Raw genomic sequence first — 72,089 nt, forward strand, 5'->3', positions numbered from 1 at the left:
CTGAGTTAGTTCATTTTTGCGCACGCATTCTTTCGGAATTTTTTTAACCTTTTCAACAAATTTACAATGAATCCTAAACCATTTCTCTGCGGTGTAAACATTTTCTCCGCGGTGTAAACGTTTTCTCCGCGGTGTAAACGTTTTCTCCGTGGTGTAAACGTTTTCTGTTCGATAAAAAATTTTACTCCCGGGAGAAAAGGTTTACACCGCAGTGAAAAGGGTTACACCGAAAAGAAAACGTTTTTTGCTGTTTTTTTTTATCAAATTTATCAATTTTGCACAAAATGTTGTTGCTTCTTCGTTAATCTGCTTATGCATGTATTCTAAATTCTGTGTTTCTTGTTGTTAGTGAAGACATACAATATTTAAAAAACAAGTGGCCCTTGTACATGCATTCAGCTCTTCTGGACGACGTGAGAAACTTTTTTTCTTTTTTGCGGTGTACAAGACAGGGGGAAAAAGATTGTGCAGAAAAGTGTAAAACTGTTCAGTTAACGATGGATCGGCTGCGCATTATGAGAGATGTGTCCTTAAGTTTGGTGATAAGATCGTGCATCTACTTACAACGAAGAAATAACCTAAAAGCCCAGAAAGCCGACGTTGTAGTTTATGAGTCATTTGTAAAGTCCCGACAAATTAATCATATCTGGCCAAAAGGAAACCACCGAACAACTGACCATGGGTCAAGCTAAAACTTATATCTAGGGTGCAGCAAAAGTCTGGACCCATTGGCAATTTACTATATATGAATTTACAGTTTACAATAAGTGTTCGAACTGACTTCCGCCTTCCTCCAAACATTTCCTTACTCGGGAGACTCATAATCTTTGCACATTTCGAAGCATAGAGTTATTCCCCCTTATGTTTGCAATTTCTTGTGTGATGTTATATTTTAGTGCATGTAATGTTCTTGGTTTGTTAACATAAACCACTGATTTAAGATGTCCCCATAAGAAAATATGCAAATGACTCAAATCCGGAGATCTTGATAGCCATTCCACCAACCCTGGATTTCCCTGGAAATGTGGTGTCATGTAAAAATATACATGATACTTAAATGATCAAAGTTATGTTAAAAATAAATGAAAACAAATTCTATAGTAAATTGCCTATGGGTCCAGACTTTTGCTTCACTCTGTATATATATATATATATATTTAATTATGATGCATAAGTGGTGGTATTTTTTTGTCGGGAACATTGATTTCATTAACATAAACAAATTGATTGATGTACACATAATGCTAATAGAGACGCATCTGCATATTAAAAATAGCACTAGCTTTAATCTTTTCTCCATGCACACATTGTTCGCTTGTTTTATTCCGCCACACACCTCCATAGGTAATAAGCTCATTTGTGTTTAACGCCTGGCTCCACAATTTTTCACTTATATGACAGCGGTCGCTAAAGGAAACCTAAATGCCGGGAGTAAACCACCGACTTTCAGCATGTACGTGACAAAACTCTTGAAGAGGCAGCTGAAGCAGTGAGAGCTGGCTTCGAACGCGCGATCTCCCACCATAATGCTGGCTGCTGTAGGATATAAATGTAATATTTTTGAGCACGACGTGGAAAACGTGAAGTATATATCACGAGACGCATGTTGGTTAGCCTTCACCACGGTCTGAGTTTATTCAGCACAACGATATTAACATTAATTTTAGGCGCAACTGGTTTTTATGATGATGTTTTAATATAATTAAAGACGTACAGCATAGAGAGTAAAACCAGAGCAGCGACATCAATTTGATAGCTGACAAATGGTCACACGTAACCGTCAAATACGGTCTCTTATCATTTACCTCAGTCAGGGTTTTATTCTAACTTTTCATGTAAATGCATACATAGTAGCAATCTAAACGCTCCTTAGCACCATGGCTTAAGCACAATTAGGTAAAAAAATGCAGTGATGTTAATACCAATTGTAGAAAATGCGGATTAATACTGAACGCCACTGTGGTGTATTGCGGAAGGTTGTGACGGTAAATAGGTGAAAAGTTTTCCTATAGTGTCACTTTCGTGAGTGGAGCGTTCTACTTGAGCGCACCTCAGACGGATACATAACGAAACGGAAGTTACTTTATATGCGTTTTTCAGCGAACAATATTTGAGCTATAATGCCCCTAAATGGAAAATTCACCTAGCCACCGTTGAAACCATGCATTTATTTTTGTGGAGAATCAATTTCTAAAAACGATCTGCCGAATCGGTCAGCAATACAGAGAGGCCTTTATACAAATGTAAAAACGTATGTGTGGCTGTCTGCATTCGGCTACTCTTTGATGTACTTATAAATGAACAAAACACAGCAAAACATGGGTTACAGGTTTACAGGCATGCCTGCTAACGATCTGATAACAGACGAATAGTGTTTGTGCCCATTTTTTGGAAGGTTTCAGAAGGAATATGCTGACGTCGTGACAGTTACGTATCGAGAGGGCTTATGTACGTAATAATATGCATACGGACTGGTGTCACAGATAGCTCGTCATATCGACTTTGAACCCCTGAATGGGATCATCTTACGCTTTTGATGTCACCTAACAAGGCTAACCAAATCTGATTTAACACACCATCGACCCTGGACAGCGAGACTCGTCTCGTTTTGTTACCAGACACGTAACTACGAGAGTTCCCAAGAACAGTGCTGAAACCTGCGGGCCCAGGAACTAATCTTGCGTAATTACAGACCGCCGACATTGAAGCACAGTTAGTTTGAACAGGTGAGTGCACTGTCGTGTTGTTTATTGTTTATTTTAAGTCATGCACAACACACCTGACACCCAATTGCAGTTTTGATAACAAGTATGATATTTTTATTCGCAATGAGCAAGTGTTGGTGAGAAGCAAAATCTTGGTATATAGGGAAAAAACACCTCGTAAACTTTACGATTTACCCCATCATTGACAGCAGATATCATTAGAATATTATCGATTTACACTTCTGTTTAAAACAACTGAGCAACAAGAAAACAGTAAGTTGGCCTTTTCATCATTAAAAACTGTTTGGCGTAGCAGCAAATCAGGCTTTTTTTCGGATAATACTTTTTGATCTATAAATGGATTAAAAAGCGTTATTCTTCGATATACATAAAAACACACATTTTAGGCAAGACAGGAATACATGAAAGAATTATTTACACATGTAAGGGTTGCAAAACCAGTAAAATAAAATGTTTTTATCTGAGCTATATAGAGGAGGGAAATTAAAAAAACGGCCATATAGAACAAACAGTGCATCTCGAGTACAATGATTTCAGTGCAGTGACATTCAGTAAAGTGACAAACGCATTCAGTCTATGTTTCTTAAGTTTTACTATGAGTATAATTCTCTTGTAAGTAAATATGGACAAATCGCCCAGAATCTCTGGCGTTCTGCTTTATGATTGTGTTCAATCCCGCTTAACCCGGGGCTAGGGACTCTCTATTCATCCTGTTGATTAAATCGCTACGTTGGATGTATGAATAGTTGTAATCAAAGCGCAACTGAGATACATATTTAGTTATCGACAGTTGATAGTCTACCATTGTACACGGTTTCACTTAGTTGCCTAGAACATGCGTAGCGTTTTTCCAACATCATTGAAAACTGTTGGTTGCTGCTCTTTCCATGATTCCTTCCTATTTTATTACCTTAAATACTTTCTTAATTCTCTGGTGGTTGGTGTTATACGTCGTTTTGGGGAATTGGCCTTTCGATTATTGATCTGTGACGTTCTTACTGGTTGACGGCTGATATACGAATGTCGGTTTCGACGCATAGTTTGGAGAATGTGCCATTTCGCCGAAGGAAACATATCACTGAGTGAAAACTTCATAAAGCAAAGTATCGTTAGAATGAGCTGATTGTGAAAACCACCAGAATTATAATTAGCGACTTGTAGCATAAGTGACGAGTGGTTAGCGTGGTGGCGCAGCACATTGACTCAAGAGCATCTCACCAGGGTAGTTGCCGAGAGTCCTCCGGGGGCTCTGCCCGGTATCTTGCCGCCATAATGATTAGCGAGTTTGATTTCTGCAAGGATTAATATTTTACCAGTACTTTGGAAATTAAATAAGTCACCTTTAGATGATATATACCATGGCACGTTATGTTCCTTAAAGTTTCTTTTTCTCTTATTTTAAGCGTTGTTTTCTTTCCGGTACCAGGAGGAAATAAAACTCATCTACGCAGATGCTGCTAAATATGTCGCGAAAACGTTTAAATCTAGTTTCTCCGCGTATGATTCTCCCGGCTGCGCCACTCGAATCAGAGTTACACATTTGCATCTAACTTTGCAATGTATTAAATATAGTTATTTTGCATGGTAATATCGCTAAGCACATCGCAGATATTCTGGTAACGTTACATCCTTGACTTCTTTACTTTCAAAAACTGCTCGTAGAAATAAATTCGTTTTCTATGATCCATTGAAGAAAATGACACCGTGTGTTAGCCAATAATATATGCCCCACCCCATCCCCTTTGTGATATTGAAGTATGTTCTCCAGGAAACAGGATATATTTTAGCGTCACAATCTTGGTTATTACCGATGATTATTAACAAGAAATTCAATAAAATGTTCAAAAGACAGAGTTAAGCGTTGATACAGTCATATATCTTTAAATTAAGTTTGCTTGAAGAATGACGCACGCATTTGATGAATTTATTCTATTTTCATGCCTGACTGACTGAGACATTTCAATTTTCACCTCTATCATTTGTGAGGCAAACGATTAAATTGTACACGGTTGACCAGCCAGGAGCCACATATGCATACGTCACACGTGGAGAAGTTTGTCAGTAACTTGCCAAAGGTGGGTTATTTTACATCTGACACTCCGGTATCCTTCCCCCACCCCACCCCCACCCTAAAATCTGACCACCATTTTATATGAATGAAAAGTCTATTGCGTAAATATTGATGGCGTTCAACAACAATCAAATTAATAAAATACAATGATCCATACTAATTTCATATGGAATTTGGATACAGCACGATTATGAAATTATCTAGTGCCGTAATAAAAAGTGACCAACCCTGGTGTGTAAGAATGATATATTGTTGTGCTTAAATCGATTTTAAAATTATGATATCTTCTTAGAGAGATTTTTATACATTTTTTTTACAACCATTGATTGCCATAATTCAATAAATAACTGCCAAACCCAGTTCATTATTTTCAACCAACGATTATTTATTATAAACGGTATCGTCGACGCTGAAACAGGTGACTGTATGAAGTTCGTGTAGTAATTCATCAGTGACTCCAAATAAGCCATACTCATACCAAAGATGGCGTCTGGCGGGTATTTGTTCTCACCGATTGTTATCTGTATTAGTTTACAACAAGTTACAACCTGTCTTGCTCAAAACATCGGTCACTATAAAAGTCATAAATGATATTTATGAGGTTTTCCGACAGTGCCCAAGCAGAGCTCTATAAGCATGTTGTTGAATTTAGCTTTATATCCTTTGATACGCAAATCTTTCTATATGATGAACTTTTACAAGTATTCACGAAATGCCACTGGTGTTAATATTTTAAAAAAAAACTGAAAGAATTACAAATAAAAAAAAATCGAACGGAGGCATACTGTACAAATTGACGCTTTGATTAATGTCGTAATTAAATACAATATTTGCACTTCTTGCCTGCGCCCCGAGAAAACTGGAATGCGTTGCTTATTTATGAATTTTTCACTTTATATCAGGAATACACACCTTGACAACGGCAACGGTTCTATGAAGATCCCCCACAGGCGATCGCTTGACTGTATCCAATGATATTTCGATCTAATTATATATTAGTTTTAACTGCACCTTCCAGTGGACTTTTTCACCACATATCTCCTCGTCACAATGTTGAGTGATCATGTGATTTCAAATCTGCCTTGCACACTTAAGACGAACATCCTGAATGGTGACAACATGTCCTGGCACGTGGCACTTCACTGGTCTAAACCTGATAGACGTATTACAACTGAATTATTATTGAATTACTGTAACCAACCAAAGGTGCCAGACTAAACCTTGAAGGGATGACCTCTGCTGTAGTCAGATTCGATTTTTATCGCTGTGTAATCAGTACAACATTCAAGGCTGACATAATAAATGCTCACAACATTTCACAATCTGCGATACCATCTGAATACATACACATCATTATGTACTGCCGTATGTTTTTAGAGTAATGGTCATTCTATTTTACCAGATAAATTCCTTTTTTTCATCTTAATGGACCATGGAGTGGAATAAATTATCAACCGACTTTCGATGTGTTGTAGCCTTGTCTTTGTTTAAAAGTAACTTAAAATGGAATCAAGACTTAATTCTTAAATTCTTGAAACTTAAATTCAATATACTGTTGTTTTGCTTGGTGAATGAATCAAGTTATGTAAAATGTGATGTTATAAATTCCAGCCATCAATTAAAGTCTAGTCTTAAATTCTATGTACTGTTATTTTACATGATGATTAAATCAAATCAAATTTCATTTTATCATCAATACCACGGGAATGTTAAATACTTTGGCTTGGGCTGATTGATTAATTGTTTTTTGAGGTCAGTTTCATGGATGCGTGAAGAAAACAAAAGTACACGTAACTTCAGTTTACCACCTTCACACCTTAGCTCGGATGCGAATCTAAAGTGCGAACCTGAATATAAATCTATCATATATATTATAATAAGAGAAGACCTCCATGGCCAAAGCCGTTACCGTACCAGCTCGTCACAATGACGCAGGTGCCTCTCACCACTGCGGTCTCAAATCCAGGTCATGTAAGTTCAAGTCCAGCTCATGCTGGCTTCCACTCCGGCCATGCATGATAAGGTCTCGCACCAACCTGCGGGTGGTCGTGGGTTTCGTCCGGGCTCTGCCCAGTTCTCTGCAACCATAATGCCGGCCCCCGTCGTATAAGTGAATATTCTTGAGTACGGTGTAAAACGCCAATCAAATAAATAAAAAATATAATAAATATGACATGTACACAAAATATCCGAAGTTCAGGCCGTCAAGACGGTAAAACAATATCCCAAGAGGCAAATTCACAAACACCATGAAGTCTCAATAGTAAAATTACCATCACAATCCTTTAAACTTATATGCAGGCCTATAAACTATAACAGTGTTAAATTATAGCACAATTATAACAATTGTCCGATATATCATGGTTCAGTGTATAATCGTCCAAAGAAATACAGAAGGCTTTCTGATACTTTCAGTCTCAGTATAAGGCTGTCCGATAAATTCTGAAAATACGAGACATAACATTAAAGGTGAAAAAAAAGCATTTTGTTATGCTTTATACATGGACACCATCCGGTGATCAGGTGATTTTACAATAATAAAACTGCTCAGCTAATAATACGCTTACGCCATGAATCGTGTACAAGTATCTCTTAATTAGTGTTCAGTAAGGGTGCTTTACCCAACACCGCGTGGAACACACTGATCGTTAAATACAAATCCATCTCTTGAATTTTATTCTTCATTTATGAACACTTAAGTAGGTTTAATATAATAGAATAATAAGTAATCGTCCAAGTCCAGAATCGGGATATAGTTGAAGATTTGCCCCACTTCATGGCTTACGTGTACATAATTATATAGTGAAAAGATTCACATCATCAAAAAGCGGTCACTCTAACACTCACTTAAAACTGAATTAAAGTGGCTAAGAAATCAGTGAAATATTCTGTTTGCGAAAATATTAGCCTATTTATAAGAGAATTTCTATCCTTCCAAAAATGAGAAGCTCATTCTCTTTTCTTTTCTTGTAGTTTTGGACTCAAAAGTTCTTGCACTTGCAAAACATCACTCTAGTTCTACGAATCACAGTTTGTAAATAAACATTTTAAAGTGAAATATGCAGCATTCCCAGTTCTAATGCGAGGGCATGGTTTTATACTGACGGGCAATATTGTTAAAAAGTCTAGATGTTGTGGGTTCAAATCCCTCTTTCAATTTCAAATTCTTCTATTACTAAATATATCATTGTATCAACTTGCATGATCAATGATTTCTTCTCATGTGAGCCTAATAGAAAGGGTGGCAGGCCAATGTACATGGTCAGTTTTAAGGACGTCTGCTTATGCATTTTGGGTACATATATGGACCTTTTTCTGAAAGTCTTGTGCCATTAACCTAAGTAATAACGTGCAATACAGGCGCTATTCACCAAACACAAACCAAAGCCAAACCGGATAACTGAGAATTAACAAGTACACACTAACGTACCATATGGCTAATTATGATGGACGAATTGGGCTTATGAACATTTGCTGTGTTTGGTTGCCCTTCAAATAGCCCATGGCGATTCTGTGTGAAATGGTTTACTGATTGCTCTCGGTGATTTGTGATTTAAGACTGGTTATGTTAACCGGTATAGGAAGTCTGTGTCATGACGTTCACGACTGCATGGTTTGACTTCCTTAATTTGCTCTTTCTGTTTTCCGTTTTGGAAAATGTTTAGGTTAAATTAAATAGGGTTTGCTTTGAATCAAGTTTCTATCAAATATAAAAAAAATAAGATATTCGTGTACTGAGGTGTATACTTCTAGCCAAAATGTGCTTATATTAAGAAAGAAACGCCATTTCATAGATTAATGAGGAATGGAGGTTGAGTTGGCCTAACAATGATAAAAGGCCAGAATGGACTACAACAACAGCAATGGTGTAATTGATGACATGGATGGAGACTGTGTGACACATAAAAGAAACATTTGTCCTAAAAACATTCTGAAATTAGAACCGACATTATCTGGGCGAGGGGTTTGGGGACAACATCAGGTTATCAAATACGGATATTATTGTCTAGACTAGCTAATTATGAGGCACTTGTTTAGAAATTCCTATGGCCTCATAATCCCCAGAACAATTCTTAAAGTGGCGTCAAGGGTCAGATTAAAGAACAAGCCAAGTAACATACCACCCACTATCCTCACTTGCGCGAACAAGGACTCGTCGGGGTTGTTCACTGGGCAACACAGGTAATTCCTCCAGCTATTTTTTTCTAGCTCCTTTATAAAAGTATAAAATGAGTACCTAGTGGTTACCACAGTTGACACAATCAGCTTTCACCCACGGTGTCGTGCATGAGCGTCCGCTTGCCTCGTGGCTTTCCCTTGTACCTTGACAGCGAAAACCTGGAAACGCCTACCGTAAGTTTGGCATCTTTAAGACTTTATGTTCATTAAATCTTCGCCTGTGCTTTCTGTATGTTTGTACAAACATATAATGAATTGAAATCGGAAAGAAGACTGATCAAAATTTAATGCGTATGGAAGTTATATATTGATAAAGGATGCATGTAGCGCTATATATGTATACTTAAAAAGACGTGCGCTGAGGCACGCATTTTACATTACCTTTTTGTTTTTTAGATCCCCTTTTCAAGTAAAAAGCATGATTATTTTATGCACACTTGTTTGCTTTTTGAGATGGAGATTAGCAATTGATTTAGACATTAAGATTGCAATCGCCACGTGGCTCTCAGATAGAAATGGACTTTTTTCAAATACTGATCTCCTCGGCTCTGTCCGTTTTCCTCCTATCACAGTTCTGAACGGACGCCTTGAAATATTCTTGAGTACCCCTTAAAACACTAATGAAATAATAAAAAATAAAAAGAAAGTAACTAAAAAACAATTGTGACTTTATGTGACTTTTTTGTGTTTCTCGCCACGTGGCTCTCGAATAGAAATCGGCTTTTTTCTTCTAATAACGGTCCCCTCCTTGAAATATTCTTGAGTACAGCATAAAACACTCATTCAGATAATTAAATTAATAGAAAAGTAAAAATAATTATTGAAAAAATAATCATGACTTCATTACCGAACGTGTGATAAAAATACTTTCATTTCTGTGTTTATACTTTTTTATTTTTTCAAAGTGAGATTTTAAATGTTTTCAGATGTTTGAATATTATGGTAGACTTTATGAGTTACTCTTACGTCACAAGAACTCCTCGAGTAATAGATTACTTAAATTATGTTCAGAAAACTTTTGCCTGTAGGTGAATATAAAGGAAAAAGGGTGATATGACATCGTAGCTTCTGGCACTGTATGGGCAATATGGTCCATAAAGCCTGCCTCAGAATTCAAACACTGGAGTGCATTTAAGTCCATTTAAAAAGGTAACTTTTAGAGTAGCGTCTTTTCCTTTAGGCAAAATCGTTTAAAGGGGTTTAAATTTATGGTGGATATTCGATATTCCTACTTCCATACAACACCCTCATTATGGCTTTTACCAGTCTTAAGTTGATGTTGAAAAAGTTGATGGATGGAAGATATGGGTTACTTACCTCTTTTTTTTATCAATTGTCATCCATTCCATGTGTTGTCTTTTTTTATAAGCACAATATCATTTCGTGTTGTCCGCAAATACCAGATACATGATGGTACTGAAACACGATATGGTAGGTTATTCGAGTGAATGAAAGTAACCGTTCTAAAGCTGATGTGTTTGCGCTATGTTAAAACTATGTTTAACTATGACTAAACACGCAAAATATGTTATAGGATGTGGGACGATTTGTCTAAATGAGTAATTATGTCCGCAAAAATCGCTCACACTTTAAAAAGCCATACTTTAAAAACACCTTAAAATATATTTAAAGTAGGCCGTGAGTTTGTGGTGAAGTGATATTGTATTTTCGCGATAGAGGGCATGGTTCAGTGTGTAATGTCACGGACATTGGGTCCATGGAATTAGGCCTACAAATATAATTAAATGCTCAATGCACACCATTTGGATGGAAGACAAATGGTCTACAACGAAGTTTTACCTGTGCGTCGTCGACATTTTTTCCTTTCCAAGGCCCTACAAGAAGTGAAAGCTTCGAAATCTATAGAAATTACCACTGCTAGGTCGGGTTCGAAGGCGCACCTGGTGTGTCATAGCCATTAAAGCTAATTACTAAATCACGGGGTATATAAGATGAGGCTGTTAGTACCGTGAACTGCCTTATGCATTTTTAATGCATTTCTTGTTTGTACGTGTAAAGGTAGTACAGTGAATACTCCAAGCAAAAAATCTTCAAACTTACTTGAGAAATAACTGTATGTAAAATCAAGAGCTCTAGCTTGCAGACTTTTCATTTTGTTCATGGACGTCCCTTTACAAAAAGGATACATGCGGTATAGGATGAAAGAAGAAATTTGACATAATGAAGGAGATGAAAATAGCAGGGATACGCTTGAATACACTGGGTTGGACCGCGTCATTTATAACAGGTTAATCGGATGTGCTGCTCAAAATTTAGGTGGTTTTCAATGGTAATGCCTAGAAGTTTATCGCTAACTGTCGGAGGCTTGAATGTGCGTAAAATTGTTTAGTAAGTTCTTGCCTATTATCATCGGTTTTAAAACTTTTCTGGATTAACTGATACTTCACTCTTTGAAACCAAGCATTTGTTTGAAATGGCGGTGCTGTTGTTAATGGGATGGTGTACTTCTTGTTCTGGGTGGTTATAGCTGCTTTTTTGAAATGAGCATGGCGTCATTTATTATCCCTGACAATGTTCTTATCCTGAATATATGACAAGGTATTATCTGTATAATTATATGCATTTGATTGACAGAACACAAAAAAATATCATTCCAAAAGCTACTGAATAGAACTGGACTATAAGACTGAACTCTGTGACACTTCTTTATTCAGCTTCTTCTACTCGTTTTGTTTTTAAATAAGAGATAACTTTTCATGAGTGCAGGAGATGGTAATGTATTAAAGCCTTACAGATACATACATGTAGATTACTGAGTATGTAGGCAATAATACACGTAAACCGTTCAGTTCATATTAATAAAATAATAATAATAATAATAATAAATAAATAAATAAATAAATAAATAAATAAATAAATAAATAAATAAATAAATAAATAAATAAATAAATAAATAATAATAATAATAATAATAATAATAATAATAATAATAATAATAATAATAATAATAAAAAAAAAACCAAAACACAAAAAGCAAATGAATTGAAAACGATTTCAACGCCATTCATATCTTAATTGAATCATCTCAATATCACCCATGGACACACCTCATTTGTCTCTTTTTTTATACAGAATATTATTATACATAACAATATCCTGTAGGCCGATTACGTATACGTATAATTATGAGTAGACGTCCTGTAGAGACTGAAACTCATAACATAGCACCAGATACTTCCTTCACAGAAGAATTAAGTTAAATGTTACAGTTAATTAAAAAAATATATGATAAGAATTGTCAAGTGCGATCATTTCCTTCTGGTCTCCGCCATACGAAATCCTCACTGCTGCAGAAACTGATACTTCTCACATGGAACTAAATACTTCCATCATAAAGCGAGGAATCCTAAACTTTATAGTGTATTAAAACGGGCGATCGTTTTCTTCCGGTTTCTTCTACCCGGAAGTGAAACTGAGAGCCGTCGTAAAAGTGGACTATTAATTCCTAAAAAAAAACTCGAATGAATGAATAAATTCGTATTTTTTTTTTAATTCAGGCCTTGCTTCCAGAATGGCAGACACCACCAGTCTGACGGACATTTCCGAAGCTTCGCATCACGCACTAGAATGGTTTCGCACGGAGTTCGCCAAGACGTTCGCTGGCGGTCAGGTCACAACGAAGATGCTAAGCCGAATCGCTGTGGAAGATGATGTATGTTGTTATTTTAAAACAAAAATGAGAATAGATAAAAATAGATTAAGCACCAACAAAGACAAAAATGTTTCTGAAAATATTTTTTTATTTTTAGTTTTTTTTTTCGCACTGAAATAAAAGCAGAAATTATGCCCATTGTTAGGTGGACTTTATGGACATATTGCTGATAATTATGCCCATTGTTAGGTGGACTTTATGGACCACATTGCTAATTATGCCCATTGTTAGGTGGACTTTATGGACCATATTGCTGATAATTATGCCCATTGTTAGGTGGACCTTATAGACCATATTGCTGATAATTATGCCCATTGTTAGGTGGACTTTATAGACCACATTGCTGATAATTATGCCCATTGTTAGGTGGACTTTATGGACCATATTGCTGATAATATATATCTTATTAATGACGTCACACAGCTTTTTCGATACTTTTATGACCAAGTCTGAATAAAATTCTTGTGAACTTTACTGACCGAAAGGCGAAACTGACATAAAGTACCAGTACCAGAGGACGTCGGCCTGACGTCATTGACAGCATGCATTATGAACATGGTTTATAAAGCCCAAATCACAATGGAAACATTTTTATTTCAAAATCTAAATAATAGAATGTATTTTCTTTCTACTGATTATTTTTCCATTTTTTTGGCGGTGGTTTCCTTCGAGGTCTTACGGAAGTAAATCGGGTACATAACCCTGACTCCTGTCTATGTTAAAAATTGGTTTGGTGTGAAACCAAAATCAAATGAGAACATAAATGGTAAATGGTGCAGTATTTCTGTCGCAATTACAAATATGTTAACAACTGATGCATGGCTTGATATGGCATCCACGTAATTATATTTCGTGGTAGCGCCGCACAACCACCCAGGAGCCTCTCACCAATACGGTCACTGTGAGCTAAAGCCCAGCTCATGCTGGTTTCATCTCTCGCCGAACGTTGGAAGGTCTACCAGCAACCTACGGATGATTTCCACCCGGACTCTGTTTTTGGGGTTTTCCCTGGACTCTGCCCGGTTTTCCTCCCACCATAATGCTGGCCGCCGTCGTATAAGTGAAATATTCTTGAGCATGGCGTAAAACACCAGTGAAATAAATCAAGTAATTTCGGTACATCGATATTTTATTGTCTTCACAGGCTTTCTTTGCGAATTTGTTCACACTGCTTGACTGCGACGAGAGTGGATGTCTTTGCTTGCAAGAGTTTGCTGGAGGTCTTCAAAAACTCGGACGGTAAGTTGTCCGATTTCACGACAGTTTGAGGGGTGCAGAGCATTCTATACCAAAACAAGTTACGACATTTAAGTTTGTACGGACATGTACTTATACATACTCTTGTAGATAAAGATACAGTGGTGTATCCGTTATTTACTTATTTATTTATTTCATTGGTGTTTTAAGCCGTAATCAAAAATATTTCACTTAAACCACCATTATGGTGGGAGGAAACCGGGCAGAAGCCGGAAGAAACCCACGACCATACGCGGGAGGTGCCAGACCTTCCCACGTACGACCAGAGCATGACTTGAAGGCCGATGTGAAAAGCGAAAAACTAGGTCAAAAACATGACTGACTGACCGACTGACTGACCCACCGACCAACAGATAGAGCGAATTACAGAGGCCCATGTCGTCATGACCGACTGACCCACCGACCAACAGATAGAGCGAATTACAGAGGCCCATGTCGTCATGACCGACTGACCCACCGACCAACAGACAGAGCGAATTACAGAGGTCCGTGTCGTCATGACCGACTGACCCACCGACCAGCAGACAGAGCGACTTACAGAAGTCCGTGTCGTCATGACCGACTGACCCACCGATCAACAGACAGAGCGACTTACAGAAGTCCGTGTCGTCATGACCGACTGACCCACCGACCAACAGACAGAGCGACTTACAGAGGTCCATGTCGTGGCTAAAAGAAATATATTCCGTCTTTAATTATATTATTTAACCCGTGGTATGGTCTGTATCGCCACCTTGGATATATGAACAGTTGCATTCAAAGCGCATCTGAGATAGTTTGTTCTCAACACCTGGTATTCTAGCATGGTACACGATTTGGATTCTGATTTCACTCAGTCGCCAAGAACATATCTTGCGTCTGTTCATTGAACACTGATGACTGCTTCTCTTTGTTTGATTCCGTCCTATTTTTGTACTTTATATACTTAGTTCTTTGGTGGTTTGTCGTAAACGTCGTTTTGGGAATTGTCCTTGCAAATATTGACCTGGAACGTCCTTACTGGTTGACGGCTGTCATACAAATATCTTTTCCGACGCATAGATTTAACTGCCCTTTCCATATCGTGTTAAGAAAACGGCTTGAATTTTGTCGAATTTTTCTTTTAAATTCTTATTTGTATTCCATTCTATTTAGCTTCGTGTGTATATTGGTTGCAAATGTCGTCAGATACATTTCATTCTATATTTGAAGGGGTCGGGAGGTCCCCAATAAACAGATCACTGAGCTCACCCAGTTCTTCCTTGAAAATGCCGGGGCAGACGGGGACCTGGACGTGGAGCAGTTTACCGACATGTGCAGAGAGTTCAAGGTATAGGTGCCCGGATGTATTTGTTCAGGCTGCGTCGGTTCAGTAATGCTTGGTCCAGACGCTGGACCCGACTGATGTAGAAGGTCAAGTACACGTCACAGCCATTGCTTTCTTATTGGCTGTCGGCAAATTTCTCTTTAAATCATCTCATGTTCGTAAACAGGTATAATGAATAAATGAATCAAGGCTGATGAGAATAACTCACTGACTGCAGTTATCATTATTAATCGTTATCAGATTCACCCATCTGTGAGATAACATTTGTCCTTAAAACGAAAATAAGTCTTTCGTGAACAATTTTGTTACACTAAATTAAATGGCGTCAAATTTCTGACAATGGCATCTGGTGCTTCTTTTGGCAGCTCACACCCAGGCTATTCCAGCTCTTTGACCTAGACGGCAGCGGAAAAGTGGATGTTACAGAATTTATGATGGGACTACACAAACTTGCAAGGTATTTACATATTTAATTATTTGTTTCGTGTTGATCAACGTACTCAGAAATGTTTAACTTATACAATGCCGGTTAGGATTAACGGTAAAGGAATCTCAGTTACTCACAGTAAGGTACCGCCCTTTGTAGAGCATCTGACAACACTTCTGTGTTAAAGACGAAACCGGCCCAGTGCTAAGAACATCAGAATATAATTATGGGTAAAGATATAAACTGACGTGCTTCTCCAGCTATATCAACGAAACTACAAGGCATTGTTCTGCTGCAGTTTAACTTAATATGTCTTTGTTGCTTACTTTTTTTTTCACTTTTTCTTGTGCAGCCATGGTGAATCTACGCTTCACTGTAACTTGAGTCTTGCAAGCCAGGACATTTTTCTATTTCTTGCTTTTATCATCAAATTTTAGGTGCAACACTGACTTGAAATGGTTCGCCTGGGCCGAGACATGGTTTGTGGAAAATGCGTCACCAGAGGGGACCATCACAAAAGAACAATTTTTTCAATATTTGAATGTCAAGAAGGTGAGAGTTTTTTGCATTTTGTAATATATGTATTTATTACTAGGACGGTCCCTTATGACAGAGAAGCACAGTCTACCTCAAAGGTGTGTAACTTAGTTTGACCTTCCAAACCGTCTTGACGTTTTAAAGGAGTGTTTTTATGAAACAAACATAAAGATATGTAGGACGCCAAACGCTGGCACGAACTATAGTTGTTCAAGGAAGCCTTGGCTATTGAGCTGAGTGCCCTAACTAGAATGATGGGATCAAAGCTGTGGTTGTTCAGGTACATTTCTTATTTATTTATTTGATTGGTGTTTTACGCCGTACTCAAGAGTATTTCACTTATACGACGGCGGCCAGCATTATGGTGAGTGGAAACCGGGCAGAGCCTGGGGAAAACCCACGACCATCCGCAGGTTGCTGCCAGACCTTCCCACGTACCTCAGGTAAATTATAATTGATTCTTACGTTCCTTGAAATGAATAGGACCCAATTATAATATTTTGCTTCTTTGTGTATCTTGGAAATTACATGCATTTATTGTTGAAATATTGATTACCAAATGAAAAATTTGTCAATTTCCGGAGCTACTCTACAACCTTCTTAATCCACAAAGAACCCAGAGTCCTCATTCCCATCAACTAATGTATCAAGTCCACTAGGCCCCATTCAGCAATCTCTCAAACCCACTAGGTCCCACCCACTGATGTCTCGAGGCTCTCCATTAAGGTCTTGAACCCACTAAACCCCTCCATTCATATCTAGAGCCCACTAAACCCCTCCATTCATATCTAGAGCCCACTAAACCCCTCCATTAATGTCTCGAGCGCACTGTCCCTCCAGTAATGTCTCGATCCCACTAGGGCCACCCACTAATGTCTCCAGCCCATTAAATCCCTCCACTAATGTCTTGAATGGTGTGAGTACATGTCCAGCAACCTGCGAATGGTCGTGAAATCAGTTTCTTACCACCATAATGCTGGCCGCAGTTGTATACGTGAAATATTTTTAAGTCCGGCGTAAAAACCGGCGGTGTGATAGTGTGATGATCGGTATATGGTCACACGTAACCAATGAAATACAGCCTCTTGTTTGCTAACCGCAGTCAGGGTTTTATTCTAACTGTTCATGTAAATGCTTAAATACTTGCAAATTATATGCCATCTACCACCATGGCTTAAGGAGAATCAGGTAAAAAAGTGCAGTAATGAGGTTTCCAGCCCTTGCGGTCATTTGTTGAAGACATCTTGATTTATTGATTGATTGAATGCTGTTTAACTGGTCCTCAATAATTTTTCACGGAGCGCTTTAAGTAAACCACGCACTTTTGCCAGATACCTGACAAGATTTCTAACTTCAAAACTCAACAGAAGCAGCGACAGCTGGAATCGAACACATGACCTCTTAGCTCATGACAGTTGCAGCGAACCTGAATAGTCCTGCACGAGACATTTTGCAGGTTTCAGTTTAATTCATGTCGGTGTACAATGTTTCCTTTTTTCAGTCGCTCTTTGCTGAACGTTTGTTTGAAATCATCGACACGGATGGATCAGGAACGGTTGACGTCACAGAACTGATGCGGGTCATACACGTGCTTACACAAGGTACTCCCAAAGAGAGGCTGATGATGCTGTTCTCTGTGTATGATATAGACGGTAAGTGGGTGTCTTCATTTGTGTTATTTGTTTATTAGCTGCCACAAATAGATCTCTATGTCGTTCTGTCTCGGTCTGTCTGTCACTCTGTCTGTGGGTCGGTCGGGTAAAGGGCTATTGTCTGCAACAAAACCTGCGCTTTAGTTCACGTGTGTTCAATGTTTTCACGTGATTAAAGTTTTATTTACTCATCCCATGTGTGTTTAACGCCGTACTCAAGCATTTTCCACACGTGTGACAATACACAGGTTTGTGGTGGAAGGAAATCTGTGAGCTTGAAATATACCACGGTCGTTCTCAAGGAACCAAACAAACATCCTTAAATCCGCAGTCAAAGCATGTGGCAGGAATTGCACACGTGGCTTCACCGACCTGCGTCGGAGGATCCCGGAGAAGCAGCGCTTTAGTACTCTCAGTCAGCGCTTTAGCACTCTCGGTCAGCCCTTTACCCTCTCAGTCAGAACTTTAGTACTCTCAGTCAGCGCTTTAGCACTCTCAATCAGCGCTTTGACTCCCTCAGTCAGCGCATTAACACTCTCAGTCAGCCCTTTACCCTCTCAGTCAGAACTTTAGTACTCTCAGTCAGCGCTTTAACTCCCTCAGTTAGTGCTTTCAAGAGAAAGACAGCACCTGACTAATGTTTATGTCAAATGTTTACAAAATTATGATTGTAGTACAATTAAATTCAGGCTCAATTCTAAAACAAATGGAAATAAATCTAAGCACGACTGAGGCTGATGTAGACATTCACCTGTCGCTGAGTTTTATGCGTTTGAACTTTATTTTGTATCAGTGGCTTCTAAGATGAAAGCAGTGCTGACCTACGTTATCGCGGACGTCAGAGAAAGCACCTCGGATTGAACACAACGTTTCAGCCTACTGTATTTTATAAAAGAAAACAGAAAAAACATCCCTTGGATGAGAGAAAGACGAAGGTGCAAAACTTAAATTCTTCAGTTGTAATAAATTCAGAGAAAAATTGTATCCTGATTTTTAGTTCATTTTAAGGGTTGTGCGGTGAGATGCTTTGTGAAATGGTCCTTAGGCTGCTTGTAACTGGATCGTTACAAACGATCTCTAAATGTTGTCTCATAAACAATAATTTTGTGTTTTTATATGCCACTCCATGGGGTGAATGGGTAAATGCTTAAGCCGCGCAGGTTGACTGCAACGCGTTTGACTGGATAAAATTCTCAAGATGGCTGCCTCGGCTCACACCAGCCATTTGTAGAGTATTGTCATTTTGTTTTACATGTTTTTCAGTGAAATCTCAGTAAAATAATAAAGTGTGATACTTTTTAGAAATTTTGCGTATCCTGCTTTCGATTGAAATAAGTTTCATCCAGGTGCTGTCTTGTCCTTTGACACTCTCGGTGAGCGCTTTTATCCTCTCAGTCAACGCTTTTCCCCACTCAAGTCAACGCTTCAATCCTCCCAGTCAGCGCTTTAACACTCTCATTTAGAGCTTTAACACTCTCACTCCTCGCTTTTACTGTCCCAGTCAGCGCTTTAACACTCTCATTTAGAGCTTTAGCACTCTCACTTCTCGCTTTTACTCTCTCAGTCAGCGCTTTGATCCTCTGTCAGCGTTTTAATCCTCTCAGTCAGGGCTTTTATCCAGCCTAGTCAGCTTTACGACGGCGGCCAACATTATCCGAGAAAACCGGGCAGAGCGTAGGGAAACCTTCGACCATTAACAGGCCGATAAATATGTACTTAAAGTTGTATTCTTATATGTAGCCTCTTGATGTTTTTATGATAATAGTATTGACAGATTCGAGGTGTATTTATTTTTCTGTTGATTGTTGCATATTTCCATCCTCCGGATTGTTTTTACTTATATGATGGCTGCCTAGAGTATATAGAACATGCGTGTATTTGTGACATGTCTTTTTAACTCAGCTGTTAAACATATCAGTGATTGAGAACATAGTCACATAAGTTACTTAGCAAAACGATTTTCATGTATATTTGACAAAAGACGATTTCATTTTTTGACTAAGTGTTTATTCTCTTGTAACTCGAAATAACGCTATAAAGATAAAAACGTTATCATCAGGGACTGATTCCACAAGTTAAGCAAGTTTTGACTCAAATAAAAATTTAAAACCGCAGTATGATGCGCAGTTTGTTGCGCAGTTTGTTGCGCAGTATGATGCGCAGTTTGTTGCGCAGTTTACAGCTTAATAATGTTATATTGTGAAACAGTTTTAACTCCTAGGCCGGGTTATTCAAAACTGTTTTAAGACTTAATAGCAGATTTAACTTTAAAACCATGTCTTCAATTTTGTACTTAACCAAAAAATAAGTGCCTAACAGTATGTTAAATCTGAACTAAATCTGAACTAAATCTGAACTAAATCTACTAGTGCCAACTGCATTGGCTGCTGAATTTGGCTAAAATCTTATATATGAGGCGTGACTTAATACAAAACAGTATTAGTTGACACACTTTCGAACAGCTGAGCCCTGGGTACCTTTAACGTTGTCATCATCATCATACTGAGCGCGTATTTTGGAAATAATTCTATCGCCTTAAACGTTTCAAGGAAACGGAAACCTGAACAAAGAGGAGGTTGGGACGGTGTTACAGTGGTGTTTGGCGGACAGCTCGTTGGACGAAAAGGGAGAAATTCTGGAGAAACTCACAAGCACTTTGTTTGAGCAAATGGACAATGACAAAAGTGGAGATGTGTCGTTAGCCGAGTTTGAACTCTTCCTGAATCAGTATCCTCAGATTGCCGAGAATCTTACCATCAGGTTGGTGCTGTAGCATGGTCGTGGACCAGTGTTTTTACACCAGGTTGGTGTTGTAACATGGTCATGGACCAGTGTTTTTACACCAGGTTGGTGTTGTAACATGGTCATGGACCAGTGTTTTTACACCAGGTTGGTGTTGTAACATGGTCATGGACCAGTGTTTTTACACCAGGTTGGTGTTGTAACATGGTCATGGACCAGTGTTTTTACACCAGGTTGGTGTTGTAACATGGTCATGGACCAGTGTTTTTACACCAGGTTGGTGTTGTAACATGGTCATGGACCAGTGTTTTTACACCAGGTTGGTGTTGTAACATGGTCATGGACCAGTGTTTTTACACCAGGTTGGTGTTGTAGCATGGTCATGGACCAGTGTTTTTGCACCAGGTTGGTGCTGTCTCATGGTCTTGGGCCAGTTTTTGATATCAAGTTGGTGTTGTAACATAGTCATGAACCAGCTTTTGATATCAGATTGGTGTTGTAACATGGTCATGGACCAGTTTTTGATATCAGGTTGGTGTTGTAACATGGTCATGGACCAGTTTTTGATATCAGGTTGGTGTTGTAACATGGTCATGGACCAGTTTTTTATTGTAGCTTTTAATTTATCTGGTTTGTTTGGAAAGGGAAGAGCTGTCTGGTAGTGTTTATAAAGAAAACACAGAAGTTGTGTGGCCTCAGTGAAGTTTATAATGACAAAATTCTATTTATTCCTATCATATAAATACATATAGGGATATATACATATAGAAAAAAATTCTGCTTATCCATACAATTTCATGTAAGCAGTTGCTGATTATCTTTGGTTTTAGCTTTTCAAAATGCTTACGACCGGATAAAAAGAAGAAACCAATGACGTTTGCAAAACTGCGGCGAAATTACAGAAGGACGATGTCGACGCTGAAAAATAACAAACCTTTTATTGGTTTCTGGTTTATCTACATTTCCGTGAACGTAGCCCTCTTTATGACAGCCGCAGCAAAGTACTGGACAGCTAACAACATCTTTGTTGTTTTGGCTAGAGGACCGGGTAAGTTTTCGTCAATGGACCTCTTGACTGATACTAGTATTTAGCAGGGACGTAGGAAGTAAATGAAAAGTGGTGGTGTGAGGATGTAGGGCACTACCCCCAACCAATGAGACGAGGGTTCAGGGACCGGAAGCTTTCGGCTCGTTTGTGGCTGTAGGCGCGTTTGAGCGTGTTTTAAACTGACAAGAGGCCGTATTTTATCGGTTACATGTGAACATTTGCCAGCTATCACACTGTCGTCACTCTGGTTTTAGTCTTTATGGTACTTTGTACGTATTTATTTATATTAAAAAGAGAAACGACTTACTTTCCTTACAGGACAAATACAGTCAAAATACGCAAAATATTTACCCGAACAGCACACGAAAGCTCTGAGATTTGAGACGCCAGGAGACGGGTTCTACATGCTTTATGGACCAATAAACAATATATAAACAGGCTTGAAAAAAAAATGAACTAAGATGGAACTCCAGCCGCCTTCGTGTGAACGAGGGATGGCAAAAGGCAATTCCTATATTCTGAGGCTTTCGTTGCTAGAAAACATCAAACAGTTTTTTGGTCATCCATACTTCCCACCCCACTCCCTTCCTTCCTTCAACAAGGCTAATATTGGACATTATTTGAACTTCAGGCGTAGGTGCATAAATTTAGGGTATTATTCATTTATTATATATTGTCCCTAAATCCAGAAAGACAGTTCTGACCACATTTTAAATTTTATCCAAACTCTAACTACTGAACCAAGGAGTTAACATTGGAACCACCAAACAATTGTTATGTTAAATTTGATCTTGTGGGCTTTAAACTGCTCGACATATTGGAGTTTAAATTTTAACTCAAGTGGCTTTTTGGATTCGACCTTAGATCTTGAACGCTTGAAGTTTTGGTGAGCGTTTTCTTTTTCCCTTCACGAATGGAATACAGTCATTGTAACCAGTTCAGTCACACTGTCGCGCTCTTTCATTTTAAACAGGTCTCGCAAGAATGCGTCTCGTCTACGTGGTTTGATGTAGTGCATGGTTTTTTACGTGCATGGTTGTGTTTCGTCTGTATCACTTTGGGTGTCATTATCCACTTTATAAATATAATTATTAATGTCTCTTGTACCTTAATTACAATAACTTGCAAAGAAGATCAACAGGAAATTAGCTTAGCTCAATTACTAAGTAAACGCAGAGAAGTCATCACAACATTTTCACATTCTCCAGGACAGTGCCTGAATTTCAATTCGGCTTTCATCGTGGTACTGATGTACAGGAGGATCCTTACGTACCTGCGCACTACGAGGGTGAGAAAGTACCTGCCTCTGGATCACAGTATCATGGCTCACAAGGTCATCGGGATTATCATCCTAATTTTCAGTTTGGTTCACACCGCCATGCATGTCGTTAATTTCCGTAAGTAAAAACTATACCCAACCCTCTTTTACAAAGTTAATGGAAACAATTTTTTCGGTTACTATATCTGTTTTTAAATTCAGAAACCAGAACTCTTAGCAACTTCGTGGTTTTCAGAAATCCTGTCGACTCAAACGAACGTGACCTGGTCGGAGTTCCTGTTTACCTGTCAGCCAGGTCTGGGATGGGTGGAAGGTTCCGCATCTATCACAGGCTGGGTTCTTGTTCTCATTCTAATTCTTATCGTTCTCACTTCTGCACCATGGTGTCGACGTCGTGGGTATTTTGAGGTACGTGTGAAAACGGTTATACTTGTAGATTAAATGCTTGTCGTCGTCGTAGAAGTGAAATATCCTTGAGTACGGCTTTAACACCAATCGTTGGTTAGCGCGCTAGCGCAGCATAATGACCCAGGAGCCTCTCACCAATGCGGTCGCTGTGAGTTCAAGTCCAGCTCATGCTGGCTTCCTCTCCGGCCGTACGTGAGAAGATCTGTCAGCAACCTGCGGATGGTCGATTTCCCCCCGGGCTCTGCCCAGTTTCCACCCATCATAACGCTGGCCGCCGTCGTATAAGTGAAATTTTCTTGAGTACGACGTAAAACACCAATCAAATGAATAATTAAACACCAATCAAATAATTAAATAAATAATTTATTTCTCTGTAGGTTAAATTTCATGATTGGAACAATTTACGGTAGAACTGTTGGATGTGTTGGATATATTGAATCAGCCTGACAATTATCTTTTTTCCCGCGGCTTATTAAGCTAATGTCCTTAAAACTGAATTCGATTTCTCATTTACCACGTGTTTATTTTGTAGCTGTTCTACTGGTGCCACTGGCTGTTCATTGCCTGGTGGGTTGCCTTGGTAATCCATGCCCCTAATTTCTGGAAATGGCTCGTTGGTCCAGCGATACTCTACCTTCTCCAAAAGTTATGGCCGCTCCTAAAGGGTCGTGGAGAAAGTATCAGTATTATCAAGAGCATTCGATCAGTCGATTCCAAGGTAGGTTTACATATATTGTCTACAAAACTTGTGAGGTTTGAAAGCTTATTTCTGACCTGGAGACAGGAAACAAATTTTCGATAAGCTTTGCCTACCATTTTACGTTTCTGTATACAAAAATACCATATACATAAAGTAGGTCAATACGCACTCTACGTCTAGATACATTAACCTGTTCTTTTTAAACACAAACTGTTGAATCGTTGACAATTTTTGTTGATCTAATTTATACCTGTTTGTATTCGTCATCAAACATTTTCAGATATCAGAAGTGATCATTAAACGTCCCAGGCGTTTCAAGTTTAATGCTGGAGATTATATCTTCATCAAAATACAAGCTATCGCTAAGTTTGAATTCCATCCCTTCACAATCAGCAGCGCTCCTGAAGAGTCAGGTAAATAAGTGAAACTATTTATTCATGTGGTTAAAATATTTTCACTCATAGCACGATGATCATAATTATGTGTGACGTAAAATTTGAGTTTGTGTGGTAAAAATTAGCACTGCCCAGGTCGCCGACAAAAGGGTTTTGGGAGGGGAGTGGGGGCTCTGTGGCCGAGGGTTTTAACACGCCAGCACGGCGCAATGATCCAGGAGCCTCCAACCAATGCGGTCGCTGTGAGTTCAAGTCCAGCTCATGCTGGCTAACTCTCCGGCCATACGTGTGATGGCATGTCAGCAACCTGCGAATGCTTTTGGGGTTTTCCCTGGACTCTGCCCGGTTTCCTACCGTCATAATGCTGGCTGCCGTCGTATGAGTGTAATAGTTTTAATAGGGTATAAAACGGGAATCAAATAAATAAATAAATCATACGACCTGGCTTAGAATCACAAAGTTAGGGCTGGATTCGAACTCGCGACATAATCGGTCAATGTACCGATCGATTGCTGCTAGAACAACGCTTTTCCCGTTGTCTCAAGCAGTAACATGAATAATTGCTTGAATACTTAGGGTTCTGAATGGATGAATGATCAACTTCTCTTGTGCCCCTGTATTCTCCTCTGTGCGTTTTAAAGTAGAGCGGGGATTAGTACATTGGGTAAAGTGGGCGAGTCTCAAAAGTGGTGGGGGTTCACTTCCTGCTTTGGGCAGTAATTATTTTTAGATTCCCCGCTCTCACTGTCCTTGGTAACTCGTACTTACATCGGACCTATACGGTGTCCAGTTCTGTACGTCACACATTAGAAAGGTCGTCGTTATCTTGCTTCGGTCACTCGGTTTGCCTCGGTCATGCGTCTGGCCACCCATGGAACAGACCAACATCATTAAAATTATTGAATATGGTATTAATAATCAATTAACCCCTTTTATAATCATTTCAGCATGTTTTTCTGCAAAGTTAAATGTATAGCATATTAAAATATCAGTATGTCTTATCATAACACATAATTTTTACTCACTGATGGCAAAACCGATTGGGGTTTGTGGGTAGGTTTGTTTCGAATAAAAGTTGTAAGACATTGTGGCTACCATTCATGAAGACATATCTATTAAGGATTTGAAATGCACAGAAGACTTTTGTCTCTGTTTTAGATTTTATATCCCTTCATATTCTGGCTGTTGGCGACTGGACGAAGAGGTTAAGGGCTATGGGACAGCTTTGGACACATCGGTCATCAGTGGTATCGGAGGATACTACTTTCTCTTCGATTCTCCATGACTCGAGCCACGACAACGACGCTTTCGTCGACGAAAAGACCACCACTTCTAGTATACTAGACATTCATCATAGAAGTTTGACCTTCGGAGAATCAAGAAAACTGGCTCTTCCTGTAGGCGAGAAAAATCCAGTGACTTTACTGACGGCAAAACCGAAAGTTGTTCCCGACATAAATACGATAGAGGCGAATTTACCGGACTCACCACGATCCAGTTTTGAGGATGCCCCAAGAAAAGTGAAGGTATTGTCAATGTTACTGCATGTGTTTTAATTCCGATGTCCGCTGGACTCGGTAACCGCAATAGCGGCTTAATAGGGGAATTTTGAATCCGATCTTCTTCATCGGCAAAGGTTAAAAAAGTCTTACTGGACTATGCCGTGGACGTATTGGAATATGTCAGCTGTTCAGCAATTTTTCCTACAACAGGTGCAATATTACCACATTTATGGCTGTGGTTGTCACAGGTCATGATATCTAACACAACTTAGCTGAAGGGAAATTCCCTCTGCTAGTTATATACATTGAAGGTTGCACAGTCACTCCTACTCAAACTTTCTACCTGTGGGCTAAATAAATAATGATGGAATAGATTAAATGGGGAATTTATTATCGTTTTGTATTTCCCATTATCGTCTTTATTCTCACGATGAAAATGCTTTTCATGTGCAGTCAATACACGTATGAAAGAATGCAATAGAATAGGCGGGTAAGAGTGCAATAGGATAGGCAGGTAAGAATGCAATAGGATAGGCGCGGGTAAGAATGCAATAGGATAGGCGCGGGTAAGAATTCAATAGGTTTGTCGGGTAAGAATGCAATAGGATAGGCGCGGGTAAGAATGCAATGTTATATGCTATCGTTGACTGTTATTTTATTTATCTCTACTACAGGCACTTTCCACCTTATGGACAGAGCCAGTGTTAGTTTTCCAATTCAAACAGTAAAGTCACTCTAGTTTATGCAAAATCTAGCTGTGCTATCCACTGGACAAAAACAGTATTGTTTTCATTCCTTGGACAAAGGTAGTCTAGGATATGCGTCCACTGGAAAAAACCTGTCAAATTTTTTCCACCCATTGCACAAGATCACTCTAGTTTTCTACCACCCTTAAGACCAAGCCCGTGTGGTTTTGCCACCGTTTGGACAATATCAGTCTAAATTTGACGACCTTTAATGAAAGCCAGTCTTGTTTTACCACTCTTTAGGGAAAGGTAGTCCTATTCTGCTACCTTTTGTGAAAAACAAATCTAGTTTGGCTACTTTTTGTGAAAAACAAATCTAGTTTGGCTACCTTTTGGGGGAAACTAGTCTAGTTTTGACACGTTGGGGAGAAACTAGTCTAGTTTTGCCACTTTTCGGGATTAGTCAGTCTAGCCTTGCCACTTGTTGGAAAAGCCATTCAAGTTTTTGTGAAAAAGTCAGTCTAGTTTTGCCATTCTTTAAGATTTTAGCCGTCATTTAAACAAGGCCAGTTTTGCCACTCTTTAGGAAGAACCGATACACTTTTGCCACTTTTTAGGAAAACGTGTCTATTTTGCCACTCTTTTAAGAGCGCTAATCTAATTCGTTATGCCCACCTAAGCCGATATTATGAGTGAATGGTTGTTTTAATGTACAATCCTATAATTGCCGTTCTATCATTCTTTCAGGTAATGATAGACGGTCCTTATGGAGCTCCGGCTACAAATGTTTATTCCGTTGGACACGCTGTCTTGATAGGGGCAGGTATCGGCGTAACGCCCTTCGCTAGCCTTCTGAAGAGCATGATGTTCAGACGCAAGCGCAGACGGGCCATATGCCCAAATTGTAACTACTGGTGGAAAGTCCCCGAGGCTGACAGCTTGACGCAGGTACCGCGCAAGGTAAGGGCAAAGTTCAAAGGGCAAAGAATTCGTCACATCTGAATTCGCTATTAGAATGTTTATAGTTTTGGTTACGTGTTTAACAACTGAAAACCGACCAGTGCTGTACTGTGATCTTATACCGTATAACACCAATATTAAGTTTTTAGGAGAAACTTTCATGCGTAAGATGCGATTTATGGTTACAAAACTTAAATTGTATGTACTAGTTCTTTGCATGACGTACGACCACCTCATTTCTACCTTCAGGTGGACTTTATCTGGGTGACTCGGACCTTTGCCACGCTGGAATGGTTCCTGGATGTTCTGGGAGAGCTCGAGGAGGAGGAAGCCCGTTTGTCAGAGGAAGAACGCTTTCTCAACCTCAGTTTGCACGTGACCGCGGCACTGGGCCAGAGCGACATCCGGGCAGTTGCCCTCCAGATGGCGCTGGAACTGTGTTACCAGAAAGAGGCTCGCGACCCACTGTGCGGACTGAGGACAAGGATACAGCCTGGAAGACCGAACTGGCAAGATGTAAGCTGATGTTATGTTATATAGCCGTCACTTTATTACAGCTATACGCGGGTAGGCCTTCCAAAAACATGCGGGTGGTTGTGGGTTTCCCACGGGTTTTGCCCGGTTTCCTCACACCATAATACTAGGAACCGTTGTATAAATAATATATTTTTGAGGACGGCGTAAAATACCAACCAAATCAAATAAATAAAATCATTACACCTAAGCTACTGGTATATATCTGTTACTTCATTACACCTAAGCTTCTGTTATGTACCTGTTACTTCATTACACATAAGCTACTGTTATGTACCTGTTACTTCATTACGCTTAAGCTACTGCTATGTACCTGTTACTTCATTACACCTAAGCTACTGTTATGCATCTGTTACTTCATTACACCTAAGCTCCTGTTATGTACCTGTTACTTCATTAAGCCTAACATAACAAAACAAAACAGATCAAAACAGTTTATTTATGTTGGTTAAATACAAAATATTTCCACTTCAATAGAAGCATACTTCCAAACTACCTGTTTAGAAGTACCACGTTAAAAATGATATGTGACAAAAGCTTACCTTGTAAAAATGCACTTTCAGAAGCATATAAAGGCGTTGATATGATATATTTTGATGTCAACACTTACATTTTCCAAAATAAATTAATCGAATTTCACTTTAGGTGAAAAACAGTAAGTTATGCTACCCCTCAGTATAATTCACATTTAAACCTCACATCAGTACAATTCACATTTAAGCCTCATACCAGTACAATTCACATTTAAGCCTCATATCAATACAATTTACATTTAAGCCTCACATCAGTACACTGACGAATGACAAATCCGAATTCCCGATTTTTCACTGATGTTGTAATAGATGAACATGCGCTTAAAAGCCTCAATATAATATCTCATCAAGCATTAGTGTGATAAGAGGTAGAACTTTTCCATTAAGTCCATTAACAACGTGTTTATTTTTGTCTCTGGTTCCAGATTTTCCAGAAAATAAGAGCAGAGAAGACAGGAAGGGTTTGTGTGTTTTACTGTGGGCCACCTCAGCTTGAAAAAGTTCTCAAGAAAGTATGCAGTGAATATCACCTCGACTTCCGATCCGAGAATTTTTGAGATTGAATTAGTTCATTTGCTCCAGGCTTATCATTTATTCACCAGAGTATGTGGGAAAATATCCCGAATTTCACATCAATAGTTTATATTTTCTTGGAGTGCTGCAAATCGTGTCACTGATGAAGGAGCAACGCCATCTATCTATATAACAATACATGTTATAGAGGATCCCCTGGTAGAGTGACGATCACTCACTACCGCTTTGCTGGCAAGTCCTAGTATAAATGAAAACGTAAATGTATGCCATACCTAAAGGGGTCTGACAGCAACCTGCGGATGGTCGTAGCCCCCCCCCCCCACCGTCGTATAAATGGAATACGAGCACGGCGTAAAATACCAGTGAAATAAGTAAAATAAATAATAAATCAATCAATAGCATGTATGAGAAGCCAATGAATAAGCCCGTATAGTTTACTGCAAATTATGTCAGCTTCACGAATTTATGTACAGGGAGACCTCGTATAAGGCACTATGGTTGTGACGTAGTCTGTCTTTGACTTGGCGGAGGTGACGTGGTGTCTGTGACGTGGCGTATGTGACGTAGTGTAAGGGGTTTTTTCTTTTTTACTACAAAATGAAAAGTTTAGATTTTCACACTTGTAATTATCGGACTACTGGGTATATGTAATTAGTGGAAACATATAGTGGAAACAAATATAGTCTTTAAAGACTTGCGCTTTGCATCATGCATTTAGTAAGACTGTGTCAAGGGTCAAATGCTTGTCTAAGCTGAAATTTTAGTCTGTAAAACAACGTTTCAGAGAACAATGGCTGAAAATGTCAGTTATGTGAGTGCGACTGAAGATTTAACATATACTTCTTGCGACAAGTCATAAGTTCATTCATTTAGTCATTTTTAAAACTCAAACGTACTCTGTAGCAACCTAAATATTACTGTACACTGGGTTATATTACTCACGGATTGTGTACCTTAACAGAGGTTACATATAGATTGGGGCCCTCAAAGATCTTTCTTTCAAATCAGAAATATAGTCCACCGCTTTTAGTATCCATTCTGTCGTTTGTATGTAGTAAAAAAGTTCTGTGAAAAGATCTCTCATATCGTTTTCAATTTTGAATATACAGTTCTAAGAATTACTGCATGCAGTTATCGCATCGCATCGCAGTTTCTGCCTCTATCGCACTGAACATTAAGTCCTACCATATTTCATATTTCATTTTTCTGTCATCCGCCGAATTAGCTGTTATCATGATCGAATCTGACATATATTTCCATATTATCTGTTGGCTTGGGTCTTAATTGTTTCATTGGTCGAAATCCATCTTCGTTCTGGTCATGATAAAATATTGTGTTTTTTCTATAAATGTTGGAAACTAGTATAATAAAGATATAATAATGTGAATATAACTGAGTTGACTTGTGATTCTGAGAATTTGTCTTGCTTGACAAATATGGGAAAACGTCCATCATTTCGGCTAATGTCTGAACTTAATACGGTATTGGAATTGGAATTTTGACCCTTTTTGTAGACCTACTGTGATAAATGAGGAACAGTGTCCACCAGGCTTATAGCCCTCTATGTGCGATTTCTATATCCGTCTATGCTCAACAAGTCGAGGCCAGTGAGGCGTTCGAATCGAGCCCCTCTCTTTACAGCTGTGGTCAATTTTATGTTAACATATACTCGCCTGGCAAAGCACAAAGCACAAGGCACAAGGTTTTCTTCGAGTTCATGCAGCTAGACTGATTTTTTTAAAAAAATAATGTTGACAGTCGCTCTGTTATGCAAACATTATTGAAATAGACCGCTCTTTTGAAACAACTGGGACGTATTTATAAATATAAAGTCATGATATCTACTTTTAAATTAATAATGTTTTTCGATTCCAAGGCGCTACGAAAAGCTACGTTTATACATGTAATTCTCAAATACGAATTATCACTAATATATAGGCCTGCATTGTTTATTCTAAGGCACCAGGAATTTTTCAGATGTTGAAGCCAGTCCATAACCAGCCATACAGGCGTGGTCAGACTGGATATAAATGCAATCTCAGGTAGGGGATTGCCGCCTTTTATAAGTATAAAACGAGACTTTAATCAACTAATCGAACTGGAAGAAGATGAAAGTTGATTCGTTCCTTACATCCTTTTAGTTTGTTGTCAGGTGTGCAAATATCTGGATACCGCGTTGTTCACCTCACTACACAATGTTAGTATTACATCAAAACCAGCAAGCCAAAGCTATTCAAGTCTGAAACGGAAACCGCCATCATTCACCATGATGCATAGGAATATTGACAGACGTAGGGATCTGTGATCGACACATTCTCAAGTTTGCACCTTATGAACAATGTAAATAGAGATGTAGTCTGAGCACTGAATGATATTGCTTTTTACGGGTATTCGCGATGTTACAACTACCGAAGCGGAAAAAACACCTCATTGAAATGTAACGTACCACAACAAGTGGGTGAACAATGCATATAGAAATATGAAGTTAGCTGTGTTTTCGTTTGATGTTACATCTTTTATATGACTATATCTGATATGATCGGGATTAAGATTTATAGTGTCACACGCTTTGATTACTTCAAAGCTTGCGAGTTTAACGGCTTGTTTAACAACAAAATCTGCCAGGTTTTCAAAAGCATGCAAATACGTAATGCTTTTATCGGCGATGAGCTTTTGCCGAGGACGGGTGTTTCCACAAGCTGTGGCCACAAATACGTGGATATATCATCAATGATGCAAAAGAAATCGGACATCAATACACTTATTTCACAAGGCTTTAAAGTGTGAAAGGTTGTGGCGTGCAAAAATGCTTTTCAGTTAACTGTAAGTTTAAATTCTATCCCAACACATCTAAGAAAAATATTTTTTTCACATAATGGCGTAGATTTTGACCCAATGGACTTTCCATGTATGATCAATTACCTCGATTTTGAACTCGTATCGAAATCTAATTCTGAATCCTAGGCCTAATAATCCTCAGCTCACAAACTCTTCAGTATCTCCCAAAATGTGCTGCAACGGCCAGGCGAGATGTCGTAAACACTGTTTGGTAGAAAGTGGACAAGTCTTGTGACGTCCGTGTTTGTGCTCTATTTCGAGGCCTATCGTATCTTCCAATGTTAAGTTTCCAGTATGACAGTTTAACGCAACTGTTTCCAGTGTTTTCACCCTAAGTGTATACACAAGTGGGTATTTCGAGATCTTCCCATTGTGACGATATATGTGTTGTACACTGAGGACGTAATTTTTACTAGAACGATATTGATGTATTATGCTTCACCTTTTTATGCAACATTTTACTAGCTAATGTAAATTTGGTGTAGACTTTCATTTGGCACGATGTTGCGCAGCTTTGTTTCATTAAGATTTATGTAAGTTTCACTAGACTGATTTAAGAAGTTAGTGCTGTCATCCACTCTTAATTTGTATACTTTAGCTAACCGATATCTAACCGATATCTGCATGCAAGATTACAAACACTGCATCCAACATCATTTCAATCTTTGAAGGCAGAAATGGGGAGGGTATTTATTTATTTGCGTTGTTACCTGTATCAGAAGTCATGTTTTGCCAGCGTTCATTTGTCTCAATGTTTAATTGTCTTGTCAGTAAACTTCAATTTTTAAATTTAATTTAAACATATCTTTACAAACCTGTTTAAAACCAAACACCAGAGAAGGTGAATATTGTTTTATATTTGTTTAGGTGGTGTTTTACACTGTACTCAGCAATATTTCACTTATACGACTACTGCCAGAAATACGGTGGGAGGAAACCGTGCAGAGCCCGCGTGAAGCCCACGACCATCCCTAGGTTCTGTTGTCATAAATTTAGATGTGATAGAACCTTGAGTGCGGCACAAATGGCAGTCATGTGAATACATTTATCAGAGAGCTGCAGCATGCTACGTTCATGTTAGCCCATTACATACTTGGCTAGGCGTATTATACCGCCAAGAAAAATAATGCAAATTTCAATTAATAGCCTTTCCAATCCATTTAATAACTACAGTCGCATCAGCACGCCACATCACCACATTCAGAAAAAATGAGTTTATTATTCCAACTACACCAACAACCTCATGAGATGAATGGAAAACCAAAGCTGCTTGCCACAAGCACTTCTTTGAAAATAAATCAGGCTATCACGTTACACAGATTAAGACAACAGCATCCAGATGACAAAACTGTTGTTGACATTGATACATGTCAACTTCAGAATTCACTCATTATTCTTGGTTTTCAAATACACGAATACAACGAACTACCAACAGCACCCAGTCAAAACTGTCGGGTTTGATACGTCAACTTTAGAATTCACTCATCATGCTTGGGTTCAACATTTCGGGGCGGATAGTTTCAAATATATGGGAATACTGTGTTCGCTGCTGCGCTCTAGTGATGTGACCCATGCAAGCACCACATGCTCTGTCAAGTAAATTTCTCCAGAAGTAATGCTATTCATGTTTTTTCTTTTAAACTTTTGCGTTTCAGCTATGCCATACACATGTAGAATATCACAACTGTGGTCATTGTATGTGAAGGTAATGAAAGGAAACTTGAATTGGATTAAATTAGATTAAAGTTTGAACTTTCATCATTTCGAGCAACGAAACCACAATTTATTCACCTTGTTTTTCTTAACTACAATATGTGATTCTATCCGTGTGAGATATTCTGTATAGCGCCACTCGAGAATGATGTTCACATTCTTTGAAATACACTTGTCTTTCACCAATATGCATGGTGCGCATACTTGCCACAGGTCGATGGTTTTACCCGGAACTCCGTTTACCTCCATTCGTGAAACTGACCACCATCGCATAACGGAAAAAATCTAGAGTATAGCGTAAAAAAAAAAATTCTTAAATGTAGGTCTTTGTATTGCATTATATCTTCTATTTTATAAGTTGTATAAGATAGTTATATATAGCCAAACAGACCGTGTAACACTAAGACATCACAATTCATCCGTAACATATGCATCACGCAAAACAAAACAAAATCCAGGTTTTATTCAGATTCACTAAATCTGCATTAATGTGAGATCAATCGTGTAGTAAAGCCAGGAACGTCTTGTGGAGTTCGATTTGCATGCAAATGTTTGCATACAATTAGTCATGCATCTGTAAACCGTCTAAAAGAAACAATTAGGGGTGTATCACGAGGCAATTACGAAGCATTCATCCCTGAGGCGCTCAGTAAAGACACCGACTTAAATCCTGATACCATTCTTATGGTAATGAACCGTAAATGGAGCTTGAAAAAAAAAATTCCACACAAGAGTGCTGTTGACCGAGGTTTTCCAGTTTTACATGCAAGATCTGCTGACGGGCAACTGCGGCACTTAAAGTGATAGACAGCACCTGACTAATGTTTATGTCCACTGAAAGACTTCCATACAAAGTATCTTAAACCGGCATTAAATATTTATTTAGATTTTTTCAACCCAGTGAAAGTTTAGTGAAACTTACTCTTGACACATCTTCTGCTCGTCTTCATTATCAAGAGAAAGGTGACGTCCCCTTTATCCTAGCTTTCTAAAGCCCATCGCACACAGACAACATTTATTGTCGGAAACGAGATTTCTTGATCCAGACAACAAAAAAAATCCTCGAAATTTACTCGTATGTGGGTAACCACAACAAGATTTCATTAGCCTCCAACACTTGATCCAAAGATTCAGCTTCTTTAATTTTGGGCAACAAAAAAATCCAAAAACAAATGAGCCGGCCACAAGATTTCGCTCGTCTGCAAGAAAGCAGGATTTTGTGAGATCGTCGTCGTCTACTTTAATCAGTCATTGTATACGGAAATGTGATGTGAGTACATACAAAATCGAAGCTGTGACACAACTTTTTGGCGTCACACGACCTTGAACGTATCATATGACCGTTTTTCGAAGCTGGAATCTTCAAAAATGAATAACAAATGTTGCTCGTGTGCGGGTCAGTGATATTCCGGATCATTTGACACCGGGATCTGAAATCCGATTTTCGACAACAAATATTGACTTCTCCTTGTGCGATAGACTTTAACCAGTAGCCTATAGCAGATAAAGTTGTGGACTTCGGTGATGAGGGCCTAAGTGATAAATAGCTTTTTAGGAAAAAGGATGTACTGAAAGAATATTTCTTCCACTGCTTGAACTGTTGATACAGTGGGCTTACTATATCATTTACAAGGAACTCCAGCGATCTGCAGATGCACGGCCGGGGTATTGCTGGTTCAGATCGTAGCCTTCGGAGGGATTCAGCTGGTGATTTTGACCCTTATAAAAATGTTTTCAGAATTACAATAGGATTGTTGTACAGCTAGACTCATGTTCAATTCTGGAAGGAATGGAAATAAATTTAAGCCCCACTGAGGCTGATCTACACATTCAACTGTCGCTGGATTTTATGCTTCAGTTTTGTAGTGGTGGCTTCTCAGGTGAGAGCAGTACTGACCTAGTTATCGCGGACGTCAGACAAAGCATCTCGGCTCGGACACCGCGTTTTAATGCCGAACGAAGTGAGAGGAGGCCGGAGGCCGAGCGAGCGAGGAGAGGCCTATTTGTATCGTGTAAGTTTACTTTAATTACCTGTCAAGTTTGTGAGACACGGTAAATATGGCCACCGAACTTCCGATTTTTTTGATGGCTGCCATTTTGAAAGCATGACGAGAAAAGTACCAAAAAGTGTCAACCGCTCCAGATTCTAAAATTTATGTGGGCTGAACGCTTTTGATTTTCACTGCCTTATGACACACAATCAGCACTGACCTTTTGAAGGGCGTTTTCTTTCTCCGAGACTCCCAGCCGTAGTTGGCGTAAGAGTCCAAAGACGAATACTGGACGAAGTTCAGCCTTGAGGTATCTTAGCAATCACGCTCAAATCAGCGATCGGCTCAGTGTGTATGCTAGCTTCAACGGACTTTTCCCATGTGTCAGTGATGTTTTTCGAATGGAAAGGGTTATCTTTTTTTTTTTTTTGATTGTTGTTTTACGCCGTACTCAAGAATATTTCACTTATGCGACGGCGGCCAGTATTATGGTGGGTGGAAACCGGGTAGAGCCCGGGGGAAACCCACGGCCATCCGCAGGTTGCTGGCAGACCTTCCCACGTACGGCCGGAGAGGAAGCCAGCATAACTCACAGCGACCTCATTGGTGAGAGGCTTCTGGGTCACTACGCTGCGCTAGCGCGCTAACCGACTGAGCCACGAACCCCGAAAGGGTTATCTTGACACTTGCCAGACATTTTTTTTAACTGAGGTAAAAATATCTATCTATCTATCTATCTATCTATCTATCTATCTATCTATAGTGAGTTCAAGTCCAGCTCATGCTGGCTTCCTCTGCGGTCTTAAGTGGGAAGGTCTGTCAGCAACCTGCGGGTGGTCGTGGGTTCCCCCCGGCTGTGCCCGGTTTCCTCCCACCATAATGCAGAATTTGGAAGTAAAAATTATCGCCAAATTTTAGGCACAGAGATGGGTACACAGTTTGCACCAACCTACGCTACTTATTTAGTATAATATTTGGATACTTAGAGCAAAAGCTCTACAGTAAAATTGAAAATAACTACGGACGTAATTTATCGAAACAGTCATTCAAAAGGTTTTTAGATGATTATTTTATCATTTGGGATCAGTGAAAAGCAATATAACGGATCTCTTTATTGCCTTGAACAATTTGGACCCAAATACCAAGTTCACGTTAGAAACTAGTCACGATGAAATACCTTTCTTAGACATTCTCCTTACTAAGGGAATGAGATAACCACAGATATTTTCTACAAACCGACCGGCACAAAACAATACCTGGATTATAGATCCTGCCACACAAAAAACCAGATCCCGTTTATTCTTGAGAGACGAATTTGCACAATCATACCTAATAAAGAACTCCGACAAATCAGATTATCTGAGTTAAAGACTTTTCTGTTAATGAGGTATTACCCAAAAGAAGTAATAGACATCGGTATTGACAAAGTAAACAAAATTGACATTTCAGTTTTAAGGACCAGCAAACCGACTTCTAACACCGATACGCTATCATTTATATGCACTCATAACCATAACAATTTCAACTTCTTTCCCATTATCCACAACAATCGACCCCTGCTAGAATCAAATAATCATCTCACTAAAGTTTTCATCAAACCAAAATTATAAACGGTAGAAGACAGGCTCCCAATCTTAAGAAACTTCTAACAAAGGCTCGGTTTACTACCAACTACCAAATAGGAACCAGTTATACAACTTCTAAGTGTGGAGACCCACGATGAAAATACTGTGAACATTTAATAACAAGCAGTCATTTTTTGTTTCATGTTACCAATTTTGACTTCCGTAGCACCGCTAATATGAACTGTAATTCCCAAAATCTACTTTATGTGTTAACATTCTTGTAACAAACTCTACAAAGGCGAAACTGGTGATTCATTAAGGAATCGATGTAGGGTACAAAGGCAACAAATTAACACGCCAAGTTTACAGGTTTTACCTGTAAGCAAACGTATCGCATCATGTGAAAATAATAACGTCTGATACTTTTTAGAAAGCTTGAGTTTCTTGCTTTTGATTGAAAATGTTGTCTTTTTCTGTATTAGGTCAAGCAACAGCTAGATGTACAGTAAGCATTTCCAGCGACCATCCAAACAATACAAATCTGCACTTGTCCACTGAAATCGTTTTAAATGGCTGATAGTAATTTCAGAATGTTACAAGCTAAAATCTGGACAACGCACAAACTGAGTCAGCTCTGTTTGAGTTTATTTTGAAACAAACAAGACTGATGCCGTCAACTAAAATACCAACTCCACACTTCTTTCTCAGCCTGAGGGTTATCTTTCTAATCTACTAAATATTCCTTTTCTTTTTCTTTGTACCTAATTTGCTTGAAATGCCACCTCTGTAATGATCGAATTCATAAATGTAAAGTGAAACATAAAGTAATACAAGACATTCTTTTACAGCAAAATTGGTTATGAAGTGAAAAGAGACAAGTACTGCGTTGACCAGATGCTTTATTTTAATCTCTTTATACCTCACATCTCGTGTCAAAGCAAGCTTTGTATATCACTTTAAATAAATGTAGCAAATTATCCCATAACTTGCAGTGATATAACAACAATGATCTACAGTTTTAATATATGCCGAACTACTTCTATGGTTATATTTTGGGCCACTGGATGAATACTGTATAAATTTTTGATCTGTAAAGCATTTTAAAATCCTCAATATGTAACTTTTCTTCAGATGATCTACAGTTTTAATATATGCCGAACTACTTCTATGGTTATATTTTGGGCCACTGGATGAATACTGTATAAATTTTTGTTCTGTAAAGCATTTTAAAATCCTCAATATGTAACTTTTCTTCAGATGCATCAATGAGCGAATTTTGATCCTTTTTTGTGTTAGAAATGGGAGAGCCGTATAAGGGATCGTATTTTAGAGAAATTTGCCGCAAACCAAAGAAGTATAAAAATTTATTGCGCAGAAAAAATATGAAAATGTCGCCTTAATTGCCTTTCATCACACGTGTTACATACCAAATTTCAACATCCTACGCACAAAATTGTGGCGAATTTTGGTCACAGTGGTGCTGTCGACGTTTATGCTTAACATGTAGGGAGATGTCGAAAAATGACACCCTATCGGCGGCTTTCAAACTCTGTTTTACGGATAAGTACTAAACGGATTTCAGCTCTGCAAACTGATTTAGAAATTGACGGATATACCCTATAATGTGGTATACTTTTTTTTGCAATTATAAAAAATTTAAAGTTTGACTGAAACCCTACCAATACCACGAGAGGACAAGTTGAAACCAGTGAGGCTTCTTCTACCGCTGCCGTTCTGCCGCCGATCGTCCTCGCCAAGCCGGCATTCAGCGATGGCCAGCAGCCCACAGCCGTGCCAATGGATACTGTGGCACCCTGGAAGAATTTACCGTCAGCAGCAGTATTTGACTTAGTCTTCATTTCAGTGATGCTCGTTATTGCAATTCTATTGTGCTAAGTAATCCAGCGTTGTTTACTGGCAGTTCTACTAAGTTGAGTAATCAGCTGGGATTTCACGTTAACTCGAACGGGGGTCCCAGTGAGTTGACGGGCCCAGTGACGCAGTGCCCTTCGCTGAGAGGCATTCAGAGTCATCCTGGGCTCGTCACAGGAACGCTAGGTGATACCCAGCAGTTTCCGATACCGTTTCATTTCGAAACCATAGGCTTTTGTCCTGCGCTTTGTCAGCCTAGCCCATTAGTCAGTTCTTGTGGCGATTTAGATGCACACGTAAATATCCATTTAAAGAAAATGATATGGTGTGGTGAATACGTAGATGTGCCTCTTCTTTTAAATACCTCACATGATCTGTACGAACAGGCTTGTTCACTTTCTTACGTGGGCAGGCAGGCGAGGCAGTACTTTTGAAACCTAAAGCCCAGGTTAGGCGGCTAGATTCGATAGATCTGTGGACCAATGCTTTCTTGATATTTTCAAGTGTGTACATAGAGCTTCATCCTCATGAGCCACGTCAGCTGTTAAAATACATGATTGTAGTGCGGTCGCTCGCTGCTCGCCTGAATGGTTTTGTCTGGCGGAGTTATGACGAGCAGTTAAGGTTGAGAATGGCACAAAAGCCTGAGTCTTCTTGGGCGGTTACTGACGCTGTGGCTGTTCTGTTTGCTGCCAAGAGGGGGCCATCTTCAGCTTTCCGATTTAAGGTCGGTGAGTAGAGGTATTGGCAGACGGAGCAGCCAGCAGTTGTAATGGTTGTCAATGGTTGTAATCAACAACAATTGTCGTTTCCAGCAGAAGTCTAGCAAATGCATTGGTTTGCATTCTGCAAGTGACTGTTATGCTTCTAAAAAATGGAGTTGCGAATCCAAAATTACAGGTGCAACAAAAGTCATCTCAGTGGACAACCACACCATACATGAGCCTTGGTGTGAATCCACTTAAAGGCTGCCATCTAACGATGTACATGTAAGGAAGCTTTCTGTGAAATTAACATCGCATTTGTCTGGGGTATTTTGTCTCACCCCTTCCACTATATGTTACTCAAGGTTATGTGAATATTTAGCGAGCTATCCTAGTTCCTAAAAAGATTTTCATTACAATACACGGGTCCTTATTTCCCAGCAGATTGTAAAAATTTATAATCTGTGCAGGAAGCCGAGGAGATAGCTGAACGTAAAATTAAGAAAGAGGTCCGCCTTGGACGAGTTGCAGGCCCCTTTTCATCTAGACCTATATCAACAGTGCGCATTTCACCCCTGGGGCTAGTGTCAAAGAAATCCCCAGGAGAATTGCGGCTCATTCATCACCTTTCTACCCAGTGGGGGAACTCTCTGAATGATTTCATAGACCCATCGGTTTGCTCAGTATCATATTCTAAAACTGATGACGCTATTGAGCTGATACAAACGCTGGGGAAAGGCGCCTTACTTGCAAAAGCTGACATACAGTCTACATTCAGACTCTTGCCCGTCCGGAAGATTTGACCAGTTATGGTTTAAAGTTCGCGGGGAATACTACTTCAACAAATGTGTACCTTTAGGTTGTAAAATATCGTTCTCGTTGTATGAAATATTCTGTACGTTCATTGAATGGTGTGTAAAACGACACAGTGGCTTAAACTCGGTATTGCATTACCGAGATGATTTTTTCTTTGGGGGCCCACGTGATAGACACGATTGTCAATCCCTGTTAACAGGTCTTAGACAAATATGCCATGACTTGGGTATTCCAGTAGTAGAGGATAAAACTACGATCCCCTTGTGTTTGCCTTACTTACGTTTGGTTAGACTTGGACTCCGAAGAAATGCTAGTTCGCGTGCCTGAAGAGAAAATGATTTGTCACTCAAAATTAGCCAAGCTTCAGAGATGAAGAAATTAACTTTGAGGGAGTTGCAGTGATTAATTGATTTGCTAAATTTGTATGCACCGCTATTGTATGGGACATCGTGCCAGGTATCGCACCGGGTATCGCACTGGGTATCGTACCGGGTATCGTATCGGGTATCGCACCGCTATCGATTTCTCTGGGCGGCTAGTCGATGCCACGGTGGGCATAGCTAAACCTCACCACTATATTCGTGTCACACATGAAATGAAGACCGATCTTGGTATGTGGAAGCAATTTCTAAGCACATGTTATGGGACTAAGCTCATTCTGAATAAATATTGGTATGGTACCGACTCCATTGAGTTATTTACCGATTCAGCCTTAGGATTTGCTATGGGCGCCTATTTCGGTGGCAGATGGGCATATTGATCCTGACCGCAACATTAGCATGAGAACGAAGTGGTGAAGGATATCACATTTCTAGAACTCTTCCCTATTGTTGTGTCGACTGTTTCATGGGGGGAATATTTGCGGAACAGCAGGATCACATTTAGATCTGATAATAATGCAGTTGTGGACGTAGTTAATAAGCAGACTTCGAAGTCTAAGCGGGTTATGAAGCTACTGCTTGAGTTAGTACTGGCTTGTCTAAATCACAACATTTTGTTCAGAGCTAAGCATATTCCGGGTGTAGATAACGGTATAGCGGATGCTATTTCACGCTTTCAGTGGGCGCGTTTTCGGGAGTTGGCCCCTCATGCGGACCGACAACCAAGCCCAATACCGGAATGGGTGTGGGCGATTAGGCGAGTGAAGTGAACCGGTTCTTAAAGGCATCTTATTCTCCACAAACATGGAGGGCGTATGCCACAGGTGTTTCCTTTTTAGAACAATTCAGAGCTACATTTGGGCTACTTATGTGTTGGCCTGTGTCAGTAAACCGGTTAATACAATTTGTTGCTCATTTGTCTCAGCAAAAATTATCTGCTTCTACAATGACTACATACTTAACTGGCATAGGTTGTCAGCATAAACTTTTGGGTTTGGTATAGACACTACTCAGGATCTTCTTGTTAGGAGATTTTTAGACGGCAGGCTTGAATCAGGGTCATTCTGTGTCAAGAGAAAGCCCATTACCCTTTACTGTCTGAAGCTAATGGTTGATACTTTGCCTGTTATATGTCGCTCGAGTTTTGAAACAGAATTATTTCGGACTGCCTTCCTCTTTCTGTGCTACAATATTTAGATATTACATATGATAATTACACCACGCATTCTTTTCACATCGGGGTTGCGACCCCTATGGGGTACAATGCAGCTGATATTTAGTCCGTTGGCGCTCAGATGCATATCAAAGTTATATAAGAATCAGCCGAATCAGTTTATTTATATGTAGTTCCTACATTAATATCTGCTGTCTGTTTTTCTTGTGTTTTTTGCTGTCTCGATATAGTTTTCTCTTTTCAGGCCACCGCACCACCAGGGTTTGGGTGAGTGAGTGAGAGCTTGGGGTTTAACGTCACCAGGGTTTGGATCGTCGACTCTAGTTATGTGCAGTGGGCGAACAAGGCAACGGCATCGAAGCAGGGGGGCAGGACTTGGGCTTGTCAATGCGGCTGCATGAATGGGGAGGCGAGGCATGAGGTGTAGTCAGCTGCTGCCCACTATTAAGGCGAAGTTTGCCCGGATGAAGAAGCCTGACATCCTCATTGTGCATCTCGGCTCTAATGACATCGTGCACGAAAAGCTGTGTCCATTTAGAGATGCCTTTTGTTGCACCTGTAATTTTGGATTCGCAACTCCATTTTTTAGAAGCATAACAGTCACTTGCAGAATGCAAACCAATGCATTTGCTAGACTTCTGCTGGAAACTACAATTGTTGTTGATCCCTTGCATCAAATGGCGTGGAGCCGTCAGCATTAAGAAGGTAGAGTAAGCACATACTCGCGTCAACAGAGGAGAGGCCGTGTTCCCCTAGAAAACCGGTTATCTGTTCGTCAGACTCCTGGAGTTCACCTGTCAGAGACTGGCACGGACTTTTTTCTGAACATCTTAGAAAGTGTAGTAGAGGTAGTGTACAGCAACAAAATATCGGGTATGTATCCTCCCATGGACCACTAGGGTAAAGCGCCACATCCTGCAGCTGATATCCGATTTACTATCCGCCCATTCTATTCTATTCTTGTTTGTTTACATTTCTTTGGCCACGGCATGTAGTTTGTGTGGCGGCGACCGACTTGGTGCTCCTCGTTTGGCGGTGGTTTTCATGGGTAACTGTTAATTCTAAAGGCACTGATAACAATATGGTACGATTGTATACGAAAAAACCCAGTGAGCATTTGGGGCCTGCCAGCGTAATAACGCTGGAGACAGCTCTGTTGGAGTGTGTACATTGATTGTCTGGGGTGTGTAAAACCCCAGGAGACGGTCTGTGCACATAATCTAACTTACAAGTATATCAGTTTGGCCTTTTGGGTAATAATTTGTCCACGTTCGTCTGGTTACCTGAGGTGGGGAATTCAAATTGGGAACTCCGCCGGAGTTTTACCCAGTAGGGCTGGCGAGTCAGGGAAATTTTTTCGACAGCCAGCAATAGGCTTTGTCTTACTCATGAAAGCCCATTGCCATTACAGACATGTTGGGTTGTTATCAGAATACAGCCGTGACCATTTCTTCCTTATCTGGTGTGTTAGTGTTTTTTTCCCCAAGTTACTTAGTAATGCGAGTTATGCGGATAAACCTAGTTAAATACAGCATATGGTTTAACTAGAATTATATAGCGTACGAGCCTTAACCTAAGTGCAGATAATCCACTCCATTCTTAGAATGATCTTCCCTGTTTAAATAGTATATGTAGTTAGTTAACAGAGAGAGGTCGTAATTGAACAGCCAATCATGGCTTTGATTATTCGTTGCTGCCGGTGGTTACATGTGCAGCAGCGACTCTAAAGCCCACCAGAGTTCAGTCGTTGGCGGGGCAGCAAACAGACAGGACACTTTCTCATTCTGGACTGTAATTAAGCCCTTATTATTTCCCACCCACCTACTTCTGAGCACTAATAACTTTGTTTCCCGCGTACTATTGCTGATATTGGCATATTGTGTTTTGGCTTTGAGTAAAGCTGTTCGGTTCTGTATGTATGGTTTTCATAGGTAAGTGGTAATTGCAAAGGCACTGATAACAGTGTGGTATGCTTGTGTTACAACCAGTGTTGATATAAAACCAATAATAGCTAGCTAACCAAAATTAACCACTAGTGAACAAATAAAACATCCAGTTGTGAAATAAAACCATTAATGAAATAAAAAATGACCAGTACTGACATACCAGTTGTGATTCCGGTTGATTACAAGTCCCTTGTAGTTTATCATCTTACACAGCAGGGAACAACAACATACATGTACAATCGTTTGGATTTCTATCCTCCACTGCAAGAGACATTGTTGGTCCATCATTTGTTTTGCTTTGATTCCCACGTGATTACTATCATATAAAAGCCAATATACATTCCACGTTATATATTCATTTATAACGTACAGTATATGGAACTACGCAGGCTAAATTATCATTCCTTGCAAATCTTTTATTCTGGCATTGCAAAGTTTATCGACAACGTGAAGCTAAAAGCTCGGGAAGTCATTTTTCTGGAGTCATCACAATTACAGTGTTAGCCAACAACGCTTCTAGGTGCCGGTCTAAACACAACGTTAATAACACCTTTTCCAGGCGCAGTGTGTAGTATAAACATTTATACTAATATACACAAATGACCTGTTTTTCTCCACTCGTCAAATAAAACATAAAGAAATAAAAAAAGTATATATAAACTCGTATATACGCAAAATAAAGAATAATAGATGTGACAAAAGACAATCTGAGTATGCTTCATTTGACCACAAATTTAAGTGGCGTAGTTGGCGGGGGGGGGGGGGCGTTGGGGGGGCATGATTGAACTTACCACCTGGTTATTTAAGAATGTCAATTTTAACTGCTACTATAATCGGCTCGATACAAGCTCAATCGATCGTGAAAGGGTAATTAAGGTAACTCGTGGCTGTTATGTGAATTACTTTTAGAAACGTTTCTCATCAGTGTATATTACGTCCATCGCGATTGGTTGCTTCGCGTTTTCGCCCTTCATTTCATTGGCCATGAACGCAGCAATGGATGAACGAGCAGCTTTCCTGTGATCTCTCTTTGAATACGTCGGACCAAATACAAACTTCTCAGTGTCCTCTCGTTTCAAACCGCGATCCAGGAACCTACTTTTGACGTTATGTTGTTCGCCATTTGACAGGTGTCACATGATCCGATGGTGCTTTTTCATTGGTTAACACGTACAATTTGCTGGATGAAAATAGAGCCGATTCTATTTCTTGCAACTCGTATGCAACGTGTTGCATATACTTAAAATTGCTGCAATTTCTTGGTTTACACTTGACAATTTGCTGCATGCAACGAGTTGTATGCAATTAATTGCATACTGTGAACGGGCCTTTAGGTGAATATTTGTTTTGTAAAGCGTCACGCCAGTTTAAGATCGCTTCGTGATCCCAGAAATAACCAAGCTGTGCCTTGATGGTTTAGAAACATGAACATTTTGAACATAAATATTTATAAAACAACGTTCAATTCAAACAACCATAAAACTAAGAAAGCGTATAAAGTAATTAATATATATTTAATCAACATCCAAATCGTGTACTATGCTGATTTATAAGTTTTGGTTGAACAAAATATATGTATGTACCTCAAATGCACTTTAACTATAATTGTTAATTTATCTAGCGTGAGGCTTAACCATGAAGCAGTCTATTTATTGGACAAGCCGAAATTCAGAAGTCAACATCGATTTGTTTTCTGCAAATGGCATAAAACTGTCAGAAGAAAGATATTTTTCTGTTTAATTGAATTTTTTTTCTTCTAAGTGGTTTCTTGCATTCATTTGCATCATCCAAGCGACGATTACTTATCTTCATTCTGTTGAGACAATTGAAGAGCACAGGGTAGCGTAAAACTTATTTTTCAAACTCAAATCACCGATTCCACGTTTGAGTTGACGCTTAAACGCGCATGTATTTGTGAATAGATTTTACAGTCATTCTTTCAGACTCTCTGTCTGTATGTCTATTCTGTCGGTTCGTCCAGTTTTCGACATCCCGTCTAGTAACATTGACCATTCACTTCATGAGAGACCTACATTAATGGAAGGACATTTGGCGGGACAACAAAGTTATATTGTGAATTTTTACTATTTAATTGGTCCATTTCTAATAATATGTCAGTCGGGGTACGGTTGTTCAGTGTATCGGAAACGGCCCATCATCTGCGAACTGGGCGAGAGAAAATACTGTGTATCGCTTCACTGCGCAGACACATGCACTGACCTGTTGGTGATTCAGCAAATATAGGCCCTTGGGGCCTTATACATACACGTGATCATGGGTTAATGGAACAGTTGACTTGTACCATGACTTAAATGTACTTAAAACATGACTAAACAAAAAGAAAACAGCAACAAAAAACAGAACAAAACAAACAAATCAACAAACAGCAAACTGTCCATACATGTCTGTTGCTTTGAATCCATTCAGATGGCCCCAATTTCTATTCTGTTAGACAGTAGCTCAAGTCGACTGTTCCCTGTTTTGAGTAAATTTGGGGCAAACTCGTTTGATTGTTTGGAGCATTAGATACTTCCGGTAGATTAGATATTTCCGACCCATCGGCGATGACCGCTCAGATAGCGACTGCTATTACTAATAACATTATAAAAATCTGGAATTCACATTTAAACTGGAATAAACTTATGTATGTGGAAAGTTTGGGATTAAAAAGATTATCTTTACCAAATGCACGAAACTTTTCAAGTATGTATATAGTTGTATAAATTTCAAGAAAAAATAATGTAAGTAGTTAGACTGGATCGAGGCTGCCAATAGAGCCACGACAAGAACAGCATTAACTGCTTATACAGCTTAACATGTCATCACAAGGGGGGTCCATAATAGTAAGCTTTCGATCCTGTCGTACAGCTGTATAAGCTAACACCATATCGAGCATGCACGTTGAACGTAAATCGTCAGACAGATTGCTATTCGCATGGGAATTAACTCCATTATAGAACAGCTATAGATGTGGCCATCAAACACCGAGTAGCCCTGAGTAGTTGACCAATGCGGTATTTGGGAACGAAACACCCGTCTCTAAGAAAGGTGCAAGAAGAATCAGAATCGGAGGTAAGAATTACCCAGGATGTAGGTCTACGATAGGTCGGATGACAGTGCTAGTGTAGTACAGTATTCCAAACTGTTTTAGCACATTATAAAGCCCGTGGCCCTGCATGTTTATTTGTTACCATTCGACTTGACAAAAATGAAAAAAAAAATAATTAAATAAAATGAATAAACTGTACGGTACACAACGTACATACAAATGCTGAAATAAAAGGGATAAATTCTTTGCAATCCGAATGCGAATAGTATTTGACGAGAAGAAAGATTTAGTTGACTGTCTGATCTCATTTACACGAATCAAATTGTAGGCTCTAACATTTACTTGTAATTAACAATTTACTTGGTGGGACTATGTGAACCTACAGGAATTGCCGAGATTTAAGATAAACTTCAGAAAGGATTCATATTTGGCGTGAGTGGAAGCGATAGTAGGCTTATCTTTATTTTATAAAAAAAAATTCACTTTGAACTTCTTTGACATAACTAAGGAATTAAAACTTAGCCTACCTGATGATTGGAAGCTCAGTCGATTATACGTTATGGAAGACGGATGCGGCCACTGTGGAGCAACGTTTTTTCAATACCCGCGAGTCGAGATTACCAAAAAAAAAAACAGACACAACAGGATTTATCATTAAAATTTATTACTTTTAGAGGGAATTTTGAAAGCATCTCTTCGGTCTGGATAGGAGCGATCTCGCCAGAAGCATGGATTAATAGTTTGACAATCGCGTGAGAATAACTACAAATATCAAGATTTAAATAATTTCGCGTTTTAAAAAACCCGAAGATCGAGACAATCTTCACATTGATACTTCTGGACAGGATGCTCCTATCCAGATCGAAGAAATATGTTCAAAGTTCCCTAAAAGTAAAATATCATTAATAGGAACAGATTAGTGTTAATAGATATGAAGATCATATTGCCTTCTCAGTGGAATTAGGCGTTTTCGTTAGTGAAGAACATACCATGAGCAGTCGTCAGTTCGAGTCCAGTTCATGTTGGCTGGAGTGCAGTTTACTCCCGGATGTCAGCCACCTGCTCGGCAAGGTTTGGTGGCTTCTACTTATAGCCTTGACTACTGTGTCACAAGCAAGCTATAGTCAGGACGACAATGTCATACATGGGAAAGGTCGTCAGTGATTTGCCTAATGTCGGTGGTTTATCCGGTGTTCTCGGGTTTCTTACAGCCATTATTTAAACAAACCCGGAAATTATTCGTATTTCGCCTGTCAACTGTTCATATCATTCTATTATATTGTAAGCATTTAAGTCATTCTAAATTTTGCTTATATATATTTTTGTTATTTTCTGTTATTATTTATTTATTGATTGATTTTTGGATTTATTTATTGTTTTATTCTTTTTCATTATAACGTTATAAACTTTGCCTTGTTATCATCTGTTTTTTGTTATCATCACTACAAATGGACACTCCTGTCTGTAGTTGAATGATTTATTTATTTATTTCATTAGTGTTTTACGCTGTATTGAAGAATGTTTCGTTTATACCATGGCGGCCAGCATTATGGTGGGAGGAAAACGGGTAGCTGAATGAGGTCCAAACAAACTAATACATGGCTATTCTAAAGATGGTATTATATCAATAGATATTTTCTCCAGATGAATAATACTAATTTTACATTATACCCTAATGTTAAACTGTTTTTTCACTTGGGATATACATGTAACTGTTTGCGTTACAATACCTGTATCGCGTGAGGTGTATAGGTAACAGAGCTTTTAAATTTTGACTAAAGTCAGAAAAGGCTTTGAGGAATCGGTCCCAGTTTTATGAGGCTCTCAGGGCGACTTAACACTAAGTATGCTCAATGAAACCGCCCCCAGCTATTGCAGCCGTTTGAAGAGCATATCAAAGACGCTTGGTATATAGCAAGTGCTACAGGCAGAAAAAGTTATGGCCTTCAGCCCGGAAAAAAAACAACTGGGGAATTATATAATTTTTGTCTCACTTTTGCAAAATATGCAAAAATATCTGGAGTTGAGCTTTGCAATTTTATTAGTTATAGCTAATGGTTGCACTTTTTAGAAATAAAACTATATACTATAATGAGGTGTAGTAATTCATGTAACAATACACCAACTAACAGATGCTTTTAATCTGCGGCAATCGGCTAAAGATATTGTGGACACAACCAAAAGTATAAAGTGTAACAGTGAAATGGTAGCATGCTGTAGGATTTATGTTCATCTATTCAGAGAGATAGGCATCCACTGCCATCTCTGGTTCACGGGCATGTAAACAAATAGTTCGTCGCGTTTATAGGCCAGTGACGTTTTCCGCTTCCGTTTCACAACGCCTTCCTAACAGACTGTAATACTTGTTCTCGAGCATACGTGAGTTGCGGTAAGGTAGACAAACATGGCGGACTCCAACGAGCAAACAAGGATGCCCGATACTGTTATGTCAGCCTTGACCTGGTTTCGGACTGTTTTCGTCAAAGCGTTTGCCCAAGGAAGTGTCACTAAGAAAGCTCTGTCCAAGATCGTGCGACAGGACAAGGTAAAGTCTTCTTACTGTATAGATAAGCAGGACACTGATCAAGCCCATCATGCTGGGTTTTGAGTACGATCGAGTGGAGTAAATCCCATTTGACTTGTAGCCAAGCTGACATATCTGAAACAAGACAGTAACCTTTATCAGGAATTGTAAAGATTCGGGTGCTGTCACCTGATAGAGTGACGTCTGTTTACCGAAAAATGAGCTTTTCACTGTGGACATCTGGAACAGAGTCAACGACAAAGACTGTCACGGTGGGACCAACCGATTCTTTCCATGTTTTGATATTTATATATTTGAATATTAATACATTTGAATGTTTATGGGTTTCGATATTTATATATGCAAAGAATGTTCATCTCTTGACCAACTGTGTACATGTAGTTCATCCCAGGAAACAAAGGTTGAGGAAGTATACAGAAACTAAACGTCAGATTTCATCGGCCTGCCCTATACTAGCTAGTCATCTATTGATCTAGTTGTCTTGTGCAACGTGATTGTAATATTTAAAATTTTTGGAAGAAGCTAGATGTATAAACACTAAACCAAATAATAAAATAGGAAAGAGCTGATGTGAAATTAAAAAAATAATAGTTACGATACATACTTCTATAAAATATCAAGTTAACTTAGCTGACCAATTAACACAAGACAGAATTGTCCTGTTATAAGAACATACCTGTCATCAAGCAGAGATTAATGAAAAAATACCTTATCATAACATACAAAATATGATACTTGATGACCATTCCAGATTTAAATCTCAAATTACTTGCAAAATATTTGTGGTGGTTTGTGTTTTTCTTAGTTTAGAACACTTGTACTAACCCTTTACTAACTGCTGTCTGATAGTGTACATAATTTCCTGGGAGCTCTAACTCTTGAATGCAACAATTACACAGTCAAAGGCTGGGGAGCTGGGAGACGTCTTTAATTAAAAACCTACATGAAGTATGGTCACTGAAAAATCTCCAAATGCTCAACCATTATTTCCAGAACGGTAATTATGTCATTTCTTCTCGCCTTGTAATCATTATATCCTGATATACTTATTTGTTTCAGTGAACTTAAAATTCACAGGTCGTAACTAACTATTTCGGGAAACTTTACAAAATTTACAAAAGAAGGTTGTTTTTTTAGTGTTGACAATTTATTCTTTGAAAATGTGAAGGTCTGTCAGATACCTGCGGGTGATCTTGAGTTTCTAGTCTAGTTTCCTCCCACCATAATAAGGCGAACGTATTTGATGGGTGTGAACGACCTTACTGGTGAAAAAGACTTTACTGGAGAAAAAAACCTTACTGGTGTGAACGCCTTTACTGGTGTGAACGCATTTACTGGTGTGAACCCCTTTACTGTTCACCTTGACTAGTGTGAACGCAGTTACTGATGTGAACGCCTTTACCAGTGTGAACGCCTTTACTAGTGTGAACGCCTGTACTATTCGTCTTTACTAGCGTGAACGCATTTACTGGCGTGAACGCCTTAACTGTTGTAAACGCTTTTACTGGTGTCAGCGCATGTACTGGTGTCAACGCATTTACTGATTTGACGCCTTTACTGTTCACCTTTACTAGTATGAACACATTTATTGGCGTGATCACCCTAACTGTTGTAAACGGTGTCAATACACTTACTGGTTTGAACCCATTTGCTAATGTGAAAGCCTTAACTGTTGTGAACGCCTCTCTTGGTCGCCTTTACTGTTGTGAACGCCTTTACTGGTGTGAACACATTTGCTAATCCGAAAGCCTTTACTGTTTGCGTTCAAATTTACATCTATAAGGTAATCTCTCTTTTTCGTGGAAATGAAGAAGGCTTTCTGGCCTTTGATGTTAATGTAGCGGTGACCGGTTTTAGTAAACAGCCAAACAAATAATGATTAATTAATTTGCAATTAAATCATTGTCAGGCATAGTGGTCTAGAGAGCAGAGAAATCACAAGTAGAAATGTTCTTATACGGTAAATGTATTTAATCGTCTAGTTCTTCTGGGAGATATTTTGATCACTCAAGAATGAAAATACAGCTTTACCGATGAGTATGTCTTTATTATTAAGAAGATCATTACTGGTGAAAACGCCTTCGCTGATTAGAAATTATTTAGAAAGTCTTCACGTCACATCAGGACATTTTTATTTCGTCGGTTGTAGTAAAAACTGACAATAACGCGTTAATTGATGACAAGGCGTTGATTGGTGTGAACCACTTTACTGGTGTGAACCCTTTTCCTGGCGTTAACGCCTTTACTAGTGTGAACCTCTTTATTGGTGTCGACGCCTTTACTTGTGTAAACAGAATGTCTTTGCTAATGTGAACAGGTGTAATCTTTACAGGTGTGAAGAATTTTATAGGTGTGAATTCCTTTACTGGTGTGAATTCCTTTACTGGTATGAATTCCTTTACTGGTATGAATTCCTTTACTAGTGTGAATTCCTTTACTAGTGTGAATGCCTTCAATGATATTAACACCTTTACTGGTGACACGAAGGGTCTGACGTTTGAAAGGGTTGGTTGTGTAGTATATCTATGCTGGTGATAACATCATAGTTGCTGAAAACTCATTAACGGCTCAGAATGTCATCAAACAGCAGGACATTTTACTGGTAAGAACGCGTTTACTGTTCGGTAAGAACGCGTTTACTGTTCGGTAAGAACGCATTTACTGCATGGTAAGAACGCACTTACTGGTGAAAACGCGTTTTCTGGTGTAAACACCTTCATTGGTTTGAACAACTTGAATGGCTTTATTGGTGTGAACATATTTACTGGTGTGAACACGTTTATTGGTGTGAATGCCTTTATTGATGTGAATGCCTTTATTGATGTGAATGCCTTCAATGGTGAAAACGATTTTACCGGTGTAAAGCCGTTTATGTGAACATACTGTTACGTAAGAACATCTTCACTGATGAGAATGCCTGTGCTTGTTAGAACGTTTTCACGGTTGAGAACGTCTGTACCGGTGTGAACTTTGTTACTTTATTACTGGTGTAAACGCCTTTACTTGTGTACGGGTAATCACAAGCGAGAACATTGTTTCGGGTGAGAATCCCTTTATTGTGAGAATTGCGTTGTGAAGCAGGCTCCCTTTTAGTGATAACGCCTGTTTTGGTGAGAACGTCTTCACTTGTTAGAAAACCTTGGCTGCTTTGAAGATGGCTGTGTCCGTGGTGTTGTAGGAATTCCTAGTGCATTTTTTCCAACTGATGGACAACGACGAGAGTGGCACATTGTGTTATCAGGAGTTCGTGGGTGGTCTTCTCCGTCTAGGCAGGTAGGATCCTCAGTAAAACTGATAAATGTTTTAATTATGATATACCGGCAATATCTCGCTATATACACAAATATATGCATCTAACTCCAAATTAAATGCTGAGTTATGTCATTTCACGTATGTATAGATATTGTGCACGGCGTTGAATAAGAGAACATTAATAAACGTTTGTATCTGTAAGTTTGAGTGAGTGCTTGGGGTTTAACGTCGTACTCAACAATTTTTCAGTCATATGACGACGATCTGTAAGTTTGAAGAGGACCAGCTGTATATTTGCAAAGAATTCCAATGATGAATTGCCATTTCACGCCTGTATTGGTAGGCCTGCTTGTCATTGGTTAGATCACCAATAAACTTGAGTATATACAGGATTGGTCAACATAGGTCGACCGCCTCGGTCGTTCGTGCGTCTGCGTTGAAATCGGGAAACTTGGAAATAACCCCGGAAATACCAAAAAATGGTATTTAAAAATGGTACTGTTAATGCTACACTTTGCGCTCAGCACAGATGTTAGAGCCAGGAAACAGGACTGGTTGGTCTGCTCCGTGGCAGTTTAATGTGACTGGGTCGTGGCATTGACTCGCCCTGCCACAAGAAAACACGGTATATGTACACTGTCTGAGTGTGGCGATGAACAACAATCATGAAATGTACACACACACACACACACACACACACACACACACACACACACACACACACACACACACACACACACACATACATACATACATATATATATATATATATATATATTCTAAGATCAGAGCCCTAGATATCAGGTCAACAGGTTAGGTAAAGCAAAACAAGGTAAGCTCCGAATATTGAAGTCAGTATGTTTGGCATGCTATATTTCGGCGTTACTATCTTCAAGAATGTACAGCAGAAAGAAACCTTCCGGCTCAGAGAGCAAAAGATGGCTACATAGAACATAGCTACGCCGAAATATAGAATGACACACGTTGACATGTATCCTCGGAGTTTGACCTGTTTTGTTTGACACAAGACTGATCTGTGATCATAGTTCTGTTTTAATTTGAATGGCTGTTGTTTGATAATTTCAGAGGAAGAAACGTGTCTGATAAAGCGTTCAGTAACATTACCCTGGCCTTTGCCCTAAAAGCTGGCTCCGGTGGGGAGGTTAACATGACAGACTTTATCCCATTGTGTCTTGAGGCCAAGGTTATGTATGATTAAATATTTAAACATTAAAAGTTTATTTGTCTTAATAACAAGTGTACGGTTTGTGGGCGTGCGACAACATAGTGATGCCCCTTAACGGAGGAGAAAGCATTACACGAATCAATTTTCTTTTTTTGAATGCCGTAAAACGTCAATCATATTGAAGGTAAATGAATTTATTTGGATATCTTCCCTTCTTATGGCGTGCATGTTCAGGGGTCAGTATGTCATTAATGAAGTATAATAATTGTTTTAATATTTCAATAATATTTTATTATTTACATATCTATGTTATGATCCGAGTTCTGCTATAGCCTTTCTGCTGTAATTAAACAACAACGTCCTGGGGACGATGTTCTCCTTATAATGTCTGTTGTCGTCTGCTATTCATTTCTGGCGTCATTCTACCCGAGATGCATCTGCACCCATACGAGTCTCAAATTTGCTAATACAGTACTAATTTTCTTCGATAGCTGTCGGATTGCCTGTTTCTCTTTTTTGATCTGAACGACAGTGGAGCAATAGACGTTAAAGAATTTCTGATGGGCATAGACAAACTTGCCAGGTAATACAGTTATGATGTTTGGTATTGTTGAACCTTTGATATTAGTTTAATACAATGTATTTCTGAAACTAAAGTGCTTTAAGCTGGTACATAAATTTGTAAGCGTACATCCTAAAATTATCAGTCACTTTATTTAGACTGAATAAAAGCGACATATTTCATGGAGAAGAAAAGTACTACTTTCGGACAACCAGTGAAATCCGGTTTGCCAGGTGTTTCCTATTTGTGTTTGGTATAACTGAATGCCTTGGTTTCACCAGTCAGCTAACTAACTGTGTACATAAATAATTTTGATCAGAACAAACACAGATATCAAGTGGTACTCTTGGGCCGAAAAGTGGTTTATAAAGAATGCTGCTGAAGATGGATACATTTCAAAGGAGCAGTTCTTGACCTATTTAAATATTTCTAAGGTAAGAGATGTGACTTAAATCAGCTTAAATACAAGATTATCCTGATCTGATAATCCAGGTAAATAAAAGATCGGTTTGAATACAAGATCAGCCTGATCATAATTATCAAAATGACATTATAGTTCTGTCCCTGAAAAAAATCAAAACATTAGACTGCATTTAATTCAGAGAAAAAATCTAAAAAATAATAATTGATGGTATCTTTATATTAAAATGTGTTCTGATGCTTAATTCGGACCTGTTGCGGATGTGTAGTGGGTGGGGCGTCTATCTTATAGCCCTAAACGGTAGATCGGGGATTCAAACCCGAATTTAATTGTCTAGTTTAGTTATTTTGGCACTCCTCGTTCAAGTAATGCGTGCCTGGTGTGGCCTGCCTCAAAGAGAAATGGTCGTGGTATGACCAAAATAATTGTGAAAGGGACGTTAAACCCTAATCAGGCAAATAAACTGATGCTTTTTTAGCGCGCCTGTTCTGGTCACAGGAGTCCGGTTAATGCTTTTGTTGTAATATTTTATGTGGTGATATTACCTTCACAAAGGAACTACATCCGTATTGTTTTGTTTTAACAAAAAAAGCTACATAATCTTATTGGAAACTTACATTTTTTGATTTCTTCTTCTTTTATTCCAAGCGTGTGAAATGTCTTTTATATTCTCACTAGCAGGTCAGTAGTTTTTCTTGTTAAATCTTTCTTTGTTTTTTGTCGCTTTTATTTATTCAGTAAGACGCTTACTTTTGTTATGCGCGTGAAAATTCCTGCTTGTGGGTTGATGGTGTCATCGGTGTACACATCACCTCTTTTAAACAGTCTTTATGCAGTCTGTATTTTATCTTACTTTGTTCATGCTCACCAATGGTGCGTTAACAGAGCAGGTAACAAAGTGTCAGTAACGAATTAGACAATATACTGACACGAGAATAGAAACAGTATTGTCAGTCACGTGAAAGATCACGGACATAAAATGACATATGACAATAAATTGCAATAAATTGCAAAAATAAGATTTAGTCACAGACTATAGCTATCTGCATTCGGGTTTGATCTGATCCCAGCAGTTAAATAGGCCAATACTTTATGAGGAATTTACATCAGTTAAATCTATTTTAATTTGACTTTTCCTAGGTGACCTTCCTTGGATTATCATTCCGTGAACGATACATAGCTTGCCAGATCAACTACAACAGACCCATTAGCGACTTTTTGTTTTGAAGTCTGCACAGTATCTGATTTTTTGTACGTGAATATTATCAGTAGAGCTAAACAGTCGAAATTCTGATGTTTGTATTTTTTCTATATATCGCACTTTTGCAATGTTTCATTTGATTATCTAGTCCTCATTCGCTGACAGCTTGTTTGCCGTGGTCGACAACGACCAGTCTGGCTCTGTCGACGTCACCGAACTAATGCAAGTGATACACGTGCTAACTCAAGGCTCGGCTACAGAACGTCTACTACTGCTGTTCCGCATGTACGACGTGGACGGTAAAACCAGCTTTATACTCATATTGTATTATGCATATTATTGTGTGAGGTAGTCTGTGTGGGAAGGTAAAGGTAGGTTGGCGTCATTCGCTCCTGGTAGTATGTGTGCTAGAAAAGGTAAAAGTGTGTTGGTGTCATTAACGCCTGGTATTTGTGTGCGAGAAGGTAAAGGTGTGTTGGTGTCATTATGTCTTAGTAAAGAGGAAGAAAAAATGTTATCACTTCCTCGAGGTGTGATAGAAGGGAAGGTTTTTTGGTGTCTGTTGGGGTGTCAATAACTTGATGTATTGTGTGGGGAGGACAAAGTGTTGTGATGTCTGTTGGGGTATCAGTAGCTGGACGTGTTGTGTGAGAGACGGGAAAAGTGTGATGCTGTGTGTTTGGTTGTCATTAGCTCGAGAAATTGTGTGGCAGTGTCGTTTGGGGTGTAAGAAGCTGGAGGTATTGCATGTGAGAGGGAAACATTGTGGTGGTGCCACTAGCTTGAGAGATTGTGTGAGAGGGAAACATTGTGGTGGTGCCACTAGCTTGAGAGATTGTGTGAGAGGGAAACATTGTGATGGTGTCACTATCTTGAGAGATTGTGTGAGAGGAAAACATTGTGATGGTGCCACTAGCTTGAGAGATTGTGTGAGAGGGAAACATTGTGATGGTGCCACTAGCTTGAGAGATTGTGTGAGAGGGAAACATTGTGGTGGTGCGACTAGATTGTGAGATTGTGTGAGAGGGAAACATTGTGATGGTGCCACTAGCTTGAGAGATTGTGTGAGAATGCGAAAGTGTGGCGGTGCCATTAGCTCGAGTTTTTGTGTGAAAGAGGACATACAGTATGAGGCCGCGTGCTCGAATCCAGCTCTCGACACTTCGGTCACTTCTGCTTATGTGCTTAAGTTACGTGGTCGAGTAGTTAGCATGCTAGTGCATCACAAAGACTTACAAGCCTCTCATCAAGACCGCTACAGTGAGTTCAAGTCCAACTCTTACTGGCTTTCTCTTCGGTCTTAAGGTCTGCCAGCAACTTACTGATGTCCCTGGGTTTTCCTCTGTCTTTCCTTTTCCCCATAATTCTTGCCGTCGTCATATAAGCAAAATATTTTCATTATTGAATAAACAGTGTCATGAATGACAATCATGGCGTTCCTGCGCAATTGCGACTGGTGTCCAAATCAGGTTGACCATTGTTCCCTTGTAAAACACAAATACTACGTCAATGGTTTTCCTAAATTCGTATTCACAATAACAAATTTACTCTGTAGCTTTGGTTCAGTCTATTTTAGGTGGAAATGGTCAGCATTTAAGCATGCATAGAGAGGAGGTAATTTCTCAGCAAAATGGCTAATCTCTCAGACAATAAAACTCTCATTAACCTCTGTCCCCAGGGGAGAATTTTTCAGAATTATACGTGCCACTGACTAATAAATAAAGTGGTCAAAGTATTAAAGTCAAACAATTCGCATCTGCTGAACACAGTCCTTGTGCATGAATGGATGTATGCGTAAGTGGAATGGACAGAAAGTTGTACAAGGTCAGAATGTGCAGCGTCATTGTAGAATTGATTGTTTTTTTTTCTTTCAATTATATTAGTCAATTTTTAACAGGAAATCGATATGTTTACTTTAGAACGAAAGCATGTATTTTCAATTAGTTTTGAAAATGACTGAAACTCAACGTTTAATGGGGCTGTGAACTTGTTAAAATGTTGAATGTTGACAAGTGCCAGTTGAATAACTACAAAACTCATAACAGCAATGGTGTTATCAAAATCAATTTGTATTCTCCCAGTGGAAATCGTTCGACCACACTGCTTGACCTTATATGGATTTGCATTCATTTGCCATACGTACTTTCACGCCTCTCAGTTTTTAGGAGAAGAGTGGGGTTGTTGAACAGTTTTGTCTTGCATACGCTGAACGTGTATATACAACAATGAAATACATTAAAATGTGTGCTTAGTTATCATTAAGGGATATATGGTTTAAGACGGATAGACTAGTGAGATTTAAGAGGGAATAACTAGTGAGGTTGGAATTACATCTCGGATAGTCACTGTAAAAAAAGCAGCAGAAAGACTTGTTTGTTAAAAATAACTAAAATAAGAGATAATCGCTTCTATTATTTTTTTAGTATCATTTTGCAAAGTAATTTTCTTAATTCACTCGGTGTATAAAGTATAATCAGCGACTGTATTACCACAATCTGTTTAACAGTTTTAATCCATATATATTCGTTAACTGGTAACGTCATCAACCTTGGCAGGAGATGAGCGTCTTAGTTACGACGAAGTGACCCTTGTTCTTGAGCGATGTCTGGCCGACAGTTCCCTGGAAGGAAAAGAGGACATCGTTGGGAAACTAACCAACGTGCTATTTCAACAACTTGATACAGACAAGAGCGGGGACGTGTCCTTGGCGGAGTTTGAACTGTTTCTTAATCAGTACCCGAAAATAGCCGAGAACCTCACCATAAGGTATGTGTGCCTCCGTCTGAAAAAAATTGACTTTCACTTCAAAAGACCTTTACCCTCAATGGGTTGACCTTTGCCGTAAATGATTTGAGTTCCTTCTTACAGTTTGGCTTTTATCACCAATTAAATTTGATGGATACGAATATCGATTTTCTCTTCCAATAGCCATGTATTATAATTTGCGATTGATTTTTATTGTTTGTCCAGTTTATGTTTCGGCCTTATGTTTGTGCGCATAACTGACGAACTTTCCTAAAGTGTATTCCATATCGGTCGGAGCTAAGTGATCTCCAAAGAACTTCTTATTTCCTCGTGACGACGGGATGCATGTTAAACCATGTTCCAGTTTCAACATAAACGTGAGAGTTCATGCGCCAGTAACTGTATAGTTATGCAGTAATTTTTGTACCCAAGTACATGTACGTATGTAGCTGGCACAATACTTAACACTCTTATAAACCTGTAGGATATAGACTGTGATGTGTATTTGTTTATTTATTTATTTGATTGGTGTTTTACGCCGTACTCAAGAATATTTCACTTATACGACGGCGGCCAGCATTATGGTGGGTGGAAACCGGGGACATCTCGGGGGAAACCCACGACCATCCGCAGGTTGCTGGCAGACCTTCCCACTTACGGCCGGAGAGGAAGCCAGCATAAGCTGGACTTGAACTCACAGCGACCGCATTGGTGAGGGGCTCCTGGGTCATTACGCTGCGCTAGCGCGCTAACCGACTGAGCCACGGAGGCCCCGATGTGTATTTGACCATAGCATTTCTTATAAACATTTCAGTTTAAATCTTCTAGAAATATTTCCTTTTTCATGCATCGTTTACCAACTATGTCTTCTCGTGGTATACCTACATTCTTATTATTATTAATAATAATTATTATCAATATTATCAATATTAATGATAATAATAATAATAACAATCATTATTATTATTATTATTATTGCCGCCGAGTCTTTTTGTCGCTGACATCTTTTTTATGTTCACTATGACAACTTAACCGAACAAGTTGTACACGATTTTGAATGAAGTTTAAGCACACATTAGCGCTGGACTAGGGATCATTTTTTGACCAGTATCTGGACGCAGGAATTGTCTACAGGATTGTTCAATTGTGAAGCGCGGATAGAGAGGACAAATGGTACAGAGGTTTGCGCTCAAGGTATACCGTCTAGAAAACCAATATGCACCTTATTAAAATAGTTTTTGGTAACATTGTTGCAAAGTAAACGATATTTATTTTACGGTGATGTCTGTTTGATGTTGAAATTATTTTATTTATTCATTTATTGAGTTAGAGAGGGCACCATACAGCTGTTCAGTTATTTGAGACATGGGGGGTGCCATCCAGCTTTTAGAGATATTGGAGACAATCATGGCCTTCAGCTCTTATTTATACACTTGAGACAGTTAGGGCACCATCCAGTTTTTACACATATTGAAGAAAGTGAGGATGCCATCCAGCTTTTACAGATATTGGAGACAGTGAGGGTGCCATGGCCTTCAGCTCTTATTTATCCACTTGAGCCAATGAGGGCGCCATCCAGCTTTTATTTATTCACTTATTTGAGAAAGTGAAAGCACCATACAGCTCTCATTTATTCACTTATTTGAGAACGTGAAGGCACCATACAGCTTTTATTTATTCACTTACTTGAGGCAGTGAGGGCGTCATACAGCTCTTATTTATTCACTTATCTGAGACAGTGAGGGCGTCAAACAGCTCTTATTTATTCACTTATCTGAGACAGTGAGGGCGTCATACAGCTCTTATTTATCCACTTATTTGAGGCAGTGAGGGCGTCATGCAGCTCTTGTTTACTCACTTATTTGAGACAGTGAGGGCGCCATACAGCTCTTTCATAAGTGGTTAAGGTGTTTGGCCCACCCGTCCTCGTGTTTTCCTCTACACACCCTCCTCTTTTCCTCTACACACCCTCCTCTTTTCCTCCTACCCTCCTACCTGTTTTACTCCACCCACCTTCCTGCTTCCCTCCATCCACCTATCTGCTTCCCTTCGCCCACCTATCTGTTTTCCTCCACCCACCCACTGTTTTCCTATACACAGACACAAATCCACCATTCCTGCTTCCCGCCACCCACCTTCCTGCTTCCCGCCACCCACCTTCCTGCTTTCCTGCACCCACCTACCCGCTCTCCTCCACCCACCTACTTGTTTTCCCTCACCCACCCTCCTGCTTCTCTCCACCCACCTTCCTGCTTTCCTCCACCCACCTACTTGTTTTCCTACCACCCACCCACTCTCCTGCTTCTCTCCACCCACCTTCCTGCTTCTCTCCACCCACCTTCCTGTTTTCCTCCAATCACCTTCCTGTTTTCCTCCACTCACCTTCCTGTTATTCTCCACCCACCCTCCTGATTTCCTCCAACGACCGACCTGTTTTTCTCCGGTCACTTTTCTGCTTTCCTCCACCCATTTACGTCTACCTGTTTTGCTCATACCAACCTAATTTTCTCTTCCCACTTATCTGCTTTATCCCTCCCACTACCTGGTTTCCTCCACCCATCTGCATGTACCTGTTTTCATCCACCAACCTAACTGCTTTACCTGGTTTCCTCCACCCATCTGCATGTACCTATTTTCTTCCACCCACCTACCTGTTTTTCTCCACCCACCTACCCCCCTATTTTCCTGCTTTCCTGCTTTCCCACATGGAAAGGTAATTATCTTGACAACAGCACCAATGAACTATATTTTTGTGCTGTATACTTCATTGTGTTTTCAGCTTTGCAAACTGTCTTCGCTCTGAACAACGGAAAAGTCTATTATCAAGAGATCGGATACAGCGTAATCTCGCCAGGAAGATGTCTTTGATCAGCAATTACCGAAATTTCATCGTGTTTTGGTGCCTTTTTACTGCAGTAAATGTGACCTTATTCGTGACGGCTGCTCATCGGTACTGGGACAACCATAACATATTTGTTGTATTGGCTCGTGGGGCTGGTGAGTTCAAATTGTAAGAACAAAGTATACTTCAAGTGAAACAAGACATGTCGCTCTTATTTTCACTTCCTTTTTGATTTTTTTTTGCCAGAATATAATGCAAATGTTTAGATTCTATGGTGGAATTTTGCTTCTTTCTGAACATCGTAATACTAAATACTAGTAAACGTGCAGGGGTACAAATAGCACTAGTAAACTTTACAAGAATCCATCCCGTAAGTATTATAAAGATACGTGGCATGACAAAGTTGTAAGATACAAGGTGCCACCTAAGATCCCCTTGCGGTGGGGTGGCAATCTCAGGCATGGGACAGAACATTTTGTAGATGTCCATGATCTAATACATCTGATATAAGTGAAAAATGACAAAAAAATCAAACACATCTTACAAATTTTAATAATAATATAAATAGAAAAGGTTAACTAAACGTCACCGCCAAAAACCAAACATAGTTTCAGATATAGTTTTTAATTTTCGTTCTTCTAACGCCGTTTCATCACACCATGTACCTCACGGGCTGAAGATTCAGTGTGTTCGCTATTGTTAGGAGTAAAGAAAATGAACATTCCCCTTAGAAGTCCATTTTGAGAACTAACAATAATGGTGATAATGATGATGATAATAATACGCTGATACGCTGTTATATGACGGCGATTAATGTTATTGTGTGTGAAATGCGATGACAACACAGCATTTTGAATATTTCTAAAGCAGTGGCGTCTAATCAATTGCAGCTGGCATCACTGCATTTTTTTAAACCTAATTCTGCTTAAGTCATTTTTGCCAGGGGGCGTGTACTTTGCTACTGTTTATGCATTTACATGAAAAGTTAGAATAAAACCCTAACTGAGGTAAATTGACACGAGGCCGTTTTTCACCGGTTAATTAAGTGTGGCCATTTGCCAACTACCGCACTGTCGTCGCTGCTCTTGTTTTTCTCTCCATGCTGTACATCTTAATAATATAGTAACGCATGCCTAAGACAAAATAAATCTAGCAGTTCGCTTATGCACTCGGTTCCAGGGCAGTGTCTGAATTTCAACTCGGCCTTCATCGTCGTGTTGATGTATAGAAACATTATCACGTACCTGAAGTCGACGATGATGAGAAAGTACCTGCCTCTGGATCACGCCATCGGTGCTCACAAAATCTGCGGGGCAGTCATCGTGGTCTTCGGTTTGGTCCACACCGCCATGCACGTGGCTAATGCAGGTGAGAAGTAAAGGACAAAGAAAACACTATCATCCAGTATAGGTCAAATGGAAGACCATCAAACACAGACCAGATCGGTAGTACGATTTGCCCCTCCCCCGACCCCTGTTTTAATATGTTCATAAATATCATCATAATTTAGGTTAAATGCATTGTCATGTAACAATACATTGTGTGTTTATAGTTGTACATTTCGTAGCGCGGGCTTACTCACGTGACGTGTTCATTTCAGTCGCAGCTGGGTAGTCTAAATATAGTACATCTAGCCAAACAGTTTCGATTGACCATTGTTTCTGGAAAGTGACCTTGTTTATGTTTTTTCTTCGTTTTTTTCTCGAAGCTTCGATGACAATATATAATGGGGGCAGATTTGTAGGCTTGGAGAGAATCAGTGACAGTTAAGAAGAGAGATAGACAGTGATACGACAGTGATATTTGGAGAGCTATAAGATGTTTTTGACGTAACTCAGGTCTGAAGTATTTGTACATACGAGTACGCCGCCGCCGCCATTTATCTTGTGCATTGCTGTTTGTAGTTTAAATCATTATTTCCCTTTTTGATGTATTAAATTGTTGAACCAAGCATTTGAGTGTTTCAGAGTGTTACTCTGTTTGAACCAGGTTAGGCTCGTTATCAGGAATCGGTATTATACCGATACCCTAACAGCATATGTCTCAATATATACAACAAATTTACATTCAAACAAATTTATTAGACAAGCATCACATCATTATTAAGAACATTATTATGCAACAACGATAAATACCAAACGTTGGTCCCAAATACCCACAATATAAAAATATTTTCAAACACCCTTTTCTCTTGAAAAAAGAAATAAAAAAAATATTAAAGATCATATTTGGAAATAAGTTTTGACGCCCTTTCATCTGATTTTGGCATCATTTTTTGGTTTTCTTCTCCTTAAACACTCTGTCTCCTGAAGAGTTTACCCGAAGTTCATTAAACTTACACTAACCTTACACTTTACCATGAAAAAGAACCTCATAGATTTTCAGCGACCTTGATCTATATTTGAAGGTCATAGGGGTCATTTTTGTTTTTTTAAAAGAGGCCTGTTAATCCGATATATCTTGAACAGTTTATCCTAAATTCATTAAATTTACACCACACTTACATGTTAGTTTTAGGAAGAACACCATTCATTTTCACCAACCCTGACGTATTTTTGAAGGTCATTGGGGTTACATTTTATGGAAGGCTTATTAACACATATAGCATGTAAACCAGAAGATATGTAAATGACCCCATTTCAGGGCTAATCGTTAGTCCAATCTAGACATCCGTCTGTTCGTCTGTCTCGTCGTTTGTCGGTAAACTCTCGACTTTGTAAAAGTTGAACTGTTTGCATGTTATTAAATGGCCTCACAGCATGGTTCTGCAGGATGTTGACGATTTCGATATCTGCCATAATACAATGTTCATTGAATAAAACACTCGGTCAGCGATTACTAAAATATTCATTCCAATTCATTGTTTGTAGTTCCGAAAGTATCAAGAATAATTTTTTGCATTCATAAGACTTGCCACAATTTTTGAAATACCGGAAAACATTCATGTATAGAAAGTTAAATGTAAATTATTTAGAAGGAAGACGTCGGATTTATCAGAATTATTTTTGTATTTGTCCTTTCATTATGTTACCATACTTTTATTTTGTTTTGTCAGAAATCACGACGAGAGAGACGAATGCTACTTGGGTAGAGGTTATGTTCACCCTGCGCCCCGGGTGGGATGGGTGGGAGGATCCGCCTTTATAACTGGTTGGGTCTTGTCGCAGTACTAGCAGCCATTGTCGGTCCCTCCGTGATATGTCTGCGAAGACGAGGCTATTTCCAGGTAGGTGGTCCCTTATTGGCGCACGTAATCCTAGTCTGTGGCCAGCCTTATTTACTAATTATACATTGGTGCAAAAGAATTGTACATATGTCCAATTCTTTACAATACACATGTGAAATACACGTGTATTATATAAAAGGAAAATTCTTTTATGCATGTATGGAAGTCTTTCGTACCTTTGTGCAAAAAGACTTTTATTTTACGTGTGTACAAAGTTTTTGAACATAATTACAAATACTTTTAAAATATGTATAAATGCTTTTATGTATGTACAAAGGGCTATCTACATTTGAACAACCGAATCTAAAATTTCTGCCTTATGTATTATGTAAATGCGTGAAAGAATGTATGTTAAATTTTCAATATGTTCAGGGGCCTCCGTGGCTCAGTTGGGTAGCGCGTTAACTCAGCGTAATGACCCAGGAGCCTACTCACCATTGCAACTCGCTATGAGCTCAAGCCCAGCTCATGCTGGCTTCTTCTCTGGCCGTACGTGGGAAGGTCTGCCAGCAACCTGTGGATGGTCATGGGTTCCCCCGGACTCTGCCCGGTTTCCTCCCACCATAATGCTGGCCGCCGTCATATAAGTGAAATATCCCTGAGTACGACGTAAAACACCAATCAAATAAATAAATTAAATATGTTCAAAAGTAGGTTTAGTTAGAGATTAGTGCTGAAGCTGTTTGCTGTGCTTGTCTCACATGACGTTGCCTCACGTAAACGTTTCTTATAATGAACGTTGCTTATAATGAAAGTTACTTATAATGAACATGTTTTTATGACGTGACTGCAAATTAGCATGTGTAGTCGACAATTAATTTCTTGGTGCTTAGTGCCATATTGAAATGGATATAGAAACAACACTGCACGTGCAGCGGTATGTCCACGCTATATAACGGATGCTTTAATGGCAGACTACTTAAAACGGAATGAATGTCTTCGAGCTTCCCAACTCTGTCTCTTATATTTATAGACTAAGGTAAAAGAAAATTCTGGATGGATTGATCGTAAATATGATTACAACTCTGGTACATATTTCCAGAATGTGCAATCTATTTACAATGACACTGAACTCATAAACACTATTTATTCAGTCAGCTTTCTAGTATGGCTAGTGTGGAAGTTTATTCAGTCAGCTTTCTAGTATGGCTAGTGTGGAAGTTTATTCAGTCAGCTTTCTAGTATGTCTCGTGTGGAAGTTTATTCAGTCCGCTTTCGTTGAAAACCAAATGTTTTTCACCAGCATGCACTGCATATCTGTAAGTCAAGCGTGGGAATGTTCGTCAGTTACTCGTCAAAGTCCGTGGTTTATCCCGCGCACTCAATTTCCCTTCACCGGTATAACCGACGGACATCTTCTGGAGTGCAACTGTAAACACAAGTTAAACAAGTGAAATAAATCATGTCAAATCACTCAGGTTTTCTACTGGAGTCACTGGTTATTCATTGGCTGGTGGGCTGTCCTGGTGATTCACGCCTCTAACTTCTGGAAATGGTTGATAGGACCCCGGCCTACAGTGTACCTGCTAGAGAAGCTCTGGCGTCATTGCCACAGTCACGACAGGACAGACGCCTGCATACGCAGTATACAATCGGTAGATTCCAAGGTAAGGCAGACGCGAAGAACAGGCACCTTTTTGCGCCAGATTTAGATAACATTAGCGTTAAGAATATTTGAAAATAGAGCAAAGTCCTAATAAAATAAAAATTAATATAATGTAATATAAATTTAGCCCGCATTCTGTTTTGTAGTTTCAGGGATAAATGAGTGAACGAATAAAAAATAAAGTAAATAAAAACTGAAGGAAAGTGTATGTATAATACAGATCCTTCATTGAGCAAATGTTAATTTATAACGTGATTGTGACATGAATGCAGTAGCAAGGTAACAAATACCCATACTTGAAACTCACAAAACTGTAACAAACTCTGTGTTATACACTACGAGTTTCTATTCCATTATAGTAACCCTTAGAACCATGCAAAGAAAATATCTGAAAGATTTGATGCTTTTTCTACAATTAGGTATCCGAAATTATCATTGAACGTCCTCCACGCTTCAAGTTCAATGCTGGGGAATATATTCTCATCAATATAGAGGCGATTGCGAAATTTGAATGGCATCCCTTCACTATCAGCAGTGCTCCAGAACAAACAGGTATTCTTCTTAATCGAGGTTGATAATAGTCACACCTCATGTACAGCTATAAGTTTTATTGATCTTCCATGGCGAATCTATATAGTTGATTAATGTTTAACGTCATGCACATAATTTTCATTTAAACAGTATTAGTCAGTTTTGTTAATGGATGAACCCGAATGCTCTGAATAAACCACCGACTTGTGGTAACTTACTGACGAACTCTCCCGCAAATGGTAGCCAGTATGTTGGCTGATCACAACCTTAGAAACCCTGTGGAGGTCGCAGTTCTAACAAAGCAACATAGCATTTTGAATGAATCTAGTTCATCATCTAAAATACTGCATTTAACATCATTGTAATTTTTATGCCGAATTCTCGTCAGACATAGTGTTAGAATAAAACCCTATCTTAGGTGAATTGACAAGAGGGCGTATTTCACCTATTACGCGCGACCATTTGTCAACCATCACACTGTCGTCACTGCTTTGGTTTTACTCTTTATGCTGTACCCGTTCATATTCACAAAGGCTCCAAGAGTTAGAATGCCGTTTCAAACCCAGATTGTGCTACCTTTAGATCGGGCACCTGGAGTTCACCATCCAGATATGTTAACTATTCTTGAGCATAGTCTACATCACCAGTCGAATCACTGTAACAATCATGTCCAACCCCCTGTGTATTTCTTACTCCAGCTAATTTGTGATAAAATACTTTCAACAACTCTGCTGCAGACTTTCTCACTTTACACGTAGAAGTCAAGGGCGATTGGACTAGCAGACTGAGATCTTTAGGAGAAACCATGTGTTCAGGCGTTCGTATTGAACAAATTGAAGACGAACTCGATGTCAGGACATGGCCCCATTGGATGCTCAGTGAAAATAAATTCAGGGGAGACAACCCTTCTCCGTTCGGTTACTCAAACGATGCGTTCGAACTAGGACAGCAGATGAACCAGGAATCAAAGGAAGAAGAGCATGTGGAAAGCCAGGTGGATTCCCCCCAGCGATGCTCTGCAGTTTACCCCATAGAGTCTACTATACAAAGGGAGCCTTCTGTGGTCACACAAACCGACGGGGCGGTTCAACACGGATATAACCCCACTTCCATCCACTGTAAAGAGGGATCCACCTGCATCTCTCCTGCTCTCAAGACTTCACCCCAATAAATACTTCGCTAAACCCCAAGCGTTAAACGACTGCTATCCTGAAAAAAAACTCAAGGTAGGTTCAGACTTGTAGGATATCACAAAGGTTATTACACTGGCTTTTTCTCCATGAAACGACGCCCCACGTGTGTCATTTATTGACGGGTCTCCTGCTCGCGTTCGGTATTCTCCGTTTATTTCAACGTTTTCACCATTCTTTCGGCAGAGGTTTTCTCCGAGTACCCGGTTTTCTCTTCCATATTTTTTGGCAGTGCTGATATTTTCATTGACAATGTTTCTTCCTTTTCATTCCATCCTTATTTAGAGTTTTTCCATTTCTTGGCAGTGCTCGATTATGTATTCCACATGGTGTTGATTTCCTCGGTTTCCTTCGGACAATAACCGGTTTGCTTATCAAATACTTGATTTTCTCATAAAACACTTGAGGCAAGGGGCTGGGGGGGCTCCCTCGCGCTGTTGGTTAGCGCGTTAGCGCAGCCTAATGGCCAAGGAGCCGCTCACCAATTCGATCGCTGTGAGTTCCAATCCAGCTCCTGCTGACTTCCACTCCGGCCGTAAGTGGGAAAGTCTGCCAGCAATCTGCGGATGGTCGTGGGTTTCCTTCGGGCTCTGCCTGGTTTCCTTCCACCATAATGGTGACCGCCGTCTTATAAGTGAAATATTCCTGAGTACGGCGTAAAATACCAATGAAATAAATAAATAAATCATAAAACTCTTGATTTCTTCATAAAATACTTTATTTCCTCATGAACAATAATCGGTTTCGTAAAGGCCACACTTGGGTTTCTTTCGATAGTGCTTTTTATTGATTTAAATCCTCGATTTCCTCTGAACAACACTCCATATCCTTTTGACAACATTCCGTATCCTTTGGACGATGGGCAGAGACCGAGGGAAACAACCGACCATCCGAGACATTTCCACTTACGGCCGGAGAGGAAACCTGGACCGCATTAGTGGGAAGCTCTTCTGGACAATACTCTGTATCCGCCGACAATATTCCGATTCCCCCCAACAATATTCCGTATTCTCCTGGCAACATTCGACATTCGGGCTCATCGATTAGCACTGAAGACCATCCACCCCATATTTAATATTATTGTATTTTGTATATTTTATATATAGGTAAAAATTGATGGTCCCTTTTGGTGCACCATCTACAGAGGTGTATGACGTGGATCACGCTATTCTGATTGGAGCCGGCATTGGTGTTACTCATTCGCCAGCATTCTGCAAAGCATGGTATATAGACGGAAGCTCCAGCGTGCCATATGTTCGAGCTGTAAGCATTGGTGGAGAGTTTCCTGGGCGGACAGTTTCATTAGAACACCTAGGAGAGTAAGTACAAAAGGACAAGTCCAAAAAGCCTAAGATCGACATATGATGAACTTATAGCGTTATACTACTAATATGGCCTATAAAGTCCAACTCAGTGCTTGGGTTTAATTCGGGAAAAGGCTTTATACACTAATTATCTTGAAAACGCGTAAAACGCCAATCGAATAACTAAATTAGTAAGTAAATACATTTTGATACAGTGTTCATAGATTAACAAAAAGATTATTACATGCATTTTAGACTGTCTGAATCTTAAAGGTTTTAACATGTCACCGTCCCCTCTCACACCCCTCACCCCTCCGCATCTAAAAAATGAATTTTGGGAATGACAGGTGCTCGTCCGCCCGACACTGAGTATGTACCAGCTCCAACTTTAAGACATAGAAGCTTCTAAAACTAACCAAATTTTTACTAGTCAATCATAAGGATGTTCCAGGTCAATAATCGCAAGGCCAATTCACAAAATGCGCAATAACAGCAAACCATCAAAGAACATGCAAGGAACATAAAGTATGAAATTAGGCCGTAATCATGCAGAGAGAAGCGGTCAAAAGTTTTCATAGATGTTTGAAAGACCAAGGGTATGTCCTGTGCGACGAAGTGAAATCAGTATTGAAATCAGTATTGAAATCGTGTACCATGCTAGTGTATAAGTTGTCGATAATAATATATGTGTCACAGCTGCGCTTTGATAGACAACTGTTCAATGGTCACTTTCAAGTTGTGCAAAGCATCTTTCAGTTTGCACCTGTACTGACCAAAGCGTATTGTCGTAGCGGTCGGCGTCCGTCCGTTCCACCCGCCGTTCCCAGACTAAGTATATATTATGTAATCAACCCCTCCTTCAGGAAATAAGGGAACTATAGAGACGTGTAATAGGCCTACATTGGTGTTTACCACTTTATTCGGTACAATGATCTGTATCCTCTGGACAACACTCTGTATCCTCCTTTACAATAATTTGTATCCCTTGAACAGCACTCTGTATCCCCTGGACAACACTCCGTATCCTCTGGACAATGATCTTTATCCTCTGGACAATGATCTGTATCTTCTGGACAATGATCTTTATCCTCTGGACAATGATCTGTACCCTCTGGACAACACTCTGTATCCTCTGGACAATGATCTGTATCCTCTGAACAACACCCTGTATCCTCTGGACAATGATCTGTATCTTCTGGACAACACTCCATATCCTCTGGGACAATGATCTGTATCCTCTGAACAACACTCCATATCCTCTGGACAATGATCTGTATCTTCTGGACAACACTCCATATCCTCTGGACAATGATCTGTATCCTCTGAACAACACTCCATATCCTCTGGACAATGATCTGTATCTTCTGGACAACACTCCCATATCCTCTGGACAATGATCTGTATCTTCTGGAAAACACTCCATATCCTCTGGAGAATGATCTGTATCCTCTGAACAACACTCCATATCCTATGATCTGTATCCTCTGGACAACACCCTGTATCCTCTGGACAATGATCTGTATCTCCTAGACAACACTCCGTATCCTCTCGACAATTATCTGTATCCTCTGGAAAAAACTCTGTATCCTATGGACAATGATCTGTATCCTCTGGACAATGATCTGTATCCTCTGGGCAACACTCCATACCCTCTGGACAAATGATGTGAATCCTCTGGACAACGATCTGTATGATCTGGACAAAGGTGTGTCCTCTGGACAAATGATATTTATCCTCTGGACAATGATCTGTATCCCTTGGACAATGATCTGTATCCTCTGGACAACACTTCGTATCCTCTAGACAAAACACCGTATCCTCTAGACAACGATCTGTATCCTCTGGACAACACTCCTAACACACTTACGTATACGATAAACAATCATAGTTGTTACAGTTTAATAATTTTGGCCTTTCTTGTTGATTTAAAATGAATGAATGATTATGGCTTAACGCCAAATCGGCAATTTTCCAGCCATATTCTGTCGAACCTTGTTGATTTAAAAGGCAAGATCTTAACACCACCTAATCAGAATAATAGAATAATATCTGTGTATGACATGTATTACAGTTGTAATCATCAGTTCTACTGTTTTTGGTTTCTTGAACATATCACATGAATTGAACATTGTGCAAAAAAAATCAGGCAAGCTATCGGTATTCTGAGAATGCCTTGTTTGTTGTCTTTCTCATTAACCGATTATTACTGAGATGCTTATCTTGCAGGTTGACTTCATCTGGGTAACCAGAACGTTTGACGCTTTGAAGTGGTTCCTGGATG

At 39.3% G+C, this 72,089-nt stretch overlaps 2 protein-coding genes across 2 annotated transcripts in view; both read left to right on the plus strand.

The window, feature by feature from the left end:
- Positions 1-12,592: 12,592 nt before the first annotated feature.
- On the plus strand, positions 12,593-30,102 carry LOC135470605 (NADPH oxidase 5-like). The gene is made up of 16 exons (XM_064749642.1): positions 12,593-12,649; positions 13,794-13,888; positions 15,098-15,215; positions 15,578-15,669; positions 16,077-16,191; positions 17,678-17,828; positions 20,378-20,588; positions 21,401-21,618; positions 22,827-23,015; positions 23,133-23,305; positions 23,838-24,023; positions 24,286-24,418; positions 25,559-25,926; positions 27,336-27,548; positions 27,798-28,064; positions 29,041-30,102. Exons 1-16 carry the CDS (start codon positions 12,620-12,622, stop codon positions 29,170-29,172), a joined length of 2,691 nt encoding a protein of 896 aa, XP_064605712.1. The 5' UTR covers positions 12,593-12,619; the 3' UTR covers positions 29,173-30,102.
- A 19,499-nt stretch (positions 30,103-49,601) lies between these two features.
- Positions 49,602-72,089, plus strand: part of LOC135470606 (NADPH oxidase 5-like) — a 24,127-nt gene continuing 1,639 nt past the window's right edge. Inside the window, 18 exon segments of the mRNA XM_064749643.1 lie at positions 49,602-49,742; positions 52,921-53,015; positions 54,081-54,198; positions 54,672-54,763; positions 55,062-55,176; positions 56,513-56,663; positions 58,920-59,130; positions 61,889-62,106; positions 63,131-63,319; positions 65,007-65,066; positions 65,069-65,113; positions 65,116-65,177; positions 66,596-66,784; positions 67,203-67,335; positions 68,052-68,308; positions 69,630-69,699; positions 69,702-69,823; positions 72,035-72,089. The exon segment at positions 72,035-72,089 is cut by the window's right edge and continues 27 nt beyond it. Coding sequence (XP_064605713.1) covers positions 49,602-49,742; positions 52,921-53,015; positions 54,081-54,198; positions 54,672-54,763; positions 55,062-55,176; positions 56,513-56,663; positions 58,920-59,130; positions 61,889-62,106; positions 63,131-63,319; positions 65,007-65,066; positions 65,069-65,113; positions 65,116-65,177; positions 66,596-66,784; positions 67,203-67,335; positions 68,052-68,308; positions 69,630-69,699; positions 69,702-69,823; positions 72,035-72,089 — 2,323 coding nt within the window.

Source organism: Liolophura sinensis, chromosome 7 (assembly GCF_032854445.1).
Source record: "Liolophura sinensis isolate JHLJ2023 chromosome 7, CUHK_Ljap_v2, whole genome shotgun sequence".
Classification (NCBI taxonomy): domain Eukaryota; kingdom Metazoa; phylum Mollusca; class Polyplacophora; order Chitonida; family Chitonidae; genus Liolophura; species Liolophura sinensis.

Coding starts and splice junctions, on each gene's coding strand:
- LOC135470605 (XM_064749642.1), top strand. CDS start 12,620: ATGCTAAGCCGAATCGCTGTGGAAGATGAT. Junction 16,192..17,677: donor AATATTTGAATGTCAAGAAG/GTGAGAGTTTTT, acceptor TCCTTTTTTCAG/TCGCTCTTTGCTGAACGTTT. Junction 24,024..24,285: donor TTCGATCAGTCGATTCCAAG/GTAGGTTTACAT, acceptor AAACATTTTCAG/ATATCAGAAGTGATCATTAA.